Genomic DNA, 72,089 nt, shown 5'->3' with positions numbered 1-72,089 from the left:
CCTAGGAGTGTATTGGTTGTAGATTAGTGATACCTTTTAATGGTTCAACATAAGAGTTCTTCATAGATGAAATGATAGTGTGCAGACCTTTTGAAGCCTCACAACGTTATGTATACTGTCTGTAAAATGGACCTGTGAGGTTTCAAAAGTTCTGTACACGGACATAATTTCATGTTGGTCTGCTAAAAAGCAGGACACCATACTACAAATCTACACTCAACGACCAAGAAAGCCACAGTACTTAGAAGTTTAAGAAGTCCAATTTGTATACAAGGAAGTGTGAGCAGCTCTCCAACAGTGTGACAATGGGGGGTGGTGCACCTCTGGTATTGGTTGGGGAGAGGGATCTCTTTGTATTTATAGTGCTTGTAATACATAATACAATGTACACGACAGTCCACACTAGCAGCACTTTTGAGGCAAAACCAATGCATTGTATAGTATTTAACGGACACCTCTCTGCAAACAGGACCTCATACACCGCAGAGTAAGTCACAAACCAAAGCTGTTTTATAATTTGCAAGAACAAAAAATGGTTATTAGTCATAAAATGACTGCCTGACAGGCTCAAAGCAAAACTGTTCTATCAGTAAAGCAAGCTGTGTCAACAGAGGCAGCTTTCTGGAGAGACACACAAGCTCCTCCAAACCTTCACATGTATTATTCATTTCCACCAATCAAAAGCACTTTTTGTGTGTTCAAACGAAGAAGAAGCAACATTTCGGAGATAAAATTGGAGCTGTCTGGTTTCTCTCTGCTGTCTTGTGAAAGGGAGAGGGTTTTAAACCCAGTGTGGCACTAGAAAGAGAAACAGCCAAAGAGAAATCGTAATGCCAACATCTTCTTTTACAAATATTTTCCTTACAGTTCCAGGGCTGGGTGAAAATGGGATTTTAAAAACATGAAAAAGTGCTTAGGGAACAAGGTTTGTCAGAGGCTGAGTCAAACCACTAATCATTCTCTAGCTGTTTAATGAAAGCTGGAATAAATTTCCCTGGCTGCAGCAGTTCCTAGAATAGATTTGAGAGGACAGTTACGAGTGCCAAAAAGTCCACGAGGGTACCTGTCTCTCATTTATATTCCCCGCTGCTCTCTGCCCAAAACCTTCATTTAATTCCAACATTTTTATAACAGATCTCTCTATCATTACCCTTGTATTCTTGATGTGCTTACAAGACATCTTTTTCACACAAGTGTGGGTGAATACAACAAGACAATGATAAAACACAGACACAAGTATAGTGCTGCTACTCCCACCCTCTAGGAGATGGACTGCTGGCTACAAGGGTTGTTGGTGCGCATACCTGTGAGGGTCAGGAGAGCTGAGTTGATCTGCGGTGTAATGGAGATCAGGACAGGCTTTTGGTGATCCTTGAGATTCTTTCAGATGCTAGCGCCTCCAGTTGTAGTGGGCTGCAGAGTTCCAGAGATCAGCTCCACCACAACATACCTTCCAACTGCCCAGGGAATGACACTCAGACAGATATATAAAAGAACCAGGGCTTTATTGTAGTCACTGCACATGATGGTAATACAGCTTTGCAGGGTTTCCTAGGATTCAGTCTTATGGATGGTGCTGGATCCCCTTGGTAGTATAGGGTCCTTTATCAATCAGATGTTCCCCCAGCCCCAAGGGCTGGGGGTGGGCATGCTCATCCCCGATGGGTGAGGCTCACAGCCCTACTGGTCTCTTCCTCCTCCAGACCAGGACTGCTCAATCTTGTGTACTTCCTCTCTGACATCTGGAAAGGGAGGGTCTAGTGTCTGCACCACAATTAGCTGCATGCAAACACCAGGTCACCGCCTCCTCTGTCACTCAGAGAGTAGCAGGAGGGGGTCAAAAGCCCCTTAGAAGAGCCTATCTTAGCCTATTTTAGCCTGTAGCTATCAGGACTTAAATAGGAGGTAGAGAGGTAGACTGGACCAGCTTAGGCTACACTCTCCCCTAGGTGGAAATCTCCATGTCCTCACTGGAACCACTGATTGCACCATCCATCAGTCTGTATCCTGCAAAATAGTACAGTTATACATAGCGGATAGTATAATACAACCATACATTTCAAAGAAACCCATGTCACTCACTGATTTCAGCGGTGATAAACTAACTCCTTTTTAATTTAAAGAGTAGGAGAAACTATTTGTAGTATTTGGGCAAGCTTCCTAAGCAACTGCCCATTGGAATATTTGGTCCCTATAACATCTATAATGGGACATAGCATATTTAGGGACCACCGAGGCAGGACTATCACCCATAATTTTGAGGCTTACCCTTTCCCCAAGAGGATGATAGTGGGGTAGCATCAGGGACACATTGACATGCCTCCATGCACTGGGCCACAAAACAGGACGCATCAGGTGGCAAGGGTCCCGATTTCACCACTGTAGGAGCCAGAGGTTGATCAGAAACAATATTGACGGCACCAGACGCTATGTTGGTGATGTCAATGTTCGGCGATGGTCTCACAAGAGCCCTCGGCTGGCTCGAGTTCAGTGGCGCCGATGACATTACATCCGGTATGCCTCCCCCACAGCACAGTACATCGTGCTAGTTTGTGAATGGGTACCCAGAGTTGTGTTTCTTACACTTCCCCGGCCCCAAGCTTTCACAGGAGAGTATGAGAAGGGTCCAGCTCTCCCCTGGGTGGCCTCATGGAGAAAGTCCTTCTTAGTAGTGCCATGGGTACCCAAGGGACCCTGGGGTAGAATCAGGGGCCCTGGTCCCTTTCTGCACCATTTTCCCTGCTTGTTTCAGCTGTAAAGTCCTGAAAGCCTGTCCTGATCTCAGCAGCGCCTCCAAATGTGGCACTGTTTACCCCCCAGTGGAAGATACACAGCTTCTGCTACCTAGGGTGTGGTGCGCATACCTGTTAGGGTCAGGAGAGCTGAGCAGATCTGCGGTGATATGGAGATCAGGACAGGCTTTTGGTGATCCTTTAGATTCTTTCAGATGCTAGCGCCTCCAGTTATAGTGGGCTCCAGGGTTCCAGAGATCAGCCCCAACCACCACATACCTTCCATCTGCCCAAGGACTGACACTCAGACAGATATATAAAAGAACCAGGGCTTTATTCTTGCAGTCACTGCACATGATGGTGATACAGCATTGCAGGGTTTCCTAGGATTCAGTCCTAAGGATGGTGCTGACCCCAGGTATTACAGGGCCTCTGTTGGTTTATTCAAATGTTCCCCTAAGGACTGGGGGTGGGCACGCTCATCCCTGATGGGAGAGACTCACAGCCCTACTGGTCCCTTCCTCCTCCAGACCAGGACTGACTCAATTTGGCACTCCCTCCCATCAGGAACCAGAAGGGGCGGGCTCATGGTCTATACCTATCCCTAATAGGCTTACACAGGCCATGAGTCACCACCACACTCCTATCCGTTATAGACGGAGAATGTAGGGTGGGTCAAAAGCCCACGGATTAACCTGTCACTGCCCAGACTGCTTAGGACTAACGTGACAGGGAGGAGAGACAGGTAGAAGGGACTTACCATGTTACACAAGGTAATTCTAAAGATTGAAGAATGACTGTACATTTAAAAAAAACTGAAAATCAAAATGTGCGCAATATTATTACAATAGCTAAGAAAATCTGGGCAGGCTAAGTGTCCAAAGTGGTCCTCATCTATCACAAATGTATTCATTTAACTGTGATTTTGACTGTGTAATGAGGCTGCTCAGCTGAAGAGATGTGTAAACCTATCGCATGAGGTCACTAGCCAAAAATTTGCTCAAAAATTGGTTTAAAAAAAAAAAAAAAAAGACGCTACTCAGTTAGGTTTCAGACAATTTGCCATGTGCATGTCAATTTAATTTAATATGCTCATTTGCAAAATAGCTAGAATCGCCTAATAACGGGGCTCAAAATGGGACACACACACCATGTTTCTTTTCACTGTCTGCCAATATTTCACTAAAGCTTACTAGTTGGAGGACATTATTAGACCTTGGAGATTTGACGAAATGTTTAGCTGGAAATCGAATTTGGGTAAAGAAAAATGGGCACAATTTTACAAATGCATTGGACCTCTCTACATCCATGTGCTGGGGGGGAAGACTTTGGTCTCATGCTTTTTAATGGAACTGAACATCAGGAGAGGTGACAGGGTGCTGACACTTTTTATTATTTTCTAACTTAAACTTTTACTACTTTGGGGGAGAAAAAGCCTTATTTAAATCAGCAGCAGCTCCCTTTACATGTAAAGCAGGAGTGGGCAACTCAAGTCCTCAACTTATATAAAACAAAATCTATATGTAACACCTTTCCCCCCCCCCCCCAATCGCAGATGGGGACCATGTGGGGAAATACAATTGTGTTACCGGGTGTGGTGCGTTACCTGATAGGCTCACAGAAGGCCTGAACCTCCGCCACTGGGAGCCTGGGGTTACCTGATCATTCGTTGAACACAGCACCTCCACCTGTAAGGGCTCCCACCTTAGTGGGATGGTCCTCTTACAGGAACCACAATAATAAAACACGCACACAGTGTATGCTAATAACTGTTTACTATTGCTAATACTAATAACTTCGGTACCTGTACCTCACAGAATAATGCATATAGTCATACACATAGAAGTGCACTGGGTGCACACATCACCATAAACATTCCCTCCAAAGTACTTGGGTGCTGGGCACCAATCCCCTGATGTCCCTTTATGTCCACACCCACTCAATGTGTTGGAGATAGCGCTATCCCTTTAAGTGTTAGTGCACTACTAAAGGTACCTGCCCGGGGCTCCAGCCCACGGGTGCCGCTATTCAACTGGGTTTGGATCCGCCGGATCCGACGTGATGTCCTCCTACGCGTGGGGTGAATTCCAGCGTGGATAATATCACCGCGGCTCCGCAACGTCTGTACCTTGGAGGGGATCCATCTGCAGCTGGCAGGCCGCAGTCGCTGCTTAGCGTGGCCTCCGTGAAGATAGTCTATATATATATATTAGTCTCTGGTAAGATAGTCTGTATATATAGAGGGATCTGAGCCCAGACCCAGAAATCAGGCTGCGCGCCACAGAGCGTATCTTTACTTAACCAAATAGCTAAAGGGGCAGATCTCCTTCTATAAGGCCTGTCCCTGAAGCAACCAACAAACTGGGGCAAGGGTAACCATTATCTGGGGCCTTTGGGGGGGTTATCTGGCATAGTGCAAGGGGCTACTGCTCCCCTGCACCCTCACTCACTAGCTCCCTGCTCCAACTGCCAACTGCCAACTGCCAACTGCCAAATGTATCTCAAAGCAACTGCCGAGAATCCTTGAGCCCTATTGGCTGTTCTGGGTCACCTGGGGCTTTCCTCCCTAGGCCTCATGGGAGTTGTAGTCCCGTGGAGGCTGCGGTAACATTGGGGCCGCGTGCGCGATGGCACTGCGCATGCGCGACTTTGGAATGGTCGCTGCAACTCCAGCACTTCACTGCGCATGTGCGACTACTGCGCACGTGCGCGCAAACCATCATGACGGCCCCCGCTAGCCGGGTGCGCCGCCGAGCCTCCTGAGGCTCAGAACGCTTCCTGCTCCGGCCCCCATCTTTGGAAACAGCCGGCGGGTCCGTCGCTGGCTCCGGCGGCACCCGCGACCGCGCTGAGGCAAAGGAGGGGGTCTCAGGGAGCCATAGGGGACCGAGGCTACATATAGAAAGATATTTTTTACACAGTGCTGCACTTTAGATATTGCAGTTACAGGGTCTTTGGGCCATAGAGCTTCACCATGTAATGTTTGATGCCTGGAGCACAGGGAGATCAAGTGACCTGATCACAAGGAGCCAACACTGGGATTTGAACTGGTTTTACCTGCTTCAAAAGTACCTACAGTACTGAGGTAACGGTTCCCCATTCACAGTCTAGGATATTTGCTGTGACCTAGTGGCCGCCAGCACTTTGCTGCACTACCCCAAAAACCGACCCTAAGCCCCTAAACACCCATACCCTACCCACTAAAACTCCTTAAATGAACCCAAACCAGGAGCGGGGATTCCAGCGGTGAATCGCTGCTGTGGAGGGGTAGGCGGTCGCGAAACAGCCGCAACCCAAATGTCCCATTCCACCTCCAGGCACACCTGATGCCAAACTAAAGTAACAAGAAAAATGCGGATGCTCCTGCTCAAAAGGGAATAGTATACAGGAAGGAATAAATGGTAACAAACACTAGGGCGCTCTCTCTATCCGAAGGTAATCATTCACATAAAACACGGTGATAATACTACTAAGACACCACGGACTTCTATGTGCACCCAAATGCCGGTGTACTACTGCGATGTCCGAAGTCTGCTGCTCCAACCCCAGGGGGGTCTTTGCAGGATCCCCAATAAAAGAAGAATACAGAACACACTCTCCCTGTCTGTTTATGGACGGGGGGCCCTTACTTTGACGAGGGGACTGACTACTGTTTAAGAAGTACCACAGCCCATTGGGACAGTCTATGCCACATCTACCCCTGAGGGACTTCGTAAAAGATACCCTTGATGAGTGTTTACTCACACAAGCCCGTGTGAGTAGTATCCTGATATATTTCTATATATTCTGTCATCTCTCCCCCCTCCGTAACTGAGGCTGCCGAATTGGCATTTGTGCATATCTCAATAGAGAGGCTTTTTTATTACTACATTTCCCCCTGTGGATTTATCATTGTGATCACCCCTCCTTTTCTCTATTCTACAGGAAGGAATAGGGCTGCGGACATGGTAACTTCAGCCGTGCAGAGGCGCGCGGAGGCTGAGGGAAAGCGAGTGCTTTCCCTGGCCATGGTACGCGCGCTGTCCATGAGCGTGTGTAGAGGCGTGCCAGCGATGTCACGGAGCTGGTTCACCCTCATTGGGCGAACCGCTCACGTAACCGGCCTGTCGCACCAAGAAATCAGTTTCAACTGATTTCTTGCACAACGCGCGCCCCCTCCCGCTTCTGCGCGCACGCACCCGCATAGACGCGAACGCTGCCTTAAGGCAGTCTGATCTGCACGGTCTGCGGTCACCTTGGGTGGTACACTTTGGGGAGCCGCAGCAGCGAAAGAAGAGGACAGAGGGGGAGGACAGCGGGTGGCGGAAGCGGGTAAGGAGCACGGCAGGAGCAGAGCAGGACGGCACAGGAGGATGTCAGGCAGCAGCGGGAAAAGAGGACTGAGGACCACGAGAGCAGAGCAGGATGGCATAGGAGGACGGCTCTGCACTTTGATCAGAATGCAAGGATAATTGCTAGAGAAATAAATAAACACCATGCAGTCCCTGCCCCAAACCTCTTACATGTTCAGCTAACAATTATTTCCCTTAATTTCCGTCCTCAAGTACAATGTTTTTCTTTTTGCCTTCACGTGAGCCGGTGAGATTGTCATGTACATGTGTTACTGCAAAATATATAATTTTCTTTGATTATTAGATAAGATGATGTGAGGAAGGATAACTAGAATTGTCCCAGTTTGCGTTGTAGATTTTCTTACAGATTGCTGCAGCGAAGACTCTTTGTTGATTTGGCGGTTTGAAAATGAGCACATCTTACTGTACTTCATTTATGCAAATAATCACAGCATTCACGAAATGGGTCAAAATGTGCCAGTGTATCTGCTAAAACTTTCAAAAGTTGATGTCAAGTTGCCCTCAGAGTAACATATTTCTGATGGGTTATTTCCAGTGAATGTTTAACATTTTAATTAATTTTTCACCAGCGTAAAGGAGCACAATTTGTCAAACTGAAAAATTTGCAATGAGGTTTTACTCATTTCCTATGGTAATCCAACTTCTGCATTGTACCTGTCCTATGAAATATAGGTTGTAATAAAAATGGTGGGGGATATTGTTTTTGTAATCAATTTGGTATTTCAAGGGTTAATGTGGCAACAGTTTGGCTTAAAATACAAAGAAATTATTTTATGACAGGTTGAGGACTTTGTCTGTGGTGATCTACAAAGAGCGCTTAATTGGTGGGCTATCGCCGATGGCCCACTTAAAGTGAAATATGTACAGTTTAGAAGGCTGTGGACGACAGCCAGATTCTGGGTTGTCAGCCTCAAAGAAAAGCGTAACATTCTTGAATAATCCCCTGTGCGTCACAGAGAGAGGTGACAAACAGGTCACCACTTAGTTGGATGACTATATTAAATATAGGATATCCTGGATGACACCTATTCTGAATAAGAATAGGTACATATTTTTTACTGTTGCAATAAGACAAATCAAATCATACAAACTCTTCATGACTAAGGGGTGCGAAAGACAGATCTCATGTAAAAATAGCTGTTAGGCTATCAAATTTTATATGTATGTGCGTATGTGAAGTAAACTCACAAGAGTGAAGATGGCGTCTATCTAAGTATTAGAGAAATTAAGTTATGAGTGTGTTTATATATTGAGTCAAATGTAAACATCAGAAGAAATGTTTTTCTTTGTTTCAAGTCGTAAATGTCACCCACTTTACGACAATGGTGTGCTTATGTGGTTTTCAATGAAGGGGAGTTCGAATATACTGTAAAACACAATTTTTTAATTATGAGTTACAATTCAACAAGAGGTGTGTTTTGGGATCAGACATGTAAGTTCTCATCTTTCCTACGCCAGTGACATCTCTGGGAAAAAACGATAACATACTGTATGGTAACGTACTGTATAGAGATTTCTTTTTATTTTAAGAAACTGGTCGGCATTTATTGTAACTGTATGTCGTTGTAATAATCTTTTTCTATAACCTACTGTTAGTTCTGAATATATATATATATATATATATATATATATATATATATATATATATATAGATATAGATATAGATATAGATATAGATATATATATATATATATCTATATATATATATATATATAGATATATATATATATCTATATATATATATATATATATATATATATATATATATATATCTATATATAGATATATAAATACCCAATATCAAAGAATCTGGAGCACTCACAAATTCAAAAAAATACAATTTAATGAAGTAACACAGGCATCAGGGGGTAATCACAGAAAAAAGAAGCAACGTTTCGGACCTTACGGTCTTTTCTCAAGCGCTTGAGAAAAGACCGTAAGGTGCGAAACGTTGCTTCTTTTTTCTGTGATTACCCCCTGATGCCTGTGTTACTTCATTAAATTGTATTTTTTTGAATTTGTGAGTGCTCCAGATTCTTTGATATTGGGTATTTATCTATTTTTTGTTGCTGGATGGTGATCCTGGCCGCACTGTGAGCACCACGACTGATCAGATAAGTTTTTTCCTTTTACTTTTTTCCTTTGAGTGCCCTGAACATTCTTGCTATTGATATATATATATATATATATATATATATATACAGTGGTTGACAAATCACCAAAAAATCTACTCGCCACCTAGTACCAAACGTGTGCTGCTTGGGCCAATATTTACTCGCCATGGGGTTAAATCCACTCGCCCGGGGCGAGCAAATGTATAGGTTTGTCGAACACTGTATATACATATATATATATATATATATATATATATATATATATATATATATATATTAAAATAAACCTTTAATAAGAAATGCGTTGGGCGCTGAATGAACTGCCCCTTTTGTAGAGAGTATCTACATTTTTGGACACATTTTTCTACAACAGATGTTTGTGTGTTAAGTGCTTAGTTTTTTCTTTAATAAACAGGAACCTTAGACCCTGGCAGATAAGGTCATATTTTATTTGCATATTTCTAGAGTGGTAGCAGCGAGATGATATGATTGCAATTAAGTAAGTGGTAAATATTAACTCATTGAAAGTGCCTTGATGAGGCAAAAGGTGAGTTGGCTAGAGTCACCGTGTGTATTAACCCTCGTTGTATATCTAAGTCACATGCTTACAGGTGTGCCGTACGTGACAAATGGTGGCATAGCAGTTGGATAACAATTCTTATTTTTGTTAATTTCAGAGCTTTTTAGTGGTTTGTGTTTATGCCTGCAGGACAAACGAAACTCTAAAAAGTGACTGACCTGTGTTCATCTTGCAATAGATCACAGCTCAGTACCCCAAAGCTATTGCTCAGTGCTATTTTTATAAAACATACAAACATACAGTTTTGTACCCTTCCTCCTATTGTTTTTCTTTTGCTATCTTTTCCAAGTAAGTGTAGTGAACATGGCTGCTTTTTACCAACAACAGACAAGAGAGGTGCTAATGAGTCAATGTGAGGTGTGTGATCTCCTAAGTCTGAGTAAAAATAAAGAGGAAACAAATCTTGCTAGAAAATTCTAGAGAGCAGGATGCTACACTGGGCCAGGATGACCAAAGTAGTGGCACCAAACATAGCTTAGCCCTGAACATTTCCCATGGGTCAAGGAACCCAGGACTATCATATTCTGGGGATTCCAGCAGTTCTCAGCCTGCCAGTGCCCTAATGTGTACCTGCAAACTATTCTCAAATACCTGGGACCAGAAGAAGACACAATGCTATTGCAGCTCATCACCCAGTTTTGGCAATAGGAGAGACAAACAGCGAGATATGCTGAAGCCTTAAGACACCAGCTGGAACTTACCAAGCTCCAGAAGGCATCACCAAGCAGCAGAGGGTCCAGCCCTTCTAAACCCCATATGGAGCATTTCCCAAGGCTGGCAAAAGGGGACATGGACACTTTCCTGCGTGGTTTTGAAAAAAACCTGCAGACTGCTTCAGTTGCCACGTGATCAGTCGGCAACGTATCTTGCGCCCAAATTGAATGAAAGAGCTCTGGATGTCTTCGCTGATCTTTCTGCACACCTTAACACAAATTATGGGGCCATCAAAGCTGTGTTGCTGCACCATTTCAATGTCATCACTGAAATATACAGGCAGAAGTTCAGAGCCCTTCAGCTTAGTTGTACCGCAGCCTTTTCTGAGTTGGTGGGGCATCTGAGATCTTCGTGCAAGCAGTGAGTTGGGAGGCTTGAAATTGAAAGCTTTGCAGGGACATTAGAGCTTATAGTTCATGAGCATTATATAACACTGTCCACATCTGAAGTGAGAGAGTCGGTGAAGGGCTGAGGTCCTAAGTCAACCACAGAAGCTGGCCAGCTTGCAGATTCCTACCAGGCTAAAAGGAATCCAGCGGTTAATAAGGGGGTCCCAGGGTGGAAGCGTGGTAAATCCAAAGAATTCCCCCCCCCCGCAACCTCTTCCTGTTACACCTACTGAGGTTTCTTTGGGGGTGGGGGGCCGTGGTTGGCTCACTGGGACAAGGGAATACTGACAGGTGTTTTGCCTGCAAACAACTGGGGCATATCAGCACCATCTACCCAGAAAGCACCAACTACCTCAGGACGGGATTGCCCCTAAGAAGTGCACCTAGATGCCTGTGTGGTATCTGGGGTGTAGGAAAACAGAGATGCTCCCTGGCAGCCAGTCATGGGAGGTCAGAAACTTACCCAAGGACTGAGAGACTCAGGTGCTACAGTTACCCTGATGCGACCTGAGGAAATCATTCCTGGAACGGCTCTGCATATGGGGGTTATGGGAGGGGACCGACATGTTTTGCTGGTGGCAAAGTAATACTTGAATTTGAGTACTGAGCAGGGTGTGTGGGACGTGGGAATAATTGATGATATTCTTGCTAATATGTTGCTAGGTAATGATCTTAGATAAATAATTACCCAACATGAGGCCGCTGTGACCCAACAAGCTCAGGAACTCGCTGAACAATTCCAGGTACTGATGAACACTGGGGACTGGGGAAGGGTGACTGACAGGGGTTGTACAGAAGTGGGGGGCCATGGGGACCTCCCAGTATAATTCATCTCAAACAACCAGACTGTCGCAGGGGGTCCAGAAGAGGTTAGAGGGGGATGTAGCCCAGTGGGGGCCAGATTGATCATCCCATTACAGTTCCTTATCACACGGAGCCCAGAGGAGGTTAGTTAAAGGGGTTGAACCAAAGTGGGGGGCAGAGATCGTTTACCATTACAGTCCGTTATCACACGGGATCCAGAGTGGAATATTGACTGGGTGGTTGAAGGGGGATTGTGCAAAAGTGGGGCGGAGGAGAGAGCTTACCATTACAGCCCCTCATAACAAGAGACTTAGAAGGGCTAAGGGAGGTTTGTACCAAAGTTGGGCACTGTGGGGGTTTCCCATTATATCACCCTGGATCTGATAGTATAGTTTAGAAGGCTGTGGACAACAATAGCCAGATCCTGGTTTGTCAGCCTCAAAGAAAACCGTAACATTCTGAAATATCCCCTGTGCATCACAGAGAGAGGTGACTAACAGGTCACCACTTACAGTTAGGACCGGAAATAATTGGACACTGATACAAGTTTTGTTATTTCGGCTGTGTACCACAATAAATTCAAGTTACAGTAAAATAATGAATATGGGCTTAAAGTGCAGTCTATCAGCTTTAATTTGAGGGTATTCACATCCAAATTGGAGGAAGGGTTTAGGAATTACATCTCTTTAATATGTAGCCCCCTCTTTTTCAAAGGACCAAAAGTAATTGGACATTTGACTCAAAAGCTATTTCATGGACAGGTGTGGGCTATTCCTTCGTTATTTCATCATCAATTAAGCAGGTAAAAGGTCTGGAGTTGATTCCAGGTGTGGGATTCGAATTTGGAAGCTGTTGCTGTGAACCCACAACATGCGGTCAAAGGAGTTCTGAATGCAAGTGAAACAGGGTATCCTTAGGCTGCAAAAAAAAAAGAAGAAAATCTATCAGAGAGATAACAGGAACATTAGGAGTGGCCAAATCAACAGTTTGGTACATTCTGAGAAAAAAAGAACGCACTGGTGAGCTCTGCAACACAAATAGGCCTGGACGTCCATGGAAGACAACAGTGGTGGATGATCGTAGGATCCTTTCCATGGTAAAGAAAAACCCCTACACAACATCCAGCCAAGTGAAGAACACTCTCCAGGAGGTAGGCATATCATTATCCAAGTCTACCATAAAGAGAAGACTTCCCATTCATAAGCCTCAAGAATAGAAAGGCCAGATTAGACTTTGACAAACAATATCTAAAAAAAGCCAGCCCAGTTCTGGAACAGCATTCTTTGGACAGATAAAACTAAGATCAACCTGTACCAGAATGATGGGAAGAAAAAAGTATAGAGAAGGCTTGGAACGGCTCATGATCCGAAGCATACCACATCATCTGTAAAACACGGCGGAGGCAATGTGATGGCATGGGCATGCGTGGCTTACAATGGCACTGGGTCACTAGTGTTTATTGATGATGTGACAGAAGACAGAAGCAGCCGGATGAATTCTGAAGTGTATAGGGATATATTGTCTGCCCAGATTCAGCCAAATTCAGTGAAGTTGATTGGACGGCGCTTCACTTTACAGATGGACAATGACCCAAAACATACTGCGAAAGCAACCCAGGAGTTTTTTAAGGCAAAGAAGTGGAATATTCTGCAATGGCCAAGTCAATCACCTGATCTCAACTCGATCATGCATGCATTTCACTTGCTGAAGACAAAACTTAAGGCAGAAAGACCCACGAACAAACAACAACTGAAGACAGCTGCAGTAAAGGCCTGGCAAAGCATCACAAAGGAGGAACCCCAGCATTTGGTGATGTCCATGCGTTCCAGACTTCAAGCAGTCTTTGTCTGCAAGGATTCTCAACAAAGTATTAAAAATTTACATTTTATTTATGATTGTGTTAATTTGTCCAATTACATTTGAGCCCCTGAAATAAGGGAACTGTGTATGAAAATGGTTGCAATTCCTAAACGTTTCATAAGATATTTTTGTTCAACCCCTTCAATTAAAGCTGAAAGTCTGCACTTCTATTGCAAAATTATGAAAATTGTGTCAGTGTCCAATTATTTCCGGACCTAACTGTAGTTGGATGACTATATTGAATATAGGATATCCTGGGATGACACCTATTCTGAATAAGAATAGGAACATATTTTTCACCGTTGCAATAAGACAAATCAAATCATACAAACTCTTCATGATTATGGGGTTCCAAAGACAGATATCTGTTTCTCATGCAAAAATAGACGTTAGGCTGTCAAATGTTATACAGTATGTGTGTGCGATGTGAAGTAAACTCACAACAGTGAAGATGGCATCTAAGTATTAGAGAAATTAATTTATGAGTGTGTTTATACATTGAGTAAAATTTAAATATAAGAAGAAATTTATTTTTTTCTTTCAAGTTGAAAAATGTTACCCACTTTATGACAAGGGTGGGCTTAAGTGGTTTTCAATGAACGGGAGTTGAATATAAAGTACTCATTTTTAATTATGAGTTAGAATTCAACAAGAGGTGAGTTTTGGGATCGGACATGTACGTTCTCATCTTTCCTACGCCAGTGACCTGTCTGGGAAAAACCTAAAATATACTGTATTGTAACATACTGTATAGGGATTTCTGTTTATGTCTTATCCTTTTATTTTAAGAAACTGGTCGGCATTTATTGTAACTGTATGTTCTTGTAATAATCTTTTTCTATAACCTACTATAAGTTCTGTATTTTTATATATAGTAATAAGTAATGCTTTGGGCTCTGGATGAACTGTTTGCATGCTTTGTAGAGAGTATCTACTTTTTCGGACACATTTTGCTACAACAGATTTTTGTGTGTTAATTGCATAGTTTTTTTTCTTTATCTGCCAGGGTCTAAGGTCCCTGTTTATTAAAGTCATATTTCATTTGCATATTTCTATAGTGGTAGCAGCAAGAAGATATGATTGCAATCGAGTAATTAACTCATTGAAAGTGCCTTGAGGAGGCAAAAGGTGAGTTGGCTAGAGTACCCGCGCGTATTAACCCTGGTTGCATATCTAAATCCCGTGCTCACAAGTGTGCTGTTCGTGACTGATGGTATATTGAGACGGAGTGAGTGGAGATATTTCTCATTTAAGGGACCTTTTGCTAAGTTTGAAAAGTGTGCAAGTTTGCTAGCTGTGTATTAACCCTTGTCCCGCATGCAGGTCACGTGTTTACAGGTGTGCAGTAAAACCTTCTGGTATCCTATATGGTTTGGAAATTTGTTTCTATCTACTCAGATATAATTTTAAGTTGAGTGCAAATCTATGGGATTTCTTTTCTGTGGTTCTTCTTGGACCATCCTATATATAGAGTGTTTCTATTTCCCGTGCACCACTTAGAATATACAACACTTATGTATGTTGAATATTAAGGTTGAGCAGTGGTTTTCTATCTCCTATGGTGTGCAGTACATGACACAGCTTTTAGCTCCTTCACTGCTACAGAAACGTGATTATTATTTTTTTTTTACCCCATGGGTCCCACCTCTTGTCATGCTCTGCCGGCTTCAGCAACAAACAGGCTTTCTATACATTCTATACATGCCGAAAGCCGCAGCAGCATTAAATGTACCACACGTACAAACACAATATGCATAGCTACTTTGATAGCTTCCTATGCTAAATCATTGCACCTTCACCAGCCGACTGGCTACAAAATACTTTATAGGCGTATAAATTCCTGCAGGAGCAGACACTAGGTGTTGTGCCCCTTCTCTTTGCTGACATGCGTTCCTGTTATTTATACAGACTGCGAGCCCAAAACAGTTGCTCGTAAAGGTTTGTGAGGAGGAGAGACAACTACACAGCAGGGGGGCGGGTGCAGGATTTATTGGAAACAATTTTCGCTTTGCATTTCCGCCTCCCACACACTCTAATCATTCCTTTATTTCACTGCCACATTAGCGGATCTCTGCCTGCTGTCTGCAGTTCTTCAATTTCTGGCTGCTGGGTATAAATCTAATCCTTATTAAAGCAGCGATTCCCTACCCACTTGTATTTTATTTATTTCTTCTGAATCAGGATTATGTAGCCAGGAGACCCCCACCTCCCTTCCAGATACAAATGCTTTTTCATTATTGGTAGTCGGTGCCAGCCATTAATGTGGCTGTCCTCATGCCAATCGATGGTGGCCATGTCATTGGTCCTTGGAATCTATAGGTGTTCCAATGGCGACTCCAATCATGTTATCACTAGTTATGGGCCTCCAGTGCCAACAAGGCTTGCTTGTACCATCAATAATTGAAATCAAATTGTGTTCGGAATAAGAGTCTTCTATGTTATGTGCGGTTGGTGATGCAAGAGACCACCAGGGTCAGAATCAAAAAGGAACATAGATCGAGCCGTTTGGATTCTTTTACCCTCCAGAATTTTGAGCTTTCCTGAGCACAGAGAACACTTTATTATAATCCCTGGAATTACAGTACTTATTAGGCACTGATAGATACACATCGCTAGACTGACAAACCACCAGATCTGAGTAGTTGCCAAAGCTACTGAAGAGATTTCCAACAAGTGACACGTTTCTTAACCTTTTTTGCTGCCATAGGGGCCTGCTACCCATTGGCAACCATCCTCTTCTCTCTCTTTGTACAGCGGTTCTATACAGATGTAGCAAGACTTACTGTCTTTGATGCCACTGCCAGGCGCGGTCACAGCACCGTAGGGTTAACGCTGCGGCAGGGTCCCATTCAGAAGCATAGACCCCACAACACTCCGTCACAGCAGACACTGTCCCCGGTGCCGCTGACTTTTGCTTGTGGACAGTAAGTATTGCTACATCTGTATCTCCAGATCTCCGGCCCCACCAGATTTTAGGAATAACCAATGCATCTGCACACAGGGGAATGTGCCTAATCTGCATATTAATCAACTGTTAGGCAGAGAAACCTGCTTTGACAGGCCCTGAGTTAAAGTGTGAGTTCTAAACAAGTCAAGTATCTCAGAGTTTGAGAACATGATGAACTTTCCTAGTTTTTAGAGGGTGGCTCTGTAAAACAATATATATTCTGGAATTTGGTTTTCAGACTTGAAGAGTTATTTGAAAATGGCTGTGAAGAAATCTATTAGTGTTGTCTAATGCTTAGCCCTCTGGAATCGAAAGGGTAACTAAAACCTTGTTACTGTGTGCAAGCAGTGATTACCCAGTTGATCTACTGTACAAGAATTGTTTGTGCATGTATGTATCTTTAATGCCGTACAGAAAATCAAAGAAAAACCCATTCCATCCTCTAGTGCCTGCTTCAACTGCAAGAAAGGTGTTGAACTTGATACATTTGACACAGGTTTCTTAGGCATGATAGACTTACGTTAGATCAAAGGGAATAGTCACTGACTTTTAAAAACGTGAAGAAAATGAGGCTGACACAATAAAATGATTAGATCACATTGCCGTATGACAGATGGGTTTATTCTCCTAATACCTACCATTGCTCCATATAACCTCTCTCCATACTGCTTGCAAGTTAGTGCATGGCAAATCTGATGCAAAGCACCTCAACACATACGCAGCTGCCTTAGCAGAAAATGAATGCCAAAATGATTAGTCAAGGAGCTTTATAACAGGACTTTTATTTGCACAGAGTGCCTGTGTCAGACAGACATGCAGAATCGAAGCAATTATTTTATTCATAGTCCCCATCCTGCTTGGTATAAATGTGTTTTAATAGAGTGACAGGTAGATAAGGGTGTATCCTGGGATTTGCCCAAGAAATTTGGACAATCACAAGAAATTCTCACGACGTAGTGGCTTTACTGTAGGATAATATTCTACAATAACTGGTTACTACTAGAGGCCTAAGCGCTAAAAGAAGATAGACTTTGTGGAACTGTGATGGCAGGGGAAGCATGGCATTCACAAATAAAGGTTCAGCCTATTTCTGCCTGTGTCAGTCAAGATGGTGACCCACTACATGGGTTAAAGTGCCATCCCTGTTACGTTTGCGTATATTGCTTTGTACTATCAAGGAGACAGACCCACTAGGCAGGAGAGAGGCATAATGGTCGTGGTCACAGTTCCGGGGACAGTGATTGAGAGAGAGGCAGAATAGTCCAGCGACAGGCAGGGGTCTGAGGCAGGCAAAAAAAAAACAACAAGGCTTCCAGCAGGAGACAAAGTAGGGAGTACCTTGCACAGACAAGGAGACAGGGGAATGGAAGCCTTATAAAGTGAGGAGGCAGGTGTGAGCAATCCAACTCAAACAGAAGCTGACTTCCTGCCTCTGCAGCCATGTTGATAGAGGCAGCAAAGACTGGGAGCATCCATATTGGAGATTCTTATAATCCCAGGGTTGGAAAATTCCCCAGCGCAGGTAAACTGTCAGTTTATATACTTAATACATGTTTTTGCCCTTCATTGGAGTTGATCTTTGTATGCCTGGACCAATAACAATGACTGAGTTCCAGGTATACAATGAGTCAGGAAGCTAGTCATTGTGTGGTCTACGTGCTGTGCTAAGGGACCATGGGGAGCTAGAGAAGGACGTACCCGGCAGCAAGGCATCTATCCTGCGGGAGGCCTGGAGCTAAACTCAGGGACCGGCATTCAGGTCTTCGCCCCATCGGCATGGTTCCCATTGGTCAGTTCCATTTTCCCGCATTCCCAGGCCCTGCCCCTCGGACCTTCCTCTGGAACTGGCTCCACCCTCGTTCTAGATTGGCTCAGCAGAGTACATGGACTCTGACGATCTAGCTCCATATTTGATCATGGGTAATCTGGTGTGCCCGAAATTGATCTCTGTCATATGAGACCAAATATATCGTGGGTGGTGTGAACCTGGGGCGGACTTCTCTAGTAAATGGGTACCTGAGACAGACTATCAACGCGACATCCAGGGTAAGCTACAGCAGCTTCGGCAGTGCCCTGCACCTAGTGCGCTAGACATACCCCGGCAAGTCCCGGTTTTGTGGGGTTAGGCTAATCAATTTTTATAAACAATACAAGTATAAGCATGGTCATAGATGCCCTCACATGGTATAAAAAGCTTATCTGCTGGTTATTCGGAGTCAGCCTTGTTCGTTGTAAATCCGCCCTTCAGTTTGAGACTGTGCTCTTCCCCCTTCTCCTGGATGTTACAGCTCTGACGCTGTGTCAGTCATTCCCTTTTTGCGACTGTTTGTCATTTTACTTATTTTTTTGGTGGTTTGGGATTTTTTCCTTTTTTTATATACTCTAAAATAAGATCTTTATTTATTCGTTTTGTGAGTGTTTGTCTAGTATTCTTGAACTTTCATATTTAATAATAAAGTCTAACAACACTATTTTTAATTTGGTTTTCCCATAATACTGACATAAGTTATGACAGATTGCTTTATTTATTTTTGATGTACTGTATGTTCCACCCTTACACCTCTCTTCACTAATTACTCTTTTACAGTGAGAGGGATGAACGAGAGGGGGTGAGACCGCCAGACTGTGATTAGTGCTCTGAATGCTGAGTGGAAGCAACTTCATTTGCAAGGGAAATCAAAAACCCTCCGCTGTAACCAGGAGAAGAGAGCGATAGAGAGAGAACATCTCTGGTTGTTTACTGATTCACATCTCTATCAGCATTGCAGTAACTTCTGTATGCAATTCGGCCAGTTTGGAATGGAACAATTAGAAATCAGTTGTATCCTTTTCCAGCGAGTTTTCAAAGACAAAAAGCACTCATATTCTGACACTCCCGCTAAGACTGAACCAATATTTTAAGGTGAAGATTTTGATGAAAGACTATGCCAGACATAAAAGTGTTGGTCTGTTTTGGTTGTGTAATTTTCATTCATAACGGCAATAGCATTCAGAACCACTGCTCTTTACACACTTCCAAACCACTGTGCAGTAAATTGCAGGGTATTACGTTGCCCACATTTTGTTTTATTCAATGCTTTTTCAGGTCTTCCTCTAACCTACCACTACAAATGTACCTATTGATATTTAAAGGGGAAGTCCTTCTTAAGACAAATGTAACTAAGTACACAGAAATGTTTAACATGTTAATGTAGCTGTGACACCTTTAAAGCAGCAAAACGAGTGAAATCTTATATGGGTTTTTCCCCCCCCCAATAAATCAGTTCTGTAGATAATAGAGCATTGTAGATCTGCACCTTTGTGGGGTCTCTCTATATATCAATGTACAGAACAATTTGTTCTTATTCTATTATTCTGATGCAAATTGCTAAACAAAGTCTTACAGCATCTCAGACCTTGGCAGATGTTTTGACATGGGAGGAAAGGTGATGCACAAAGGCGCGCCGTCTGCTAAATCACATTTACATGCGCATTACTGTAACTCCTACTGACACTCCTTAAAATAACAAGCTGACACATTTAAGGAGCAATTGGAGCAAAGTGTTCTGGTGCATTGACAAAGTTGCCAAAATTAAAATGACACATTTTCCCCCAATTGTACTGCAAAATTGACTAAGTTACAGGGAGATATATTAAAGTTGGATAACAAATATATCCTGCTGCTGCTTCTCATTCACCCTACTGTGTTATATCTGTGACTAATGTTGCCATGGGAGTGATGGAGATAGAGAAACATTACTATTCTCTAAAGTAGGTGCATATATCTGGACCACTCTGCTGGTATACTCAGTATGACCCTGCCTTTGTAAACATCATGATTGCAATATTACACAGACGCAGTATGTTGCAATCAGTCAGTAGCTGATAATGGACAAGGTAAAATGAAAGCTCACACCCACAACTGACTGCCATAATTAAAATGCTCTTCTCATATTTACTGAAATAACAAGTGAGTCAATGTGAGTTGGTCAGAAGGAGGCTGTTCATAATCCCAACATCCATAGAGACCAGCAGACAAAATGAAATAAGTCCAACAGTCAGTGAAATATGTCTGTATGCTATAAAGTGTTTCAGAGTTTTGGCGGGTGGATAAAGCATCAGTGTATGCTTAAAATGTCCTGCAATATAAAGCAACTGCAGGATAAAAGGTCCTAGAGTGAAGAGATTCTTCTGTTATTATCAGTACGAGTCTGTGTGTCAGGGTTTCTTTAAACTTTGATTTCATTGAGCATGTTTGGAAACTGAACCTGTAGCACTGTAATGCTCCTCGATACAGTATAAACATTAAGGCCCATATTCACTAAACAGTGCTATATCATAAGATACCTTTGGGTGCTGAAAGGTACATTACGGTTCGTTCAAGAGAATGGGCCACAAGATGTGTCTGGCGCCGAAAGCTGTTTTTTTTGGCTTAGCATAGTTTAGTAAATGTTGATGTACAGTAAGCATTTTAATACATGAAATTATTTTTAATGCGACATAGATCTAAATGTTATAAAAAAAATTTTTAACTACTTTTTAATTTAAATATCTACCCTAGGAGAGGCCCTAGAACAAGAAAACAAAGAAAAGAGTGGACACCATACCATCAACCCTCTCCTCAGAGACCAGCAGTCACATCATATATTTTTAGCATGTAGGGACTGAAGCCCTTTGAGCGTTCATAAATTAGCTATTTCTGCAGAACATGTTCTTGCTGAAGGGCAAATCAAACCGACCCAGACGCGCGCGCCTGTATTCAATACCCCTTCTGCTTTCCATTTGCTCATTCAACTATGGAAAGGAATACTGGCGTTGTAGTAAGCAGATGCACACAGCCTGTGTTTGAACCTGGAATCTTCCTACAGAATGTCTATAACATTCCTACCAGAAGCATTACCAATGTGTGTTAGACTGAGGCTGATATCTCCAATATACTGTATAATGGTTGCTGTTCATAAGACGACTTTAAGTATAACGTTATTTATTTTCCGTTTCTTTGCTCTCCCTGACACAAGGATTTCTGGTTCAATTGTGTCATAAAGCAAGCTGAGGCCCTAATAAGATGCTATTTGAAGCCAGGGATGTAGAATCTAAAAGTGACCACTTCATGTACTCATTTGCATAGCCCATATCCCTCTGGGGCTGTATAGTTTGTGTTGTTCAGGCAGCTGTGCAAGGATTGGTGAGAGACATTCAGGTAAGCTGCAGAGAACTCATTCTGTGCTAATATAGCCTATCAATCCTTGACTTCAACCCTTTTTATGCCACATCTTGGTTCCTGATTGTATCAGATCTATAAATCAGGCCAACACGTTGTTTATCTGTTCTGGTCACTGTGATTTCTGCCTTTCCCATCCCAGCCACAGAGAAGCCCAGCACTGACTTGTATAAATGCTGCAGCACCACCACGAGCCCAGGAGATAAATCAGACCAGGATGTTTATTGCAGCTTTGTTCCGAGCTCATTAAAAAAAAAAAAAAAGAGGCCTTTTTATGAACTAATAATATATATCCCTTTTATTGCATATTTTCTGGAATCTTTTGTCTTCCACCCAAAGTGACTTATTTACAGACTAGTTCAGGGCATGATTTCTTACCTCCCTGCTGTGCTCTCCCTTTACAATGCTTTCCCTTCAGAGAAATCCCACGGAAATGAAAGCAGCAGTTTAATATAGTAAGGAAAGCAGAAGATGCATTAAGGAGAAAGTGCTCACCCAAACACCACACTCTGCCCCCCCCCCCCTTGTTTAGTAGTTTATTGAAAAAACGATGGTTTTTGCCCCCATTTTAGCCATCAAGATTAGCAATGTGACTGCTGCAAAGGATGCACTAATAATCCAGAGCATGCTTCTCCCCCCACCCCCCGGTATGTGCCCAATTTGCAAGACTGCTTGGCCTTCAGACTGGTCATTATATGACCATCAAACTGTGCAGGAGGCAGCTCAGCCTATCAGACCTGAATGATTTCCCATGCCAAAAACTGGGTGAAAAGAGAAAATGGATGGTGCGGACAGGAACGCAATCCTTTGTGTGCAGAATTGAAACCTGCCCCCCAGAAAATATCAAACTGAGCAAAAATGCTGCAAACATGGCAAAACAGAGCAAAAAGTGTCTCTGCCACCAAAGGCACTCTCAGCCTCATCTGCTCCCTCTCGCCTTTTCTTGTGTGATGTTAGATTAGTGATAGAAGACTGGGGGGGCTGCTCAGTGCATGAACACACTATTCTTGCTTGAGTGGTGCAAGCCCAGTTAGACTGTAGTGGCTGTCCTCCAGATTACTAATTACCTCCCCCAGGATGTGCCTCTCTCCAGAGTGCTGAATCCATGCTACCTGTTCATAGTCTCCACTGCAGCTGTTCCATTGTTGTATGTACAGCCCATTATGGAGGCAAATGCTTCTTTGTGATGCTGGAATTGTATACATAGCAGAGCTTCTACAGCAAACACACATTCAGAGCCAGTCAAGATATATTTATTTCCCTTGCCTTTTTCACTCCACATACTTAAGCACCGCGGAATCCTTCAATACCTTTCTATTTTAGAAGTCAAAATCGGGGAAATAATATTTGTAGGGCTCATTAAGTATGGGCATCATTCTCGGTTCTCTCTGACCTGACTCATAAATCTCTCCTCATTGCTGCACTATACAGCTGCAATTGCTGCAGCATTATTTCTCAAGCGAAAGTGTTATATTTATAAATTGGAGTTTGGAGTGGGGCTTTCCAACTTGATTTAAAACGGCTATTAAAGATACATTATACAGTACATGTTAAAAATGACAAAGCTTTACACGGATGAGTAACTGTGCTTAATATTGTCATTCCAATATGCTTTGCCAAGTGTCACTGTCCCTTTAATGCCTACAATAAGCTTTAGAAAGGACAGTGTGAAATATTTACACAGTCGTCCAGCTGCTGGAATCAGAATTCTTCTATATAAATATCTGAGTGCAAATACCCAGGAGAAAGCTTCAGAAAAAGATCTTCACCCAGAGCAATAATTGGCATTTGTCAAGGGTTATCTGACCCTAAACCGCAGATACGTGTGCTCATGGTTTGCTCTTTGTCAATCCCGTCCCACCACCATCAGAAAGATATTTATGCAACACATTGCACACTGCTTAGTAGATAATGTACTCTTATCTAGTGCCAGTGGAGTATGCAGCACTGTACAGAGTAGAAATTACAGGCACAATGGCCCCAACAACTTACAATTTAATATTTGATGTGAGGTCTTCACTTGGAACTCCCACTTCAAAGTGGAGTGTTATTTTTCCCAGGTGCATACTGTAATTCTAGATTGCACCGACGCCATCAGGCTTTGAAACGTTGCTCTAGTTTGTACATTTAACATTGTGTGTCGGCTAACTTACCTTCCTTGTTATTTTCTGTATTGTCGCTGTTTTTTAATACATTAAATAGAGAAACTTGGTGAGACCAAAAAGAAAACGTGAGTTTATCCTTTTCTCTTATATATTTTCTGAGTGCTGATCCAGTATGTTTTTTTGGCGGGGTTGTATGCATCCAGCAGTATGAATGCTGGATCCTAGCTCCTCTATATGAATTATATAAGACAGGGTGAGTGCAAGTTCATTCTATTTTATTTATGACTGTGCAGTGTTAACTGTCCCACATTTTAAATAATCCAGGCATATAGGGGTTTCTGCGAGATTACCCTATGCAGAATTCAAGGCAACACATTTTATTTAATGCCAATGTCTGAGAACTTACAGTAAGCCTCAGACCTCTGCATTATATAAGATGTGTGGCATGGACTTTTGCACTGCATGACCTGCGCTGTAGGTCATACAGTGAACAAGTCAGTGGCATAAATTGTATGTCACTCCGCGCTTAAAGTGCTGGCGACGCGACCGATGACATCACCCGTTGCCACTAGCTAAAGTTATCATTTGATTTTAAGTCAAAGGGGGCGGGTCGCGGTCTCTGATTGGTTTAGAGACAGTCACATGTGGCGACTGTCTCTAAAAAACTGAAATAGACCCGGCTTCAAAATTTTTGGGCACTCCGTCGCCTTTACTATAAGTGCTTACGATGGAGTCAATGTATTTGTTTCGGAGCGACGTCGCCAGTCACTAGAAGCGCAGCCTAAGGAGGATATATTGGGGTTCCAGTAAGATTACACTGTGCAGGGAACACTGGTTCATATGGCTTGTACTGAAGCTCTATGGGCTTCCAGCAACATTGTACAGTGCAGATGTTAGTGATTCACATTACTTCTGATGCATAGGTATGGGTGTTACAGCAGGATTGCACAATGCAAAGGTCAGAGTCCCTGTGTATTTAGTGCTGGTCTGGGCAGATTGCTGCATGATGTACTGCAGTGGACATACCGTATTGGCATGTACTGCTGGAGTCTGAGCTCCTATTAGATTGCACATCACACAAGTCACTTTCTCATTATGAATACAAATCCCTAATCTCTTTCTTTGTAAATGTGTCATGTTTGAAAATCCACAAATGCTCCTTTGAAGAGATACCAGACAGGGTGAGCTGCCTGTCCAGGTTTATTCTTTCAAACACAAATGAGATGCACAGTGTGGATGCTGGTGTATTCCTACAGATGGTTGCCACCAAGCTGTCATCAATGTTCCCCGCACAGAAGCAAACATGAGGCTGAAGCAAGGAAACCTGTGTCATCTGAAAAAAGGGGCGGAGGCATCAGTTTTGTGAGTACAGAGACTTAATTCAGGCAAAAACACCATCAGCAAAAACTCCTGATAAACAGAAACACAAAGCAAAGTCCAGTATGAACTGATTTCTGCTACTTTTGTACTTACTACTCACTTACAGACCTATAGAAATTGACAGCAGAACGACTTGGCCCACCTACTCTGACTATTCTTCTATCGGTTATGAAGCCACAGACCCAATTAGTTAATTGGTTATCTTTCATATGTAGGCCGCAGCCATAGTAAGAGCTATGGGGCGAGCAATGTCGCGCACGCAGGAAACAAAAGAGAGGAAGGCAATGTGCATGGCCATAGAGCACGCATGCGCACACGAGAGTGCTGAGGCGGACGATGGAAAGATCAAAATGATTTGATTTTGTCACGCGACAAGTCAATGTGTAATTTTGTCAGAAAAAAACATACAGAATAAGGCTCCAAGGCTTCCACTCCTACTTTCTTTCCCAGAGTTAACCCCTTCATTGCCAAGGGAGCTGTGCACTCGACTTAATGCAATTATCCTCTTCCCATCTTTGATATTTAACAATTTAAACCATACAGTGCCAAAGAGTCTTGCATGAGTGCTGCCTGATTCTTTCACTGAATGATCACATTCAAAGGTCACGTTTAGTAAATGCTATATGCTGATTGTATGGAAAGCTATAGCGTGGCAAGAACTTCATTCTAATAGTCAGAATTTGTTGTATTTCTGTACGGGGAGAACTTTATGCAGATCTTTGAAAACACTGCCAAGAAAGACATGTGCCAGCCCAACAGAGAACCGCAGTATATATTAAACGGTCTATTAAATTGTGCTAACATAACTCAACCATAAAACACTTCTTGAGATATTTATTGCTAGAAAATATTATGTATCAATTCACATAAATTATATAGACACACGCAGAAATTTTATTATTGACGTTTCCATTTTCCATACTGTAAGGGTGGTTAATCCTTTTCTCTTATTTCAAAATGCCTTGAACTTTTTGTACATATGAATGTTTCATAGCTTCCTTTCGAATTAAAATATTGCACTTCGGCTCTTGATTCTGGTAGACTGACACAAGTCACCCTTTTTGACACTGGAGGGAGAATGCGTTCGCCTATTGGCTACTCTGCGTTGAATGGGTTATATTGTGTGTCATGCACGGGTCAGATGGAGAAAACCAAAAACAATTCTCTCCCTCTGGCTCTACTGTTGGGAAAACCACGGTGAATGAAGAATGTATGAGAGCGATGGTGGAGGGGATAAAAGGGAGAAAGAGTACCCAGGAGGGATACTATCTAGGGGGGAGATGAGGGGCTGTATTTGGAACTACTTAACATACAAACATACATGAAATGATTGCTCTGTGGCAGAGCTGAAGGCAATAAGAGATCTTCAAAGAGAGACTCTGTTCTCCCTCAGTGCAGCTGCTTCTGCTTTCATCTTCCCGGGCCTGTGTTTGTTGGGTTCTTGGATGTATTTTCTATTCTCCCTACAAAGTGTATTCTAACTCCCAGTGAATTTACACTCGATCCTCCCCATTCCCATGCCTGACACCCCCCTGTACTACCACCGATACAATAAATACATACAGTACACTGTTGCTGAGGGGGCACTTGTATCCAAATGGGGGAAAGGTCAGCCAAAGCAAATACACAGTAACCCTTTTGTTTCTAGGCTGACTCCCTCTAGCAGAAAAAGAGTTTAGAATAACCTGCACAGGGGGGGATTGAAAATTGGGATTCCTGCGATTTAACCTCTTCGCAAAACGAATGTTTTGCTGGCCCCCTTTCTGGCAGAGAACAGGTTAAGAAGCATATTTGAAAGAGGAAACACATATAAACTAGCAGTGACATACATAGAAACACAGGGACACACACGCACATTTGCTGGAAGAAAGTGGCAGAAGAAAAGGGAAGCCTCTTAACAAAGACAGACTAATAGAAATCTGATGCCAAGGAAATTGCATCTGTAAAATGCTTTGATATGAAGCACTATATCGGAGTCATGATTTCCCCTCCAGCATAATAAATATGTGCTGCTATTCTAATGGAGTGCCCAGGTTTTATTTTCTGTTGAATCGTGGAGGGGCTACTGTACAGTGTGTATTACCTGTGAAAATGTTCCATTGTGACGAGGTGCAATCATTGTGTTCGGTCATTGTGTGCTGATGTCAAGGGTAGGAAAGTTGTTGGTAGCGTTTGTTATACTTGACATGAAATAAAAAGGGATGGAGGTTTGAGTGACCTCAGACCTGGCGGATATAATGCACATGAAGAAATGGAAAGCAGCGTTAGTGAGGGGTTCAAGCTTCGACAAATCACATTAAAATATTGTTCCTGGAGTGATTCCTAACCACAGTGGTGCAACTACATTTTTGGGAAGCCCATGCACACAAATTAAAACGGTCCACAAATATAAAAACGCAAAGTAAATCTAAAGTTTCTAACAGGGTCCCTGTGTCAGTGGCTTTCCGAGCACCCCCTTCTCTCAGGCCGCCAGAGGCAGGAGTTGGAGGGCGGGCATTCGCGTGTGCGAGTGGCAGTCTGCTGGGCGATGTGTGCACATCCTCCCCAGCAGACTTTTTCAAGAGTTGAGGAGGCGGGGCTACAGACGTGAGCTTAGGGATCGAAGTTGCTGTGTTGAAATCATTCTCAAGAATGATTTCATTGGCTGCCGAGGTCCCAGTGACGCTGCTGCAGCTTCAAAAAACGACTTGGGTTGTTTATTGAAACTGTAGCCAGCGTCAACTCCGTACTTCGGAGACAGGGCAGCTGCTACCCTGACAACCACGTCACTTTAAATACATTGTTTCCAACGGCCGCCCGCACGTAAGCCCGCCCTCCCTCCGAAGCCTGCACCCTGAACGAGGCCTTACACTCAAACCCAATCCTCACACAACCCCCCCCCTCACACACACACACACACACACACACACACACACATCTCTCTCTCCCCCACGCCGAGGCCCCATTGGACACTAATCTTAAACCTAAAACATACTGTAGCTCCATTGCAAATTGTTATTCTTGAGTAGGTATAATCTCACTTTATGCTTTCATAATTCAGCGAGGAGCGAACTCCTAACAAAAGCTGCTTGGAGTGTATATTCTGTGATATTTGTTATTATGCAGTTATAATACTGAACCTCCATTTTAACTGCTGCTGACCATCTCCACAGTATAACCTGTACACTTTAATTTTTTAAACTATGTAAAGTTTGTTCTGTGCATCTCAATTTAAACCCTGGGCTGAAGGGAACTGCCTGTGCTTTCATAATTCAGGTGGTACCACTGTCACTCTGAATTGGTGATCAAATAAAGAAAAAATGAGCCCGGCCACTATCTGCAAAGCCCTGCAGGGGTTAACGTTGCTGTGTGCGCGTCACGTTTTGTCCTGACACTTCCACTTTAAGCAGCAGCAGCAGTGAGTGGAATCTGCGCCTGCCCTGCTGGCGGGGCTAAATAAAGAACTTTTTTGTGGAGCCTCCTCCTAGTCTTTATGCTGCATGTTCAGGAAGCCAGCTGCACAACATGGCTCTTCCCAGCTGCAAGAAGTATGACTGTCTTGTGATAGGTGCGGGAATCCAGGGCTCCTTTACAGCCTACCACCTAGCTAAAAACAAAAAGAAGACTCTGCTGCTAGAACAGGTACAAGGGGGAGGAAGGGGGGGGGGGGGGGTGCCCAGAATGGACTCCATTGTAAGAAGTGCCATAAAGTGCTGGTTCTGTGCTCGATTGCAAGACCGCACAATCATGTTGGTTCCTCTCAAGTTCATCTGTGAACCAAAGCCACTGCGGGGGCTATGTCTAAAGCTTTTTATTCCAACAAAATAAATCAACGTTAATCAATTTCTCAACGCAAATCATTAGCGGTACATGTCGGTATGTCAGTCATGTTCTTAAATTTGGCTCACGTTCTCTTATTCCCTGTGTAGCGGGGTTCATGCTCATACACATGAAGACATTAAGAATTGTTTCCATCTACTGGCATTTGTCAATTGCAAAGAAAACTTGACTGGCAGTTATGACGCATTTAGGGCGCATGAACTGTCAAAATCCGCGTCCCGGGAATTTCCCTGGCTTTCCATTCAAAATCCGTTCCGTGGTGACACATCCGTTGACGGATTGTTCCAGTTTCAATTCGTACGGATAAATCCAAAACCGCCATCGGTGAACAATCCGGCTGGATTTTTAAGAATCCAATCTGCGGATTCCACAAACCGTTGTCGGGTTCTTAAGAATCCACCCGGGTGGATTGTCATGGTTAGAAAAAAAGAACGGTTCAATCCACAGAAAAACTTGCCCATCTCTAATAGCCATTATAGTCACTAGTTGTGGAATTGCCAAGTCCTTTCCTCCCTCCCCTACAGACTTTAACCCCCAGCTATGGGTGTGCAAGAGCAGAGATTTTCCTAAGTAATCAGAGAGAGCTCTCTGGGAACTCACTGCCTCAGTCTGCACATTAATGTAAGTTCAAGCTCAGGGGAATTTTATATAATATTTCATTTTTAATTATAATGAGGCCCCTGCTCTGTAAAGCTTACACTCTAAAAGATCTGCCAAATATGTATACCCCCTTTGTTATCAGAGATGCATGCTATGTATCACTTTGCAATGCATTGTGGGCCTCTGGCTTTTATAGAGGGTAATAAACCTATCTTTCATCCATATTTTCAATGCCCTTTTTTTCCCTCTCTCTCCTTTAAGCGTGGAAAGGAAGCAGATATTTTTAGACATCCATTTCCAAAAGATTAATTACAATCGTACTTCAAGGGCAGAAATGGGAAATCAGTTTTTGAAAATAGCTATATATATATATATATTTTTTTTTTTTTAAGTACAGTAGTGGTTGCTCAATGCCATCTAACACCCTAATACATCAGTGGGCACCCTCTGACTCATCTTTGCATGTGAAGTCATCACTTAAGTGGCAGAAATGCCAATACTGCTGAAATTAAATAATGTGGGTCATACCTGCTTTTTAGACGTGTGACTAACATACGGTTGCTCAGTATTTAATAGATGTAAAAAGGAGGGGCTCAGTGAGTAAAGACGCTGACTGGCACTGAGTTTGAACCTGGTTGAACCCTATGATGGGCGCGTGGGGCCCCCGGGCAACTGCCCATCGTGCCCATAAGTTAAGACGGCCCTGTATACATACATACATACACACATACATTGCAGACACTGAGCGGTAGTGGTGTGAAAACATAGTTTTCACAGTCTTCCCCCCGATTTCCCGGCTCCACACTCACTGCCGTGCGCACGCACGCCCACTATATTACTGGGCCTAAAGATACTGACTGACGTTTGAATTCCCAGTGTCTGCTCCTTGTGACCTTGGGCAAGTCACTTTATCTCCCTGTGCTTCAGGCACCAAAACATAGATTGTAAGCTCCACGGGGCAGGGACCTGCGCCTGCAAAATGTCTCTGTAAAGCGCTACGTAAAACTAGCAGCGCTATACAAGAACATGCTACTATTATTATTATTAGATGTAAGGTTATGCTTTTGCAACTCATTTATCACTTTACCATAATTCAGTTAAGTCTGCCAGACGTTTCCCCAAAAAATATATATATACAATAAAGAAGATTGCATCTTGAGTGCATAACCTGCATGTCTGATTCTTTTGAACTGTCTATATTTGGTAAGATTAAATATTTTATGGTGGCGGAAGTACAGTAAAGTGAACTGATTTTGCTTTTTTATACATGAGCTATCAGTCTATACTATTTCTGATGGAGGGAAATGTATTGTGCTTCTCAATGTTCCTCCTCCTTGCCCGTTTCAGTTCCCCCTCCCTCACTCCCGCGGCAGTTCTCATGGGCAGACACGCATTATCCGCCGAGCCTATGTGGAAGATTTCTACACCAAAATGATGGAAGAGAGCTACCAGCTTTGGGCGGAACTGGAGAGAGACTCCGGGACCACATTATGCAGGTGAAGCACAAGAATCATCTCCTCTGCACTCACATGTTCCAAGGGAAACTGACACTGCCTCAGGAACATGCATGCATGCATACATGAATATATATATAGTTGGTTACCTCATTCAGTACCAGGAGTGCCTGGAGCTGAGAGCTGCAAAGATAAAGCCTATATTAATTGTGTGCAGCATCCATTTCTGAATCCTCCAGTTCACTTTTACTGCTACGTTTCCTCTCGAACGCCACAATTCTATATCCCGATAAAATCCTTCCCTTCAATGGAACTCTTGGTACTTGGACTAGGCCTATACTACAGTATATACAGTATAACAGCGCTAACCACTATACACGAAGGTGGCTATGTAATAAAGTTTATAATCTGCAAAACTGGGGCAAAACCATTAACAAAGAATTACACCAGATTTATAAAAGGAAAAAATCCAATTGTTTTGAATCTGGGTCTCCTTTTTTTTTTTACATTGTTTTTTCCCCAATTTTGCCATCCAAATACAATAGTAGATAATGGTGTAACACCTCTACCCCTGGCCAACAGAAGAGATAGTGGTGTAGGTGATGCTCAGCGGTTCTTCTACCTTATTCTCAGGGGGCCTGATGATCCGTGCAGGGCCGGTATGGTGAGCAAGAATAGATGGCGCCAGGAACTTTTCTTTTACTTTATTTGAACAGTCCAGCATTTCAACAAGTTCTTCTTTGGGGGTGCAGCATTCCCCAAAGAGGCACATTCTTCCACTTTGCATTATGGTACTGAAGCACTCCCTCACTTGAATACTGGCCGTTCCTACCTCACTGGAATCCTAAGGCAGGGTGCCCTCTGGCATGAGAGATTGCACCCCATCACCTCTGACAGAACCAAGGAGACTCTTTCCTCTATAGGTGCCCTATCTCTAGGAGTGGTATCTTCCCTAGCTGGAAATTCTGGATCTAACACCTGTAGTTACACACTGACATGACTTACATGGATGAGATCCCCCTCACTGTGGGTCCAGTAAAATCTGAACTAGAACCTTCCGCCCCATCTTATATACTACATAGTGACTTCACTAGCCACTATGACTACTAGGGGAAGGGTTACCTTTCTACAAAGTATCCGTATCTTGTGACATAAGGTACTAGGCATCATCTAGAAGGTGGAGGTGGCTATGTGTCTGCCCAGCAACTCCAGCTAAGAGAATAGGAGACAGTTACACTATAGTTAACCCCTTCTAGGAACCATTAACCCAATAAAATAACATAGCATACCCACCAGGGTGCTACAATGGGAGTGTGGATGGCCAGACAAATGCAGCATCAGCTCATTTCTACTTGCGCCAATTCATTTTAATCTTCACTTTCTAACTTCAACCTTTGTGGACATGGTAGAAATTACTCTTTCTGGTTCTTACTGGACTCTGCATATTTCAATAAAAAAACAGATTTGCCAATAAGTGTTACTCTAAGACAGGGGAGCGCAATCTTTTTCCCCTGCAGCCCCCTGCCGGCTGTCCTGCTCTCTGCACGCCCCCCTCCATCCTCCTTACTGTGGTTCCTGGCGTCTGGGTGCCATAGCAACGCGACATCACATGGCCCCGCGGCATCATTTGACACCGCGTTGCCATGGCGACGTGTCGCTAGGTGCCGGCTGAACCACGGTCAGTAAGGTTTACAGAGGCCTTCCCGCTTCCCCGGCACTTAATTTAAGTGCCTTCGGGAAGCGCGCGGGGCCTCTGTAAACCCTGCGCTCCCCGCAGTTAATCTCGCGCCCCCCCCCCAGTTTGCACACCGCTGCTCTAAGACACCTCGGGCAGATTCACTAAGCCATGATGTGAGGCATCACATTGACTTGAAGGGTAGTTAACGCCGGGTCAGGGAGCGACACCCCACACTGTGGATTTAGTGAATCCCAGCGCGCTTTATAGCCCCATTCAAGTAAATAGGCAATATTTACTAATTACTCAATAGGACGCCTTCCAGGTCAGAAGACACCTAACAACCCATTCCCTTGAGTGGGCCCTATGAAATGGCACTGGTTGGAAAAGCAATCCCATTCTGTATATAATGCACTGCGGAACTGCATTTCGGGAGAATAAGGTACAATGAGTGCCTGCCCCCACTATGTAATGTGTTCATGCTCTTTATCTCCAAGGCATTCGGTGCCCTTTTCTTCCATGAAAGGTGACAGAGATACACAGTTGTAATGGGGAATGTAATTATTCCTAGCTGCTGTGCCTAAGGGCTCTACATAAAGGACAGAGGACTCCTGCAGTCTGTCATTGGGTATTCATTATTCTAATTCTGCGATCCTCTTGCATCCAAATTAACTTCTTGTTTATTAATTATCCCAATTGGTTTCAACAGCTCCAACAAAGCACATATTCTTTTGTTTGGCTAGCGTGTTCTTCTTCCATCAATATATCTCTGTAGCTCTGGCTACTTTGGTGGCAGCGTTATCATCTGTCTGTAGCATGGATGGTGCACAAAAGGGGCACAATGCAGCCCTACTGTGCCAATGATTTCTAAAGAACGGTGACCTTCAACTGCCCTCCATATGCCCACAGCAGTGTGTGCAGTCCTGTTTCAAGCCACAGCGTACAGAATTGTCAGTCACCTGCTCCATCAATGCAAGAACAAAAACTGTTTTTAATTGTATATTTTCACTTCTCTGGTCCATTTAAAATTTCTCCCAATGGGACTCAAAGCACTTCACATTTACAGTATAGCGCGCGGTGAGCAGCACATAGAATTGTTACAGACACAGCCCCTGCCCAGATGAGCTTACAATCTGTTTTTAGTGCCTGAGGCACAGGGAGGTAAAGTGACTTGCCCAAGGTCACAAGGAGCCGACACCAGGAATTGAACCAGTTTCCCCAGATTCAAACTCTGTATAATTGTTCTCAGTCCACGTTTTTACTCACTGAGCCCCTTGTTATGAGGCAACTATTAATAGGAGTAGAGAAGGTGTAACATAGTCGATTTCTTAGTTGTGGTATGTTGCTGAGTGGGACTGCAGCTTTAAAAGCGTTTGGGACAAAAGTTGCAGCATGCTTATAATTAACAGGTTACAAACCTTTGTATGCTCCAAGTTCAATAAAACGAGATAGACAGCTCATAGAAAGAATTGTTATGTGCAAAGTCCTTTCAGTTATGCAATAAGTGTTGTGTAAATAATTTCCCCCAACTTCACAATGCTTCACTTCCAATTTGTAACAAGAACATGTTACCCTACCCCCACAGTAATGAACGCTTAATACAACAGTATTCATACACTTCTGGCTCCTTTTTCCTTATTTAGAAAAAAATGACAGCAAGGGTAACAATAATACTATATAATAACAAAGTATAACACAAAATACTAGCTCAGCCCTAGGTAAGTAAGGTAAGTACAGATAGGTGTACTACTGGTAAAACTGAAATACACAACCAAAAAGAACACAGAGAGATGATTTCAAGACCTCAATAACGTGCACTCAAACCCGTGATATAACAAAGAAGCAAAAACACAGACCCTTTGCCAGATCTACCATATTGATTGTATGTATTGTCTGCATGTGGCAATTCTTATAACACAATGTCCGATTCGGCAGGACGTGGCACTCAGAGTTCTTTTGTTTTCAGTGGCAGTATCTCTAATGGTTTGGGTGTTCCACTTCCAGCTGAAATGGGCACCAACACTGGTCCTATGTTTTTGCCTCTAAAAACATTTTTAGGTTTTGTCTTTGCCTAAACGCTATTTGTTGGGTTTTGACTTTGGATTAGGATGAACATGTATGTGATTGATTACCAAAAAAGTGATCCCCACAAATAATTAAAATCAGTCATCTGGTGTTCTTTTGCTTCCTACTGAGTTAAAATAACAAAATAAATTGTAGTTCTAAAAGTAATATATGCTACTACTATGTAAACGGTTAATATAGTAGCCTTAATGGCATTGTCTGGGTGGTGTTGACAGGCTGGCAGAGAGACAGGTCAGATAGTGGTATCATCTCTGTTGTCCATTCCTTCTCGCACTCCCTCTGCTTCCCTCACCACCACTGTTCCCACATAATGGTGGTGAGGAAGGGAGCCATGGCCTTTAATAAGGAGGAAACACTTGTTTTCACAGTTTCCTTCCAAGTCTAAGGCAAAATTTGGACCAGACCAGGAAGGTCCAAGACATGTTTAGAGGGACCAAAATCTCAGGTGTCCCGAGGCGCACAGATTTTGAGGAATCTTGACATTATTTGTTCTTTCCTTCTTTCTCTATGATAATGCTTGTAGGCCTTATTGCCATCAAAACGATACTAATTATTACAACTCAGTCTTTTCTAACCAAATGAGGGAAGAGAACGTTAAGCAATATATTCTAAAGCAGGTTCCCTGTGCAGGAGAACGTTTTAGCCCCATTCATTTGAATGGAGCTGATCTCTCTTTCAGCACGGAGGGGACAGCATCGTAGCTTATAGAATAGAGAAGGATAATTGTGTGGTAAGGGATGCAAATGTGTTTAATAAACTCTTGGTTCTGCTTTGGGACTCTTCTTGCTTGTTGGAGGTCTCTGACGTAAGAGGCACAAGTTCCAAAGCCAGGGAATGGTACATGATGTGACCTTGGACAAGCTTTGCCTTGTGCTGCACTCTTCTGGCCTATACTAACCTACTAATGCCCAGTGATATGTTCACTAGCAGTACTATTTAAGACTTACGCATTATTATTATTATTATATTAAGTCTTATATGAAGACGATCATACATTTTCATGCACATGGTTGCTTCTAATATTTCAATCTGCCATTCACTATTGAGATGAAAATCACCATGCGCATGCTCCTGTCTCTTGGGCGCATGATTCTGTTTCTAGCTGAGGATTTCCATCAAGGGCAATCTCACCTTTATGATAAAATTGTGTGGAAATATCTTTTCCCCATATTTAATTTCCAAGCTGCCACTCACAGGTCTCTGCATGCCCTGATGTAGCCCTCAGACTACCACTCAAATGGGCTGATGCTATGTTTCTTCCTTTACATTCTTCCTAACAATACATCTATTTTAAGCCACTTCAGGGACATCACAGAATGCCACAGCAGTATCCCTGGAGACATACTGAGCTATTTCCCAGGAAAGAAATAATCTTAACCCCTTATTGTAAGAAAGCCTCACTTCACGATGTTCTGCTATCATCTGCAATGCTCTGTTGGAACAGATGCAATGTGGATAACCCAATTAAATGTTAATGGGATAGGCATGTCCTTCACTAACGTATCCCATAACAAAGATACACCGGACAAATAGTTATGGCTGAACTGTTATTTCACTGTAAGGGTTTGTATCCGAAAATGCAAAGCAGACAGTAATCTGCATCCCAAACCAGCCCAGGTTGTGTTTAAATTCCATGTAATAGAGCTTCTAACAGAATTATATCATTTCCCATTGTGTGCCGACCTTGCTATTTTTGTATTCACAATGTATTTTGAGCGTGCCACAAATTGCTTGTTATCACAGGAAAACAGGAGCTGTGTTCTTTGCAAAAGCTGGAAACCAAGAATTTGAGGCCACCTGTAGAACCATGCAACAGAACCAGATCCCATGCGAGTATCTGAGTTGGGAGCAAATGAAACAGAAGTATCCTGGATTTTCCTTAAATCCTGATGAGGTCGCCTGTACTGATCTCACTGCTGGAGTTCTATATGCGGACAAGGCCCTAAGGGCTGTACAGGTAATGTGTCTCTGCTGCACTGGTGTACAAAGTTCAAACATGCATGATGTGTTGTGAGATAAATTGGTACAGTACATTATCAATTAATCCAAATGTCTAACATTTCATCCCCTTTAACTGTACCTATTTAGCAGGAACCGTACCTGGGGGTTTTTTTTTGTTGTCCTTTACTACTGAATACTAGCTGTATCTACAGTATATTATATACAGTGCAGTATATCTGCCAAAGTGCCGGCACACTATTGTCTGCTGTCACCGTTTGTTTGAAGCTTGGAAGTTTCAGCTAGTCAAAGGGAAATGTTCATCCCTTTTAGTGTGTTTATATAAGTATTTAGAAATTAATGCTTTGTTGGTCAAAGGTAGTTTGTGTACAGTAAGCAGAATATCCTCCTCCCATTCTACCCCTCTTCCTAACTCTCCTCCTCCTGCCTTCCGACTTTTTCAGCTGTCACAGAAGAGGATGTATTGCTACTGATCTCTTCTTCTGCCTCTACCACCTGCCCTCTTGACCCCATTCTCACCCATCTCCTAAAACCTCTTGCTCCTACTCTAATCCCTACACTCACACACATATTTAACTCCTCCCTTTACTCTGATACCTTTCCCTCCGCCTTCAAATATGCAACAGTTATACCTTACTCAAAAACAACAAGCTTGACCCTACCTGTCTTTCTAACTATCGACATGTCTCCCTCCCATGTCACTATCACCTTTTGCCTCTAAACTCCTTGAACGCCTTGTTCCATTTTCTCACCTCCTATTCTGCATTGCTTACTCCACTCAAACAGCCGTCACTAAAATAACCAATAAGCTTCATGCTGCCAAAGACAAAGGTCACAACACTTTGCTCATATTACTCGACCTCTCTGCAGCCTTTGATACTGTGGACCACCCTTTTCTCCTAAACATTCTCCATACTCTTTGTCCTGGAACTAGATTCCACATTTCTCTGTCTCCCTTTGCAGCTCATGGGATTCATATCTCCCTAATTTAGCTGCCTGTTATTTTCCCTGTCCCAGCAGCTAGCTGCATGTGAAAAGGCAACATTATTGTTACTGTACATGTTGTTTACACAGCCCTAGTCAGTGTTGGTTGCCTGCATCTCCTATTCTCCTAGCTGAGAGTGGGCTATTCCTACCCCCTGTCCTTGCTGACAGTTAGTATAGTCTCACTTCCCTTCTAGTGTGACCCTTGCTCCTCACTTCCTTTTCACCCTGGACTCTGAGTGTGTACCTGCCTGCTATTTGCCCCAGCAAGGCCTTTCTGTTTTACACTGCCTTATCTTTGATACACTGCACTTCAGACAGAGAAGCACTCTCTACCCACACTACATCTACAAGTACCTTTCTTCCTGTGATTTTCCTTCAATAAAACTAAGAAAGACAAAAGGACTTGTTGTGCTTTGGAATTGAGTTAAGCTTACTGGAATTATTCATACATCATTCGTGACCCTGGTTCCAGGAAACTCTTGGTATCCATAACAAAGCTCTATCCTGGATTTCCTTTTACCTCTTACCTCTCCCACCGTCTCCTCCTCCTCTATCGCTCTCTCTGTGGGGGTACCCCAAGTGTTTGTCCTGGGACCTCATCTCTTTTCTCTTTACACACTCTCTGTAGTTGACCTTATCATATCTCTTGGGTTCAAATATCACCTCTATGCTGATGACACACATATTTACTTTTCAACAACTGACCTTACACCTGCTGTACAGACCAAAGTCTCAGTAGGTCTCTCTGCTTTTTCATCCTGGATGGCCCTCCGCCGACTCAAACTTAACATGTAAAAACAAAGCTCTTTATATTTCCTCCCAAACCTGGCCCTCCTATCTCCTTCTACATTGCTGTTGGAAGCACTATCATATGCCCAGTATCACATGCACACTGCCATTGGGTAACATTTGACTCATCCCTCACATTCAAAAGTAGCTAAAACCTGTAGTTTTTTACTCCGCAATTTTGCAAAGATACGCCCTTTCCTCTGTTGCTTGACTACGAAAACTCTTGACGTACAGTAGGCCCTCATTGTCTCCCAGGTCGACTACTGTAACTACCTGCTGTTCGGCCTTCCTGCCTATCACCTGTCTCCCTTCAAATCTATCCTAAACGCTGCTGCCAGAATCACTCTACTCTTTCCTAAATCTGTCTCAGCGTCTCCCCTCCTGAAATCCCTCTCCTGGCTTCCAATCAAATCCCATATCAGACACTCAATTCTCCTCCTCACTTTTAAAGCTTTCAACACTTCTGCTCCTCCTTACATCTCGGCTCTAATTTCTCACTATACACCATCCCGATTCTTATGTTCTGCTCAAGGATGTCTTCTCTCTCTCCCTTTGTATCTAAAGCCCTCTCCCGCCTTAAACCTCACTCACTGCCCCACACTTCTGGAATGTCCTTCCCCTCAATATCCAACTGGCACCCTCTCCACCTTTATGATTTCTTTTAAAACCGAACTCCTTAACAAACCATATGGGTACCTCCGTGGATGATACTATACTCTTTATACATTGATCTTGGCCCCTTGCAGACGCACTTACCATAACACCCTCCTACCGTCTCTGTACGTTCTTCCTACTTACCATTTAGATTGTAAGCTCTTTGGGGCAGGGACTCCTTTTCCAATGTTACTTTTATGTCTGAAGCGCTTATTCCCATTATGTGTTATTTGTATTATTTGTTATTTATATTATTACGTCATGTGTACTACTGCTGTGCAGTGCTATTTACATTAATGGCGCTATATAAATAAAGATATACGTACATATCTTAACCCATCTGATGGCAGAAGGGTCAGCAATTAATTATACTGGGGCTTCCCATGCCCTATATAGATAGAGGAACTAAAGTGTACATGTTTTCTTGTGCCAAATGTTGAAGGGTCTAATATTTTGAATTATACTGTGTGTAACTGAGACTTCGTGTAGACACCACATAAAGAACCCTATCTTCCCTCTATCTTCCAGGAGACTTTCCAACGCATGGGTGGAGTCATCCTTGACGGACAGAAGGTGATGCACATAAAGCCGGGGCCTGTGGTTACCGTGACAACCACCTCCAGTGTGTATGAGGCAGAGAGACTAGTGATCACAGCAGGGCCTTGGGCCCAGAAAGTGCTTCGTCCCCTCAGCCTTGAGCTCCCCCTAAAGGTGAGTGGTTCAATTCATACAAAGAGACATGTCCACGTTCATCTGAAACCGTCACTCTCTTGGAAATGGCAGCTACCTATAATGTAAAAACTATGACTCGCCTATTAATTTGATTTGCAGTATGATCCCGAACAGAACTGTGAAAGCAGGGAAGAGGGTTTTGGGGACTGCAAGATCGTTTGGTGCCAAAGCACTCAGGAGTTGCGTTACTATTACTATTATGTTCTCGCCACCCTTGGCATTACATGACCTGCAGCCCTATTCTGAGTGTATACCACCAAGGCTGTGTGAGTGATAAACTTCTGATGGGTTAACCTTTCTGCTGCTTTACTCTGTAAATACTGGTGTATGAGTAGTTAAGTCTGGAGCGTGATTGAAGAATCCCTATCCTGGCATTGATTTGTCTGGTCTTACACGAAATACTTATTTCCAGCAAGATCCAGACCACTTACACTGACATCAGAGCCATTAAGAATCGAGCTCTGTTACCCAGTTGCTCATGACCAGCCAAGGGGATACACCAGTTAGTACAAGGATCACTGGAGCAAGTGGGTTTGTAAATCCTGTTACACACGATCCTGCCAAGAGGCCGGATTTATTGTAAGTATCAGGGTAAAATGTCATGCAGAAGATTGAGCGGATATTTCACAAGGCTGAACAGTGACACTGACTTTCTGACTCTAAAACTGATCCGTTACAGTGTGTGGATTGTAATGCAATAACATGGGATGTTGAATTAGCCTTGGTTATCAACCACCATGAAATTTAATATGGTATTTAATGTTTATGAGTTTTATATATCATTACGTGCTTTCTATGACAAAAGAAAATATGTATTATTTTACAGTATAATACAAAGGCTCATATTCGATATGCGGTTTTCCATTGCACGGGATAATGTCAAATGAATGTAGATTAAATATTCTCCAAAATTGGGAATACGGCATCACAGTATCTTAAATAGTGTGTTCATTACAGTGCAGTGCATCGTAACCAACACTGATACTGTATTACATTAAAGTTGGTGTGTTGACTAGAATACGTTTAATCACAACCTATGGTACAAGAGTTTGTGTGATAATTACAGTACATCATCATACAACATATTGTGTTATAGTTGGGGTATTATGGTTAAAATATAGATACATGATATGACTGCATAGTCTAGTTATGTTAATTTTACAATCACTATATAATATAAAGTTCATGTATGATATTTCCTTGGCATTATGGAACAGGAAAGCTGTTGTGCCATATGACTAATAATAATAAAAAAATTATATAGCGCTTTTCTCCCAATGGGACACAGCACGTAGTATTGTAGGATAAGCAGCACGTAGGATTGCTACAGAAACCGTCCCTAACCAGATGAGCTTACACTCTATGTTTTTGGTGCCTGAGGCACTGGGAGAATACTAAACAAAAAAAGGGCGCAAAAAAAGAGAAAACAAAAATCAATTGCCATACAATGATTTTTATGTATATAAAAAAGCAATTAACAAATTACATTAAAACTTTGCAGTAAAAAGAAAGGATCATATAGATAGATCCAAGCATCCTCTCATCGAATTCACATCACCACAGAGAAACGTATCCTGAAACCAATCAAAGGGCTAGTCAGTACCCCACAATCTCACAGTCCCAGATGAAACAAGGGTAAGTAAAGTATAAGAAGTAATCCAAGGGATAGAAGCGGAGAACAACGATGAAAATTAGGGGGCTAAACACACGCAGTAAAATGAAAAAGTAACCTTTAATCCATGGTATGCAGGGAACACTGGTCAAGTACTCTGACGCGTTTCGGGCAGGACGCCCTTTGACAAAGTGCATCCTGCCCGAAACGCGTCAGAGTACTTGACCGGTGTTCCCTGCATACCATGGATTAAAGGTTACTTTTTCATTTTACTGCGTGTGTTTAGCCCCCTAATTTTCATCGTTGTTCTCCGCTTCTATCCCTTGGATTACTTCTTCTGCAAACATGGGCGTGATGCACACACACAGGACGGGCAGCTGAATATGTGAGTTATTCCCTTTCTTTGATCATTTGGATAAGATGACCTTATGTTAGTGCTAATCTAGAGGGACTGCTTCAGTGATACTTATACTGACAGGATTATTCATTCAGTTATTGCCTATTAGTATCACTGTTTTGTCAGTTTATCATACCTTTGCAGGATTATTCATGCACTCGGTCTTAGGGTCTCACTGAATATTTATTAGAGCCTGTCCTATACCTCTCTGCATATTATTCAGGACTTGATTATGCTATATATGTTCTGGACTCACTGAGCACCGATACTCAGAACCTGTTTCTATATACTTACCTAAGTAAAGTATAAGACTGAGTCCGTAGATGTTATTAGGAAAGCAGCGTAATTTTGGGGTTTGGCGTCCTTGTGGAGATGAAACGATGGCAGCTTCCGGGTATCGTCGTCACGATGACGCGTAGCTGAGTGATGACCTCACCGCAATGCGTTTTGTGCCTAAATGGCGCTTCATCAGGGTGTTGGCCTAAAACGTCCCGTGGCAGGTTTAAGTAGCAAAAAAGCAGTTTCTACCCGCCAATCAGGAGCGCACTTTTCTACTAGGAAAATACTGTAAGCGACTTGCCCGATCACAAGGAACCGACACTGGGAATTGAACCAGGTTCCCCTGATTCAAACTCTGTCATTGTTTACAGAGTCAGTGTCTTTATTCGATGAGAAACTCTTGTAAATAATTACAGTTGAAATTAATTTGCTAGAAAATTGTCAATGCAGTTATGACTTCGTGATTATGTAATTATCATTAATACAATAGTTAGGATGTCTTCTTTATACTATCATTAAATTATATGTTATTGTACATTAGTCATATGAAGCCGAGCTTGGAAAACCAAATATCAGGTTACAAATTATACAACAAATCAGAAAAATGGCTACCGCTCACCTAAAGTGTCCTATTTAACTTATGTGCTGGTAATCAAAAGATAGGGTGCATACAGGAAGGGTATGTACTAGAAAACGGTGAAAGGACACAGCAGTGGCCTAAAAGATTCCTATTTGCACTCGCTAAACCAGAAATGCTAGGCTGGGAAAGATTCAATCCTTGGAGTAACCTCCATAGCCATACATAAACAATATTAAAATCACATTTATTTAACATATATACAAGAAATCTTAATTATTAAAATGCCACTATGTGGCTCAAGGGGGGGGGCACAGAGAGAAGGATGAGTCGTCAGTGAGTGCTTATAAACTCATCTAGACAATGAGAAACTCCAATTATATTCAGGGCAATGTACACATAATATATACTCCTTCTTGAGCTCTCTACAACAATTAACTGTATGCTAGCAGTTCTGCGAGTACCCTATATACTATAAACGGAAGTCCACAAGGGTAGAGATTGCTGCTGTATTGGTAATCCCCTATGGGGCTATTTAGTCCTTGTATGGCGTCACCCTATATAATATGCAAATAACAAAGTGTATGCACCCCCAGTTCTGACACTTTGTAAGCATGTATCAGGTATATGGGGTACCGTAATAGTAGTAGTATGTTTTTGCAAGTAGGCTAAATTAAGGCGCGCCGTCCAGTTTGCAGTTACCCGTCAGGGCGTCACTATCATTGACATGGCGCCGCCACTACTTTAAACAAGTGCTTCGCTGTGCTTGGGGGTTGGTGCAGCCTTTTGTGGCTATAAATACCAATGCGCAAATGGTCTACCACAGTATTAGGCTTCTTCTTGTAAGTATACGACCTGATAGTCTCTCAGAGCTGTGTGCTCGCTCTCGATCTCTCTGTGCTCACGGATGACGTCACCGGAAGTGTATATATGTTAAATAAATGTGATTTTAATATTGTTTATGTATGGCTATGGAGGTTACTCCAAGGATTGAATCTTTCCCAGCCTAGCATTTCTGGTTTAGCGAGTGCAAATAGGAATCTTTTAGGCCACTGCTGTACAAATTATACAACCCTACTCACTGTAAACAGCCTTTAGTGGCACAGTTTAGGGGACATCTTAGCAGTCAAGTATGGGTTACGATTTTCTAAATGAGGGGACTGTAGAGGGCAGATATGGACCACCTTCATGATATAATCCCTCCAAAATATAGTTACGCACAGGACATCAAAAGTCATCTTTAAAAAATAATAATAATAACAATATGTTCTTGTATAGCACTGCTAGTTTTACGTAGTGCTTTACAGAGACATTTTGCAGGCGCAGGTCCCTGCCCCGTGGAGCTTACAATCTATGTTTTTGGTGCCTGAGGCACAGGGAGATAAAGTGGCTTGCCCAAGGTCACAAGGAGCCGACACCGGGAATTCAACCAGGTTCCCCTGCTTCAAACTCAGTGCCTGTCAGTGTCTTCACTCAGAGACGCTCCTTCTCTAAAAAATAAACAAATGAGCAGATATCGGTTTTCTTGCTTTCCACTTTAAATCATAAATTAAGCAGTGAATCACATAGCCCTCTGTGTATTTATTCTACAAGTGAAAATGGCAACCATTTTTAAAAAGTGGGCAAGCAGATCAATTTCACAAAAATGCATAGAGCGCGCAAAACCGGAAAGGGGGAAATCGTGTCAATTGTTTTAATATAAAATTCAAATTAAAAAAATATATATATATGCACTCGAATGAGCCACACGTGGCATAATGGGCACACCTCAAATCTTGAGTTGAAGACATATTTGGAAATATTCTTGAAAAAAGGATCTGTGAGGTTTCAAAAGCTCAGGAAACAGTAATATTGGACTATTAAAAAGGTATCGCAACCTCCAACAAATGTGTATTTAAAAAATGTAAAGCCGAGCTACTGTATGGGGAACGCACTACCAGCTCTTTCTCTGCTGTAACAATGTGGTAGATACAAACTACGGATACACCCTACGATAGCAACAGATAGATTGCCTGTGGGTTGAAACACTTCCTCAGTAGCCATGTGCAAGAAATGCCTCCGGGCCTGTCGGTCCTAATGTAATTACAGTGGGTGTTGGTTAATTAATTTCTCACATTGTTAAATTACCAAGGCAATATGATATGCTTCCGTCAACGTTCATGATATTGTTACATTAATACATATTATATTCTGGTTAGGGTGTGCTGGTTTTCGTATAATATTCAGTTATGTTCTGTATATTTGAGCTTCTGTTAGTAATACAGTGCATGACATATTGCATTACAGACGTGTCAGTTATGTATTACTCTATTATATACATTCCAAAACCGTAAGTGAGCATTGGTTAATATAGTTACACGACTACAGTAGCTAATGTGTGTTTGTTCTAATATGGTTAGCTTGATTTAAATCAGTTATTGAGCACCGATTTTAATGTTATATGACATTACAGTTACTGTTTGTTGGGTTGAATTTCTTTACAGCTAGCTAGTGTATATTTGTCTCCCAGACTCTGAAAATTAATGTGTGTTACTGGAAAGAAAAGATTCCCGGGAGATCCGGAATCCTGCAGGACTTCCCCTGCTTCTTGAGTACACAATCAAACGGAGAGCATGAAATCTATGGTCTTCCCTCCAAGGAGTATCCCGGACTCGTTAAGGTGAGGGAGAGCAACTTTATTATAGGACGAGGGACAAAATCCAGACGTTAAGTAGCCAAATGTACTGATCAAGACTGAATTTCGTGTACAACAGTCTAAGGACATATTTTCATTGTTTTCTGTGAATATTACCACATATTTTCAATTGCAGATTTGGTTATTATATAAACAGGCCGCTGTCATAAGTTCAACTTAAATATGTCCCTTATATCCAGTTTAATTACTCACATACATATACTGTATCACCCAGGGCCGTCTTAACAGCATTATAGGCCCCCGGGCAAAGCAGTGCACTGGGCTCTGCCAACTCTCCGCTACAAGTCGTATTTTTTGTCCTTCTACCGAGTTAGCGGGAGATTTGAATGTTGAGGCGGGTGATCGGAAAATTAGTGTTAAATTCTGGTCTGTGCATAGATTAGCATGGGGCCCCTATGCTCAACTGTCCAGCGTGCCCATGCATTAAGACGGCACTGCTATCACCATCCTGCTATACAATCCTCTATACTGTGCACTCATGAGCAATAACGTCTTTTTGTTTCTTTATCCGATAATGTCTTCTTTTCCCACATCCCCATACCCCACCCCTAAATCTGTCCTACAGATTTGCTATCACCATGGAAATGAGGCAGACCCCGAACAGCGGGACCTCCAGGCCACAAAACCCCAAATCCAGGACATCCGTATACTCTGCAACTTCATCAGCCACTATCTTCCAAGTCTGCACCCTGAGCCTGCTGTGATAGAACAGTGCATGTATACGGTGAGCACAGCTCTATGGGGATTCAGCGTAGGGCAGTACTACAAGTAAAAGTGTGCATAGCACAACAGTCGTACAATAAAACACTCTGTGCAATGTGGTAACATTAGAATCACAGGTTCTGCACAGGGGTGGACTACATTGCTTTGGGAAAAACCTGTGTATGAAAGAAGGTTTGTACAAGATGTCAGAATGTAGGATAATGTCAGAGCCACATGTGATGTTGCAGGCTTGATACACTGTGGCAGAGATGTGGGTTGAGTCAAGAATAGCAGGGGGTGCTGTTGGGTAGAATTGAGCGGTCTAGAACATTTGGTAATGGCCGTTTTGCCGCAACCAAATCACTGCCGACATTGAGCCGCCACTCACCTCGCCGCAGGAACATCTCTCCAGTGCCCATATCGCCGCCAAGGTAAGCCCCTAAGCTTACCCTAAAAGCCCCTAATACTAACGCTACCCCCTACCCTAAAGACCTAACCCCTTACCTTAATACCCTAGCCTAAAATCCTAACCCCTACCGTAACTCCCTACCTTAACCACTAAAAGCCGTTAAAATAACTTGCGTCATTGGCGAAACGGCTGTGGCTAAGCGGCTGTGGCAAAGGGTCTCTCGGTGGCCAAACAGGATTGAGGCACAGTAGCAGAGCTGGTGGTGGAGTAAGCAGTGGTGTAGCAGAGAGGATTTTAAGGGAAGAATCAGACAAGCCAAGCTACGAATGTCCTAAGGATGTAGCAGAGCAAATCCGAGGTGCAGTAAGAAGAGTTCTGAGTGAATAAGTAAAACAACTAAGATTATTGCAGGACAAGCCTGTTGTGCAGTTGAAAAACCTTTAAATAATTTTGGGGAGTTGGTGTATTTTCACGATAACTTTACAGCAGCAGAATGGTGTCTGTATGGAGGAAACAGCGCTTGCATATTGCAAGACATGATTTTGCTGGCAGGCCAAGTGTTTGATAGAATGGGAAAATTGGTCATGGCTGTCCCACCATAGCCAACTCCCCGTCGGCATGTAGCCGCAGGGGGACCCTCCACCACCGCTCCACCGCTTCTACGGGAAGGTAAGTTTTAGGGTAAGGGGTTAACTTTAGGGTTTTAGCAGTTGGGGTAAGGGGTAAAGGCTTTTAAGGTAAGGGGATGCGTTAGTAATAGAGTATTTTAAAGTAAGGGCTAAGGTTAATGACTTGCCTTAGCGGTAAGTGGCCGAGTGTCCCGGTGGCGCAGTGAGCAGCAGCTAAATGCCGGCGGTGATTTGGGCACGACGAAACGACTGTGACCAAATGTTCTAGACGGAGTGTTTGGTCCCTCTTTGAACAGAGTGTGTCATAGGGCAGGTATGGAGAGCAGCAGTAGAGCTGGACTTGCTACAGGCAAACTAACTTTCCTTTCCTACACTTAGAATACGCCAGATCGAAATTTTATTTTGGATCGTCACCCACTTCACAAAAACATCATCATAGGGGCTGGATTTTCAGGTGAGCTTGAGAAATGCAATAGCGCACACACAAAAAAAAACAGAAGCGGAACATCAGAGTCCTGCTCCTCGATCACACTGTCAACTTCATGTTTCACTCTCACACTCTTCCAACAGGTCATGGTTTCAAACTATCCCCAGTGGTAGGAAAGATCTTGAGCGAACTCAGCATCGGGGAGCATCTGAGATACGATCTGGAGCCATTCCGGATCAGTCGTTTCAAAAACCAATTGAAATCAGCCTTGTAAAGTTCAGACTGAAAGTTTACAGAAATGTTGAAGTATAACAGACATTTACGATAAACTGAAATCACAGATAATCAACATAATACAGATCATACTTATTGGCTTTAGGGGCTGTATGTATCAAGCAGCTAATTCCTGACATACCGTATTTCCTGGATTCTAAGAAGCACCTTTTTTCCCATTTTCACATGTGAAATCGGGATGCGTCTCAGAATCTATGGGTTTTTTTAAAAACGAAGCTGCCCCAGCAGCCTCAGCGGGGATGCTTCCAAAGTGTTCTAGTGCCCAACAGGAGCTCGGCAGTCTTAACCGGTTCTGACCCCGGTCGTTAAGCCCCGCCCCCTGACTCTCAGCCTGGCGGGCAAGTGTTAACGGGACCAGAACTCCTCCCCTCACTCCAAAATGGCCGGCTGTTAAGCTCCCGGTGACCCTCTGACCGGGGAAGGGGTGGATGGTGTGCGCATGGGACCTGCCCTCCCCCTATCCCCACCACCAAACCCATTAAGCCCTTGTAAGCCGGGAAGACGCGGAGGGATGCAGCCGCCATGCTGTTACCTGGGAGTCGAAGGGCAGCAGCGGGAACTTGTCCTCGCCCGTCGAAGGTTGAGGGGGGAAGAAGTGGCTGGATAAGCGGTGCAGAGTGAGAGCAATAACATCGCAGAAGACCCGTGAGTATCACATGATCTAACGAATTACTTTTTTTCTGCACTTTTAAGGCATTGTTTCTTTTTTCCCCAAAATATTTTATTAAATTGATGGTGCGTCTTAGAATCGAGGAAATACGGTAGATCATGTGTGGGGCACCCTAATATTGATGGTATCATTAGATTGTAGTATGATTGGACTGGACCAAAATGCCTGGATACATAAACTTCTTTCATCAGCAAGCGTGATCCTGCTCTGTCAAAGCCATAGCGCTGCCCAAACAGTGTGAATAGCTTTATCATCTAATCTGCCTTTTGGCATCTATAAAGCCAGCAATGTCACCTTTTTCTGAGCACCTTGGGTAAAATATGCCGTTAATAGATATAATGTAGCTGGCAGAGTCGAAAATTATTCAGCACATAGATTTTTCAGGGCTGAAAATAAAAATAAAAAAAGTGTTTTACGACTACAGCCACTTCCTTACCTTTGTCAGATGTGTGTGTTCGCCCCCTTCTCTGAATTTGACGAATAATCAGTCATGTAGCCATTGAGAACCCTTCTCATCTGCAATTCAAGTCAATGAATAAATCTGGTAAATTCATCAATTGTTAAAACAGACCAACTCAGATATTTGCACAAACTATCTTCTGAGGAGTTTCCCCTATGTATACTGTTTTTTTTTTTCTTTCTTCTTTTTATTACCATGCACGTAGTGATAAATCCACATCTTACAGCTCAGCTTCATGCATTTTATTTATAAGACGAAGAGAGCGAGCTTTGACGATAAACCCATATCTCACAGCTTAGTAAAAAAGATAGTGTTTAAACCACATGTAAAGAATTCCCTTTGCTGCCTATTAATTATACATACACAAAAGAGACAGACAGAGCCCCTAGTGGTAGCACTCTATTCCTAAATGATATGGTGATTATTTAAAATAACTTTATTATTGACATAACGTTAAAATATTGGGGTCTAAAACAAGGATTAAATATTCCAAGTGTGTGTGTCTCTATTGGATTAGTGTATCCAGAAGAGTATACATAATTGGTTTAATGTCCAGTGTTAGGGTAGTTCACTGGCCCTAGTGTTCCACATATATAGTGAATTGACTAGAGTTCTAGTGGATTGTCAGCAGTTAGAGCCACTCATGCAGTGCCCCAGTAGGATATACTAGTTGGTGCTCTTAAGTATGGGACCTATGCTGTGCTATTGCGTGATGGCAGCTTAAGCATATTAAAGTTGTTGTATAGAACAAATCTTGGTCTAAGTGCACCTATTTTATGTTTCCGTCACCTCCCTATACATAGGTGGTGTGTTGAATAGGGTGTATGGTGCCTGGTACATAAACATCTACAATGGTTGATGTCTGAGGTATGCTGTATACTAGTATTGATGAAACTATACTGGTATATATTGTGTATACCAGTATAGTTTCATCAATACTAGTATACAGCATACCTCAGACATCAACCATTGTAGATGTTTATGTACCAGGCACCATACACCCTATTCAACACACCACCTATGTATAGGGAGGTGACGGAAACATAAAATAGGTGCACTTAGACCAAGATTTGTTCTATACAACAACTTTAATATGCTTAAGCTGCCATCACGCAATAGCACAGCATAGGTCCCATACTTAAGAGCACCAACTAGTATATCCTACTGGGGCACTGCATGAGTGGCTCTAACTGCTGACAATCCACTAGAACTCTAGTCAATTCACTATATATGTGGAACACTAGGGCCAGTGAACTACCCTAACACTGGACATTAAACCAATTATGTATACTCTTCTGGATACACTAATCCAATAGAGACACACACACTTGGAATATTTAATCCTTGTTTTAGACCCCAATATTTTAACGTTATGTCAATAATAAAGTTATTTTAAATAATCACCATATCATTTAGGAATAGAGTGCTACCACTAGGGGCTCTGTCTGTCTCTTTTGTGTATCTAGTTACATGCCCCTTGCAGCACCACTCCCTCTATAATATATCTAAGCTGAAGCGGGGGCACACCATAAGTTTCTTATTAATTATACATAGCAGCCATATAAAAGGATGCAAGCAGAATGCATTTTAGGTTGTATTCTGTGTACAGACACACTTCTCTTTCTCATTTTTTTCCCTCTCTTCTCAAACACGTTATTTCATTCCCACCTGAATCCTTTATTACACATTTCTTGGAGGTATCCTGCACCGGGAATTGATCACACTAATAACCCCACTCTACAGCAGGACTCTTGCTTGCAGATTTCACGGGCTGGTCACGCTGAAAATGTCCTGATTTCACGCATTGTAACAAGATGAAAAGAAGCAAATTCCTAATCAAAACTCCCGTACAGCCCCACGCATTCGTGTGAGGGTTATTTGCTCTGACTAATGCCTGGAAATAGACAAAAGGGCACATCATGTAAAATTACACACACAGGGGGGTGGGGGGGGGAAATCCCCAAGTAAATGAGTGCCCAAGGTTATTGAGCTCACAAAGTCCAACCAAGGAAGAATACTCAAAATATTGAATTACATGAATTTATACTTAGAAATTGGCTTATTACCCACATATTACAAGTATTGTATCATCAAATGTGCTCTGTGCTACTGGCCAAGCTGTTATATGTCATGATGATATTTTCACAGATGTACTGTGTCAGTACTACTGTTGAATTCTTCATAAATGTGTAATATGTTGTACTATGCCCCACTGTACAGGTACAGCATAGATTGCTTTATGTATTACATATGTAACCCATGTTCCCCCACCCTAAGGGAGAATCACTGCGATTACCTGGTGATGGTGCTACCTGGTTGGTTCACAGGAAGGCCCTCATCATCACCCGGTGGTGTTTGGGGATAGACAAGACAGGCTTTCAGTGCTGGGTGGTTCTTTCTCACTGGTACAGGGCTTCCATTCACACAGGGCCTATCATAGATAGTTGCAGTCCCCTATGGAAAACACTAATACTCCCTCCCTGAAGAACTGCAGCCTCAGGCAGGAGTATATAACAGTAACTTGGTTCTTTATTTCAGCAAGATACAGTACAGCAACAGCATACTGACATTTCTTAGCAAGAGAGACTCACTCCCACTGCACCCTACATAACCCAGCAGAAGATCACCTTGCAGATTGCTGCTCTCTTTGTCCATGGACTCAACCACAAGGTCTATCCCTGACTCCATACCGGAGTCCTGTAACTTGGGGTTTAACTCTTATAGTGGGTGGTACACAGAGTGGGAAGCAGGAGTAATTAGACACAACAAAACTGTAAAGAATTATAACAAACTTTATATTACTTTATCTATCATTTTGAACAGGGATACATACACAGGGCTACCACATAACCACACAGTATCTCTGCAATCCTACTAAAACAAATCACGAACGCTGCGCCTCTGTCTTTATATATTTTACAGTCACTGCATATTAGTTCACACAACCTGTTGATCAGACAGGGTATTTGGACAATAACCTTTCATTGGAGCTCTGGATTCAAACAGATGCAGGCTGCTGCTGCTTCTTACAGTTAATTTGAAAATATAACGTGTTCTAATACAGGGGAATCTCTTTCTTTCCTCTGGCTTTTAAATCCTGATATTTCTCCTCTTAGCCGTTGCCGTGCTCCCTGAGGTGTCACTGTACTGGCCAGCAAAATCCACCAGTCTCCTCACTCCATGGATCGGTCAGGCCCTTGCAGAGTGTTCTGCTGCAGCCTCATCATATCCCTTTCCAACTGTCATTCCACTGGCTAAGCACGGTAACATTGTTCAGTGGCAAGTAATACTTAAAGGGGCCATGTCCTGTGCTGATAGCAGACACAGGGGGTTACATCCTCCCCCTGCTGAAATGTTGATGTCCCCATCAACCAGGATAAACCAACAATACATTTATCTAATCTAACAATGAACTCCTCTCTAGGTACATATCATAGGTACAGTAGATCCGACACTCAAACAGTTTTGACAGATAGCATTGTTGTTACCCCAGAATGTTTTACATTCCCCAAAATCTTCTAGTTCCAGAGTCATGGGTACTACCCATCGAACAGTACTAACCATAGGGACCTCAGTCAAAACTCCAGATAAATCATAGGTCAGTCTCATGAGGTGTCTAGTCTCCCTCTTAGGACGTGAGGCTAATGTCGGAGGTATGACGTCTAATTTCCATTCCACTTTAGGTGACTCATATGGTACCGGTGACTCAGATATTGTGGGCCCTGCACTAGGGAAAGACTCGGTCATCTATTACAGATTCATCAGAACCTATGGGAGTAAATTCCTCTGCTCTGGGATCCAGTTCAAGAATAACAGTTTTTTCTAAATCCTGAGACCCTACTGATTGTATTTGGGGACACGGTTGAGGGGCAGGCAGTTCTTCCCTGTTCAAAATATTTACCGTGCCCTAACATTCCTTCCCCGGGGTACCCCTTCTCTTGTTCGGACTCCTCATCACTGTCTTAAACAGAAAAAATACTGTGCGCTACTACCTAACTAACTAACCTAAAAATAAAATATATGAATATGTATAATATATATTATATACAGTGCAGTGACTAAACCAAATAAATGTGTGGAAAAGAATAAACCACAACTCCCACAGTGAGGTATATAGAAAATAAATAAATTATATCACATAACCGTGTTGCTGTTAAGGGCGTCTGCTGCTATAAACACAGGGGGTGGCTCAGCACCCCACACACTCTAAGAAAATGGAAACAAAAGAAAACAGCGCACAACGCCAAATAGTGAAGCAAATTTTACGATATATTATCAATTAAAGGGGTAATAAATCTGCGTACATAATAAAGGTTGGTAAAGTGCATTTAGTGTGTTTCACACTGATTACCACTCGGCAGCTGTTGTCAGGAGAGTCTGGTGCTTGCTTCTCTCAGGTAGTGCCACTCCGTTGGTTCTGGGGCAGGGTTCTTGTCTGGACTTCTCATCCGTCGGTACTTTGCTCCCAAGGGAGTTTCCCTTTAAGCAACCAGGCTCCGCTGCAGGTATTGGTGCTCAGTGGGACCACTAGAGCTTCCAAGCCGTCTGGAGCAGCTCATGTAGCTCAACAGATGAATCCTCTGCACGGAGGTTAAACCGCAGCTTGCAGGGGCACACTCGGCGTGCCACGATGCCGCTCCGTCGCGGGACGCTGCGTGATGACGTCACTGTCTCCGCAGCAGTGATGGAATCGACAGGGAGGTAAATAAAGTCTTGCAAAGTCTCTCAAAAAGGCCCAAATCAGCACACAAGAATGATAATAGCAGGGCAAAGCCAATAAATAGGCAAATAGCAAATATAAGGCAATAGAAATATGTCATCCAACGCGTTTCGTAGAATAAACTACTTCTTCAGGGAATAATTAGGCCATTACCCAGAGGGCTTATATACCTCACAAAGATACCTTATTGGTTGACAAAGATACCTTATTGGTTGACCAATTAAAAGTATACCAATCATCTAAAATAGGTAATGGTCAGTGTGATAGGGAAGATGGGTAATTTACTTTTAAAACAACAACTTTATTAACAAAATCGAAAAATACATATTAAATTGAAACCTACACATAAACAAAACCTAGCATAAATAATTAAAAACATGCTGGAATAAAAGAAACACAATATTAGTAACTTAAAATAGACACCATCATTAAATATATATAAAAGATGTAACTAGAAATATAGAGTAAAGCAAAGCAGGGAAAACAGAGATACAATGATTAGTAGCACGTCCCCTGGGTTCAAAGGGGGGAAGGGCTAGAGATTTAATAAAGTGCCCAAATATCCACATCCTCATTTAACCCCTTAGGGGACATAGTATCTAACTTATGTATCCAATAAGTCTCTTTAGAAGACAATATTTTGACTCTGTTCCCACCTCTTCTATTTACAGGAATAAACTGAATCCCCTTAAAAGTGAGACTAGACGGATCTTTATTATGGTGTACCAAAAAGTGTCTGGATACACTGTGTTTTTCAAAACCATTTTTAATATTTCTGACGTGTTCCTGAATACGGACCTTAAGGCTGCATTTGGTTCTGCCTATGTATTGATACCCACACGCACACTCCAATAAGTAAACAATATGTGTGGATGTACATAAAATAAAGTCATCAATATTAAAAACTTCCTTTGTGATTTTGGAATAAAATGTATGTTTGTCCGGATGTTGGTATTTACAAATTGTGCACTTACCACAGATAAAGTTGCCCTTTGGTTTAGGCCCTAGCCAATTCTTTTGCGATGTAGTATTATTTTTACTTATAAAAACATCACTAGGTGCTAACAAGTTTTTAATATTTTTGGCTCTCCTATAAATAAACCGTGGCTTGGTGTTTAGATGTGATCCCAAAATAGGATCATTGCACAATATACCCCAGTGTTTGTTAAAAACCTTTTCAATGTCCCTATGAACAGAATTAAAATCTGTAATAAAGGCCACATTGAGAGTATCGTTTTTATATTTTGTCCTTCTTTATTTCTAGTCTTGGATCTATTTTGAATTAGCATATCCTTACGATCCATATTGCGTACCCTTATAATCTCTCTTTCTAGAAGTTCCTTAGGATATCCCCTCTCTCTAAATCTCAAGAATAGTTTATTAGCCTGCTTGTTGAAAACCTCTAAACTACTGCAGTTACGTCTGAGTCTAACAAATTGCCCTCCTGGTATATTATTTATCCATGTACTTTTGTGATTGCTATTCGCCATCAGCAAGTTACTAGTATCCACCTCCTTAAAGAAGGTCTCAGTCTCCACAGTACCATCCACTTTGGAAGTAAGTCTTAAATCCAAAAAATCTATCTGGGTGGCATCCACCTTGTGTGTAAACTCAAGATTATAGTCATTCCTGTTCAGGTTAGCTACAAATGCACTGGCCGAATCGCAATCGCCATCCCATACGCACAGAATGTCGTCTATGTAGCGTCTCCACACAACGACATTCCTGTGGTAGGGTTTATCGGGCATAATAAACTGAGACTCCCAACTTCCCACATACAGGTTTGCGAAGCTGGGGGCAAACCTAGTACCCATTGCAGTTCCGCAAACCTGTAGGTAGAAAGTGGAAAGAAACAGGAAATAATTATGTTTCAATATGAAACTAATAGACTCAAGAATAAATTCCCTATTTAATGGGTGCAATGTAGAGTCTAATTCCAAAAAGGAATTGACAGCATCCAGCCCTTTCTGGTGAGGTATGTTAGAAAGGGCTGGAACCTGACGAAGCTTATTGCGAAACGCGTTGTTCCCTGCCGGAGCTCATTGAGAGAGGGACTCAGCCGACCGCAGGACATCCGGTGCAGATCCCCTCTTCCGGTTCCACTGCCGGACGCGCCAGTGAGAGCAACAACGGAGGAGGAGATCGTGCAGGATCAAACCAAGCGGCTGATGCTGGGCAACAGAAGTTGCAATTGAGTGTGAGTGTGCTTTTTGTTTTGTTTCACCTTGTCATATATTGTTTTATAACCCTTTTGTTTTTACAACATGTATGCTTGTTTATGCTCATGTCTTAACTGTTAACCTAATAAAGACCTGTTATATTGCTAACCCTGGTTTGCACACATTCTTTTGGTCTTCTGGGAAACGGGGAGAGGAGACACTCACACATCCATACCTATTGGGGGGATTTTTTTGCTGAGACGACTACACACCACCCATACAGGCTGACATCACCCTCTGAGGGCAAGAACTCACATTAGGCCGTGTGAGTTTTATGTTTATTGAGACTCTATTATATGAGTCTGCATTAACCCACTATAGTCAGCGTTGAGGGAGAAATACCACACAAGCCCGTGTGAGTCACTGAATCCATATGTTTATGTTTTCATTGATTATATAGTGGAAATTCACCATCATCCCTTCCATCGTATCCTCCATCCACACCTATCCCTCCCCCCTCCCCCCCTCTATCCCCCACACATGTGGATGCTATGCACTAATACTGTGTTTTTATTCCATTTTTATTCAACTTCATCCGGTTTCATCAATATCGTGAGGTCCATGAGTTTTGCGCTGACCATCTTTACACTACCATAGGGACATTGAAAAGGTTTTTAACAAACACTGGGGTATATTGTGCAATGATCCTATTTTGGGATGACATCTAAACACCAAACCACGGTTTATTTATAGGAGAGCCAAAAATATTAAAAACTTGTTAGCACCTAGTGGTGTTTTTATAAGTAAAAATAATACTACATCGCAAAAGAATTGGCTAGGGCCTAAACCAAAGGACAACTTTATCTGTGGTAAGTGCACAATTTGTAAATACCAACATCCTGACAAACATACATTTTATTCCAAAATCACAAAGGAAGTTTTTAATATTGATGACTTTATTTTATGTACATCCACACATATTGTTTACTTATTGGAGTGTGCGTGTGGGTATCAATACGTAGGCAGAACCAAACGCAGCCTTAAGGTCCGTATTCAGGAACACGTCAGAAATATTAAAAATGGTTTTGAAAAACACAGTGTATCCAGACACTTTTTGGTACACCATAATAAAGATCCGTCTAGTCTCACTTTTAAGGGGATTCAGTTTATTCCTGTAAATAGAAGAGGTGGGAACAGAGTCAAAATATTGTCTTCTAAAGAGACTTATTGGATACATAAGTTAGATACTATGTCCCCTAAGGGGTTAAATGAGGATATGGATATTTGGGCACTTTATTAAATCTCTAGCCCTTCCCCCCTTTGAACCCAGGGGACGTGCTACTAATCATTGTATCTCTGTTTTCCCTGCTTTGCTTTACTCTATATTTCTAGTTACATCTTTTATATATATTTAATGATGGTGTCTATTTTAAGTTACTAATATTGTGTTTCTTTTATTCCAGCATGTTTTTAATTATTTATGCTAGGTTTTGTTTATGTGTAGGTTTCAATTTAATATGTATTTTTCGATTTTGTTAATAAAGTTGTTGTTTTAAAAGTAAATTACCCATCTTCCCTATCACACTGACCATTACCTATTTTAGATGATTGGTTTACTTTTAATTGGTCAACCAATAAGGTATCTTTGTGAGGTATATAAGCCCTCTGGGTAATGGCCTAATTATTCCCTGAAGAAGTAGTTTATTCTACGAAACGCGTTGGATGACATATTTCTATTGCCTTATATTTGCTATTTGCCTATTTATTGGCTTTGCCCTGCTATTATCATTCTTGTGTGCTGATTTGGGCCTTTTTGAGAGACTTTGCAAGACTTTATTTACCTCCCTACCGATTCCATCACTGCTGCGGAGACAGTGACGTCATCACGCAGCGTCCCGCGACGGAGCGGCATCGTGGCACGCCGAGTGTGCCCCTGCAAGCTGCGGTTTAACCTCCGTGCAGAGTATTCATCTGTTGAGCTACATGAGCTGCTCCAGACGGCTTGGAAGCTCTAGTGGTTCCACTGAGCACCAATACCTGCAGCGGAGCCTGGTTGCTTAAAGGGAAACTCCCTTGGGAGCAAAGTACCAACGGATGAGAAGTCCAGACAAGAACCCTGCCCCAGAACCAACGGAGTGGCACTACCTGAGAGAAGCAAGCACCAGACTATCCTGACAACAGCTGCCGAGTGGTAATCAGTGTGAAACACACTAAATGCACTTTACCAACCTTTATTATGTACGCAGATTTATTACCCCTTTAATTGATAATATATTGTAAAATTTGCTTCACTATTTGGCGTTGTGCGCTGTTTTCTTTTGTTTTCATCACTGTCTTGCCTACCCTGGCTAACTGAATTTGTACCAGAAACCTGTCCTCTGTTCAATCGATCACTTCTCCTGGGCCTATGGGGTTCTCTTGAAAGTTTTCTCTCTCAGGGCAGCGCACTGACTGACCGATTGGGAGGAGGTGGTTTATATGTAGATTCTTTGTGGATCCATTTCCTTTTTCAGGCCTCACCCGATAGATGGGGAGTCTTTCTAGTTTCTCTACATAAGGCTCGGTTTTCCAGCGATTTGTTATTTTGTGTTTTCCTGGTATCCCCAGACTCTGGATAAGGACTCTGTCCTGCAGTTGTAGCTTTTGCCCGTGTACTCTTTTATCGTAACGGCTTTTGTTTCCATGATTATTTGTGTCAGCTGCAGAAGGGGCCAGCTTGTACATTTCTTGTAACTGGTCTCTGAGTTTCTGTACATATTGCATGTACGTGGTTGGGGATGTGCCATCTGCCCACACTCCAAAACACAGGTCAGTGGGCAGTCAGGCTTCCCGTCCAAACATTAGGTAATAGGGTGAATACCCAGTGGATTCATTCTTGGTGCAGTTAGAAGCATGGACTAAATGGTGTACATGCTGACTCGGTCTTTCCTTTCCTTGATTATTTAGAGTACCCATCATATTTAATAGGGTCCTAATGACTCTCTCTGGTTGTGGATCTCCTTGTGGGTGGTAAGGCATGGTTCTTGATTTATTTTTTTATCCCACAGATGCGCATTAATTCCTTGATAAGTCGGCTTTCGAAGTCCAGTCCTTGGTCGGAGTGTATCCTAGCTGGCAATCCATAATGGACTAAATACTTGTCCCATTACACTTTGGCGACTGTAGCGGCTTGTTGGTCCTTTGTGAGGAATGCTTGTGCATGCCGGGTGAAGTGATCTGTGACAACTAAGATATTACTGGTGTTCTTGCTATCTGACTCTAATGACAGGAAGTCCATGCAGACTAAGTCCAGTGGCCCACTGCTGGCGATATTGGTCAAGGGTGCGGCCCGGGTAGGCAAAGTCTTTCTGGTCACACACCTACCCGCAGTTCTTACAATATTCCTTCGACATCCTGTGCCATTCTGGGCCAATAGAATCGATCTTTCACTAATCCCATTATTTTGTCTGCCCAAATGGCCATGATCGTCATGTAGGGGGCGTAGAACCACTTGCCTATACCGGTACGGAAATACCAGTTGCTTAATCACCAGGTGCTGCGTTTTCTTAACAACTCTGAACATTACTCCATTGTTAAGCACCAGGTTATCCCATTGCCTCACAAGGAGTCGACTCTCAGGGTGCTCCCCGATGACTGCCCGAGGCCACTTCCAGGCCCTCAGAGCTGACCACACTTCTCTCAGTCCTGGGTCTGTCTGCTGCGATCGGGATAGATCTTGTCGGTTTAGTTGGGGTAATCCCTCCATTGATATGGTGAGGCTGCTTTTTTCGACCGAAGACCAGCCCAACGAACTTCTCCTATAGGGTCATAAGACTTGTTAGTGGCTTCATTCTCGGCTCGTCAGTAGGCCTTCAAACACATAGGGTGAATGGTCAATGTCCGATCGTAATCATCTCCTCCAGCAGTCTGGCATCACTTCGCTAGTCTGCTGAAGATGTTTGCGTTTGTTCCTATTATGGCTCCGGCTTCTCCTTCACAGGCTTCAGGACATAATAGTGCCACTACTTCAAGGGGTTCGGCTACTCCAGCAATTTCCAAATCATGACCACGTAGCCCAAGTACGGATAGCTAGCTTCACGGAGGCCCCACACAACAAGTCCATTCAGCGGCTGCAGTGGCAGGTGTCACAGATATCGGTTGTACCATGATTTGAAGATTATAGCCACTTGCGATCCACTATCCAGAAGCACCTTGCATGGTTTTCCTTCAATAGACTCCATCACTCGGGCAGAAGGGCCAAGAATCCCAATTGGCAGATTGGGGTACTCACAGATGCTCGTGGGTGTGTTAGTCATGAAGCTTCTCTTTGCGTGGGGCCTGGCATGCTCCCTTATCAGGTCCCTCTGTCATTTTCCTGCTTCTTAAAGGCTTCTCTTGCCTTTGGTGCCTTGCAGTATGCATCCTGATGTCCATGTTCCCCAAACTGGAAACAACCACACCTCGGTTTCTAGGGAACCGGTCCCGGTCATAGGTCCGGGGCATATCTTGAAGAGTACCCACTGAGGCCTTCTTTTTGGGTGCCGCAGTCATCATCAATGTGTTCATTTGTGCCGTTAGCTCTTGAATTTGTTTTCTAAGCTCTGCGTTGCTAGCACCATTCTCCTCACAGCCTCCTGCACTGGCGACAGACACCCTGGCTTGGGTAGTTGTAGTTCGAGTCTCTTTGTCCTCTTCTGCAAGCACTTCCTTGATAAGCTGTCCAAACGTGGGAGGATCCTCTTTCCTGTCTCTAATACATAGTCGTATCACAACTAATGATATCATAATAGTGCGCCCCGATCGACTTGTTCTAGTCTCTCCTTGTCAGCCTGACCAGCTTCAATTCTTCCCCTTAATACCATACGGTATAGTAGCTTCTCTATTCTATGAAAGTACCCAGAGAACTTTTTCCCATCCTGTTGTAGAGAATTCCTAAACTTATAGTACAGATCATCAGCACTCTCCGTGGTCCCATAAGCACTTTCCAGTACATCCAGATAATTGATTACTGTTGCCTCTGAGGATCGCACGCGTAACGCCTTTATGGCGTCTTATGCTGGGCCTCTCAGACTCTCTGTAATCCTTTCTCGCATCTCCCCATCAGAACACAGCCAGTCACGCACCATTTGGGTAGCAGTGTCCATCCAATTTTCAAAATCATCCTCCCCTACAGGGATAGGCTTAGCCACGGAGAATGTCCTTAGTCGTTGGTAGGGGCTATTCTCACTGATGGATTTCATGACTCTGTCTAGTACTTGTTCCACCGCTTGCAATAGGGTCTCGAAGGAAGGGGCAGAAATTATGTTCAAGGGTTTTGGGGTGGCTGCACCCATCTCACTCACCCTTGCAGCAGGAGAGGAGAAGTGCTTGTGATTATGCTAGATGTCTTATACCCTGTGGTCTGATTTCACACTAGTTATATTCTCTCTACTTTTTCTTTGTCATACTCTTAGATTGATTACTTAGAGTTGCTTTTTGTGCTTAATCTGCTAGGGTTGCTGTTTCATTGTGTTGGGGCTTTGGGGAAGGGAAGTACCTCTGTGTCCCCTTTTGGGGTCCTGAGGGAACGGGCCTGAGGAAGGTCCCCGAAAGGTTGCCCCCCCTGCTTATCCCCATTTTTTGCCCCCCCCCCTTGTTTCTCCCTCCACCCCACCCCCACCTCCCAATGTGTGATATTCTGTTTTTTGCATACTATGTTTTTTTGCAGTATGTATTTTAGACGCTTTTGTGTTGGTCACATCGCTCCGTGGATTTGACTTGTGTTGACATTAAATATCTTTTTTTGATTTGGCAATTACCTACTCTTGAGATTCATTCTACTAGTCAGTGAGTGCTGGAACTATTATTACTGTTTTTTAAAAATAAATAAATAAGGGCGACTGTGTCTATAGTGACATAGGTATAGTTGGGGGATAGTGGCCAGGACTCCGAGAAACCAATCATCAATCCAGGCCTCCAGCCCGGTGTCTCTTCTGACGTTGGGCCTATTGTTTAGATATAGCTAAACAATTGGGCCTATTGTTTAGATATAGCTAGACTATGCTCCTACCAAAAACAATTATTACATTAGTGAGCCAATATAGAGTTGGAACTGAAAACATAAAACAATAATTACTCCGACCCGGCATATAGATATGGAACACAGTTTAAGATTTGGTCCCAGCTTCGGATAACTGTTTCACCGAAGAGATCGGGTGGGAGAATCTTCTCGTGCGAACCGCGGCCTAAGATGGCTCCAGGGTTGGAGGGTTCTCGCTTCTTGGAGTAAATCCGGAGAAAGGGGAGTTCAAGCCTAGATGTTCGAGGAAGGCCTCCCCGTCGTCCGGGTTCCTTAGTGTCTGAGGTATTCCATTTTTAACAACTAAGAGTCCAAATGGAAATGTCCATCATACTTAATTTTGCGGTCTCTTAGCTTCGCCGTCAACTCTCGGAGATCTCTTCTTTCGGCGAGTGTAGATGGCGCCAGATCTGCATAAACGTGTAGGGGTATATTTTGAAACTTGAGATCTCTGGTACCTCTCATCACCGTGCTGAAGGCTTCCTTTGTTTTAAAATAATGGAATCTCAACACCACGTCCCTTGGTCTGTCTCCTGGTTGAGGTCTCGATCTTAGGGCTCTGTGGCATCTGTCCAGGGTAGGAGACTCCTTTGTAGAGTCAGGGAGGGCTGACATTAACCAATTGCTCCTGAACCCCTCAATGTCAGTTACAGACTCTGGAATCCCCTGGATCCGTAAATTATTATGGCGGTCTCTGTTCTCCGCATCTTCCTGTCTATCTCTGATATCTAGAATCTGGGACTTAATTCCTTTGAGCTCAATGTCCATCCGAGATTGCCGGGTGATTGTAGCATCAACCTTGGATTCCAAGGAGCTAGTGCGTTCCCCTAGGGAGGATATCTCATCTTTAAGATCCATCACCGCTGTTTGCATTAGAGATTCGATTTTGTTATAGAAGATGAGTAGGTCATTCTTCGTGGAAAGATTTTCAATCTCCACTCCTGGTTCCGAGTCTGGGTGTTCCATGGAAGGGACCACTTCTAATTCCGCCTGTTGCGATGCTGGCCGACCATGGTTTTTAAAGTATTCACGGAACTCACTTTGGTTCTTTTTCTTTTTGATGGTTCTAACTGCTTTCGAAGCATTGGTAAATGAGATTTGCACAAGGTAAGAATTATTTTGAGGTTTTTAGACAAAGCCGTTGGAACCTGGGTCTCAGGACTCCGTCCTAGTCAACTTAGGGGGTACAAGTTCCTCCAAGTGAGCTCACGGTATCGCAACATGTGTGTTTTGTAGGTTTGCCTGTCTGTCTCCTCCACCCTCTTGATCTTGTTCCCACTGAAGCAGGGGAGGTAAATAATAGGCTGTAACTTTTGCCTTGGAGCCCTTTTTGGAGATAAATGTGTGTGGACGATTTGAGTCTTTGTTTGGTTTTAAATGTGTGTGGGTGAGATGACTGTATAAGTGAACCCTCTTGGGGACAGGGGCTGACACTCACAGTTCTCTACTTCTTTTTAGATGCCTTCAGTTTCTGACTTGGGGCTGGGTGGTCCTGGGCCTTGACTGCATTAGCAGGCCTCTGGTTGTTTACCTCGATGGGGGGGGGGGATCCACAGGGGGCCGACCTTCCTTCGGAGGCTTCGGTCAGGCAATCCGGCTGGGGGGTGAGAGGCAGACCCAAGCTCCCCCGTGGCTGCCTTCTGGGGCACTGGGGTAAGATGTCCACCCCTTTCCAGCAACCGCACCTGCCAGCAGCTGACAGCCCTCTGCAGTGCTGGAATGGGGATTCCCTGCAGACAGCTTCCCTCCACCTCTCAGCCTGCCTCCCGTGCAGTGTCCCACTCTTCAGCTCTTACTGGCTTGCCGCCAGTCACAATTTCGGATCTCCGGTATCCGCCACCCGCTCACCCACCATGCGCACCTGCATCAGGGCTCTTCCAACCACCACCACTGGTTTGGGGTCGCTCGGTCTTGTTGGCTTCTTCCAGCTGGTTCCAGCCAGGTCCCCTGCAAATAAAGACGTAGGCATCCTTAATTAGGCGATGTTGTGCCCAATTTTTGCCTCTTTGTTGTGGAGCTGAGCCGACATGCCCACCGTCATGTTTTTTAATGAACAGTATCAGTAGATATCCCTGCACTTGTGTCCCCTTACGATGACAATCTCAGCAGCGCCTCCAATGTAACCCCTCTTTACTTTACCCCAGACTATAGAACCTGTCACTGAGGTGGGGGCCTGAGTCCTGTAACTTGGGGTTTAACTCTTATAGTGGGTGGTACACAGAGTGGGAAGCAGGAGTAATTAGACACAACAAATCTGTAAGAAATTATAACAAACTTTATATTACTTTATCTATCATTTTGAACACTGATACATACACAGGGCTACCACATAACCACACAGTTTTCTGTAATCCTACTAAAAGAAATCACTAACGCTGCACCTCTGACTTTATATATTTTACAGTCACTGCAAATTAGTTCAAATACCCTGTTGATCAGACATGCTATTTGTACAATAACCTTTCGTTGGAGCTCTGGATTCAAACAGATGCAGCCTGCTGCTTCTTACAGTTAATTTGAAAACATAACCTGTGTTCCAATGCAGGGGGATCTCTTTCTTTACTCTGGCTATTAAATCCTGATATTTCTTCTCTTAGCTGTTGCCGTGCTCCCTGAGGTGTCACTGTACTTTGTACTGGACAGCAAAATCCACCAGTCTCCTTGCTCCATGGATCGGTCAGGCCCTTGCAGAGTGTTCTGCAGCAGCCTCACCATATGAAAATAAACTGCTACACCAGTCCCCTCAGCAATCCCTTTCCAACTGACACCAACTGTCACTCCACTGGCTAAGCATAGTCACATGTATTTCTGAAAGGGGCTTGTCCTGTGCTGATAGCAGACTAGGGTTGCCAGGTGGCTTGTCCAAAAATACTGGACACCCACGCCCCCCGAACACATAAAAAATACCACCACGTCCCCCAAATACATATAAAAAACAGCCCCACGCCCCCGTATACATTTAAAAAACACCCACCCGCCCCCAAATACATATAAAAAACACCACCATGCCCCAAATACATTTAAAAAAACACCCACGCCCCCCAAATACATTTTAAAAATACCCCCACCTCCCCCCAAATACTTTTTAAAAATACCCCCACCTCCCCAATACATATAAAATATACCCCCACCTCCCGAATACATTTAACATATACCCCCATCATCATGATGTCATCTACCCAGGCTGGCCCCCATCACCGTCTTATCCCACCCCATTATCATCTTCTCACCCTGCCCCCCCCATCATCATCTTACCCTGGTACCCCCATCCTCTCACCATCTCACCCTGGCCCCCCCATTCTCTCACCATCTCACCCTGCCCCCCCCATCCTCTCACCATCTCACCCTGCCCCCAAATTGTGTCCTTACCTTATTTCCCAGAAGGACACAGACTTCTCTGGGCCGCCGAGGTGTGGGCTCCGTCCCCGCTGTCCTCTGATTGGCTCTCCACTCCTCCAATCAGGGACAGGCTGCACAGACTCTCACGAGTTCTTCTGCCCGGCAACCGTCCGCCCCCGCCTCCAGTCTCAATACTAGTCTCAACACTGCCTGCCGTCGCGCCGCCCTCGCGCTAGCGCTGCCAGCCCTCCACCGCCGCAATAATGGTAATACCGGACACATGTGTCCGGTATTACCTCCGATTTTATACCGGACAGGCAATTGAATTACCGGCCTGTCCGGGTGAAAACCGGACACCTGGCAACCATACAGCAGACACAGGGGGTTACATAGATTTTACCTTAACGCTGCCTGCGCTGGTACCAGGGCTTATATGTTAGGCAGGGCAGATTAGTAGACCGGGGGATACCTGGCTATACATACATTTTAAGCTCTATATAAAACTAGCTTTTGTGCCCAGAGAATGTAATATTGAATACATCTCCCCGCCCAACCTCCTCCCCCCTGCTGCTGGCACATCTCCCCTGCTGCTGGATGTAGTGCGGGGTGAAATTTGTCACTGTGTGTGTCTATGTGTGTGTGTCTGTCTGTGTGTGTCTCCCCCCGCTGCCGGAACATGTATTTGCCCCCTCCAACCCCCCACTGGCGGCACAGCTCCCCGCGCCGCTGTGTCATGTCCCCTCACTGGCGGCAAATCTCCCTGCCCCCCCCCCCTTCCCCATTAGTACATCTCCCCTCGCTGCCGGCAAATTGTCCCGCCCCCCCCCCTCACCACCGTTGGTACATCTCCCCCTGCTGCCGGCACATATCCCCCACCCCGCTTCTCCCCCCGCTAGCTGGCACATCTCCCCCCCCCCCCCCCGCACATCTCACATCACACACACATCCCCGATCCAGGCAAGGACACGCCTGCTCCTAGTTGCCACGCCCCCTGCTCCAACATTAGCCGAGGGAAACTTAGAATGTCCATAAGGTGGGAGGTGAATGTCATTGGAACCTCAAAATAGTTGTGTTGACCTACACATCCGCCGCAGAATGTCCAGTCCAAGTTTCGTTGTGCTACTTGGTGCCGTTTGTGAGATATCGATGTTTCGGACATACAAAGAAACAAACGGAATCCAACTTAGAATTATAGTTTAGATTATTATTAATATTATTTTCTACTTCAATAACAGCCATAGCATAGTTTACACCTAGATTGAGGCTTCTTCTATTTCACACTATGATTATAAGTCTGGTCCATGACACATGTGCCCATTAAACTTAAACTAAATAATACTGTAAGACCAGGCAGTATTATATGGAAATGGTTTGAAAGGCCACCGCTTTATTAATTTAACATTCATCTTTAATAATCAAACATAAACCAGCTGACTTAAATAAAACTACTTAATAGGCTGAAAAACATAAAATCTCTAACATAGAAAATAATAATTTTAATTAACTGTCTTCCTATTATCCATAAATATCTTTATTTTATCACCGTTAACAACTTGCTTCATTAAAAGACTGATAAATCTGGAAAATCATGTAACTTAAGAAAAAAGGAAATACGTGCTAAATACTTGGTGAGAAGTAACAGAAATGTTATTCTGAATCTTATTCAAAACAAGACAAACAATTGCTAAAGAAGAGGTTTTTTTTTACTGTTTAAAAACAAGCACTAATCATTGCATACCTTACACAGTGAATCCCAATGCCGGACCTCACGTACTCCCAACAGATCAGGTTTTATGGATGTCTCTGCTTCAGCACAGGTGGTTCAGTCAGAAGCTCAGTCATTTTGATTGAGCCACCTGTGCTGAAGCAGGGATATCCTGAAAACCTGACCTGTTGGGTGTACTTGAGAACTGGAGTTAGGAATCACTGTCCTGCAATATAAAGACCAAGTAGAAGGCACCAAGGACTGCCTGACCAATAACATTACCAGATCCCAAAGACACAAAAGGGCACACAATACCATCCTTCTCCTCCTGAACCAGACTAGGGAACAACTCCCACTGCGAATGAGATAATGCATCTGCAAGGTTATTTTCAATGCCAGTAACGTGTTAAGTCTTAAATAAAATATTATGTTGCAAACATCTCAAAACTAAAGGTCTTAAAACTTGAATCACTGGAGCAGAAGGAGCAAAAACAACTCCCCAAAAATAATTATGTAGCCCTGTTTCCCCCTGAACACAGGAAGCTACCAGTGCTGCCCTTGTACCTGTTGGCTCACAGAAGCCTAAGCCACTGCCACGGAGAGCCTGGGGTATATCACTTACTATATGGTGCAGCGCCTCCACCTGTGAGGGATCCCAGCAGAGCGGAAGCAGCCCCTCACATGACACAATTAAATGAACACACACACAATAGTAAAAATAGAAGAACCTTTACTGCAAGGAGATATAGGATATGACTCACACTATTCTCTATAGCGAGTAGATACACAACTGCCCCACGCCTCGCAGGGCCTTTCCCACCGTAATTCCCAGCACCGTGTACCCCACACCGTGTCCACAGTGATGTATAAGTCCCTTGGTCATTTAGCCCAACAGTGTCCCCAAAGACCCCACCCTTATAGGCGTGATCAGTGCCTGTGTTGTACCGGTATGTTGGTGCACTTTACAGACTGTACCTGCCGGGCGCTCCAGCACCCGGTCCGCAGAGACTTCAAAAAGGATTCGCCGATCCACGATCTCTCAGCGACGTCCTTCAAGGGTGATCCCACCCGGATAATGTCTCTCTCGTTGGTGAGGCCTGGTCCCAGACCTCTCCTCAGGGATTGCAGCGTCCACTGTGTCCCTAAGCTATTACTGCAGTGCTAAGGGGATACGGTCCCTATTCTAGGGCATTTCCCTGGACAAGTCACAAACTCATTGAGTGACTCAGGGCCTATATGGGGCCTAGGGGGTATGCTGGCCTAGTGCAGAGGCTACTTGCCTCTATTCACAGACCCTCTGTCCCCTATCCCTGCCTGGCACACACTGACTAACGTGGTCCCTAGTCAGTGACTGTATCCTGTCTTGGCAGCGAATCCTTGTTCCCTATTCGTTCCCTGGCATCAGGTGGTCGCCCCTAAGGTTCATTGGACTTGTAGTCCCTGCCAATAGCCTCTCCTGTGCATGCACAAGGTCTCTGAGGGCTCCGTCGCACACACTGACTCACTGCGCATGCGCAACCTCAAAGATGACGGCGCCTTCAGTCCTACACCGCCGGGAACCCCCGGCGACGCGCTCGCCATCCCGACTACCAACTGGAGCTCTCTTACCTCCCCTCCTCCGGCACCCATGCTCCCGTATCTAGTGCGCACCAGCGCACCCACAGAGAAGACGTCCCCCCCTTTCTCCTGCAGCAAGTAAGGGACCCAGGGGGCCTAGCTACAATTATCTTCTTTTTTAATAACACACCAAATATCTACAGCCACTACAATTGGAAGCCACTTACAAAGCAACAAATTCTTAGTCAACCCCTTTTCCACCCAAAATTCAGGTCATGGTTCAGCACAGCAATGCCCTTACAAAAAGGTCCCACGGCTATGCCACTAGCGGTATGTGTATACAGCTCAAAGTCGCAATTAGCAAGCAAATCATCGTGCACGCAAGAATGACCATTAAAACTCTTTAAAATACATCCCAAACTGACAAATCCTTTTTAAGATCTTTAGATAATCTAATGTGATGATGAGGAAGATTAACACCTGCCGAAGTCGCTGCCAGCCGCCTAGGAGATATTTTTCCCATAGGTATAATCCTACATGCAAAATTAAAATGCCCAATTAAAAACTAACTGTTTCAATTTCATTTTCTTAACTGATAAGGCTAACTGACTGAACACATGTAATTTCCTAGCTGTCTCAATGGGAAGCCTAAATTCAAAAACCTTTGAGTCAATTTCAATACCTAAAAAGGCCATTAAAGAACCCAGGCCTAAAGTATTATTTTTTTATGCCTAAGGTACTCCAAAACCTATTTGCTTACCAGTCAATTGATTTTAATAATCTTAAACCAAATATCACTCTTGACAGGATCAACAAATCGTCCAAATGGTGTAATACAAATGGTTTACTTGTCTCAAAGCAAACTACCCATTTTAGAAACAAAGAAATGTCTTTGAAATAAAAACAAGATAAGGAGCAGCCCATAGGCTTACATGTCAAAGAAATAAAAACTCAGACTGAAAACATAAGGCATGAGTAGGTGTAGCGGTGTTTCCCCCACCCTACGTAGATAGGGGCCATTACAGGGTGTATGGTGCATATACCTGCTGGCAACAGGAGGGCTGAGTCATCCGCCGATGGTAGTGGGGAAACAGGAACACGCTTCTGGGGTTCATACCCCACATATTTACTTAGCAGTGCAGCGCCTCCATCTGCCGTGGACTCCAGGAACTGAAGAGGGATCTTCCACGGTAGAACTATTTACCTCTCCCCCCAGTAACGTCACGTACCAGGCAGGAGGTATATTGCAAAAAAGGAACGGTTTATTACAACACTCAGCAGTAACAGTTACACAGCAGTCTTCTGCCGGATATAGTCTCAGTATTCACTGGATGATGGTCCCTGAACCGCAACTACAGGCCAAGGGCACCCGTAGCGGTCCTAGCTCTTCCACACCTCCCTAGCAGAAGCAGAGGTATGGTCCACACACACTCCCCCCGGGAGGGAAAAGAACATGGGAAGGCCCCAATCTCAGGCTCCCAGTTGTGTGACCAGCCTTCCTCAGAGGGAAAGGAACAACTAACTTTTGGGTGGTGTCTGCCTTTAAGTACAGCCAGGATACGACACCAGGTCTGTCCCAGGATTGGGGAATCTCAGACCTGGTGTCACCGCCTCCTCTGACACTCAGGGGCAGCACCAGTGAAGGGGGAAAACCCCATGATGACTACTGGCAGGCCTGCTGTACCAGGGCTTACTGCCAGGAGAAGGGCAGAATAGTAGTCAGGGATGACCCTGCTGTATAGGTAACAATCTAAAAGCCTCAATATCTGCTTTGGCTAAAACAAACCATTACCATATCCTCTAATTAAACAAGCAGCCTGTGCAAAAGTTGCACATGACATTTGACACACATCTTTATCAATACCATTGTTAACCGACAAGTCATTTGGGTAAGACAAATTGTGAATTAAACAATAAGTATCAAGTTCCTTTTTAGGTACCACACCTTAAGGGGACACTTTAACATTTTTAAAAGACTTCTCCAAAAAAGGGGCCTGCATTTTGTTTTTCCAACAATTACTCACAACATTTATATAACGAATAAAAAAAATATTTTAAGTTATCCATTTCCTCAACCGAATCAATATTTAATGATGGAATCCAGACACCATGACTAAATCCATCTTTCAATAACGTTGCCCTTCTTTTATTTGGATATAAACCTGGCCAATACTCTTGTTTTCACCGGTGTCGTCACTTTTCAATCCTGGCTCTTTGTTGGCAGACTTTCCAACACTTCCCCTGTGGACACCACGCCAAGCTGAGTGATTACCTCCGCACAGTCAACATTCATGTCTGGATTTGTAGGCTGCTTGCCATTTACAATGAGACTCATTGAAGACCCACTCTTTTCTACTCCCGCTGACCAAATTGTACTCTTTTGCTGGCCGAAGGCCCCAATAGAAAGGGTGCAGAAATAAGAGAAGACAAAAAGGACAACCACAAATCGACATCATTCATACCCCAATTAATCCTAGGATGAACTGAATTGGCCATTGTATAAAAAAACAACATATACCACTAAAATGTGTATATGTTTCCAATATAATATCAATGTGTTTTAAAGAACTACAAATATAAGTGTTGTGCCAAAGGCTTGTAGCCAGTTATTAAAAGATTTAGGAATAGATTTCCTACTCTCTCCTACAAAGTTATCCTATATAAAGCCAATCTCCTTCATACCTTGTTATTACAAGAATACAATACGAGAATACAAGGTAAGTGCATACTTAAAGGAGTTGTTTCCCATCCCATAGTATCCTATAACACCAATCTTTAATCCCAGCATTGTTACAGCTCATTTCATTAATAATATTCCGTAACAATAAATCGTTATTAACAGGTAACCACACTGATTAGACACTGTTTCATCCCCATTACTAACTTTTTCAATACCCGATTTTTCCACTAAGTCATCTTAAGATCCTAAAACCTAATTTTTAAAATGAATAAATGAAGAGTTCTCACCACCAAAAGATCCTTCTCGAGCAGATGTCAAACCAGATGCCCCTGGCTAATCCTCCTTCTGCCTGTCAGCCAGGGGAACTTGAGATACAGCCATTGGAAGAACCTATCTTCCAAGCCTCCCAGACTGAAATAAACTTTTTGAAGGCAGAGCTGCTTATTCCTGTGATGCAGCCTCTACTTTAGCTGGCTCCTACCTGCAGATTATAATCCTTTATAAAGCCATGACTTAGAAAACAGAGGGCTGCCACCCACAAACTTCTCATCCACCTGCCTACCCTGCACTTCAACAACCCGACCATTCGTACTGTCTAAACAACAAAATAAAAAAAGGCGCCCCCAGTCACCAACCGATGGTTGCTACAGTGGCGTCCGCCTTTAGTCTAAAATCGGCTAGATCCGCGATTTTCAGATTATCCCGGTTATGTGCGGTTTTGTGTCGTTTTCGCCCGGAGTGAATTGCGTTATTTTCGCGCTCGTGATATTAGCATTTTATTCTCGCTGTCTGCAATACTGCAATGCCGTG

At 43.3% G+C, this 72,089-nt stretch overlaps 1 protein-coding gene across 1 annotated transcript; it reads left to right on the top strand.

The window, feature by feature from the left end:
- Positions 1-28,631: 28,631 nt before the first annotated feature.
- Positions 28,632-49,045, top strand: PIPOX (pipecolic acid and sarcosine oxidase). Its single transcript, XM_075589230.1, has 8 exons — positions 28,632-28,798; positions 30,944-31,092; positions 36,554-36,767; positions 39,728-39,910; positions 45,306-45,455; positions 46,057-46,215; positions 47,610-47,685; positions 47,802-49,045. Exons 1-8 carry the CDS (start codon positions 28,682-28,684, stop codon positions 47,930-47,932), a joined length of 1,179 nt encoding a protein of 392 aa, XP_075445345.1. The 5' UTR covers positions 28,632-28,681; the 3' UTR covers positions 47,933-49,045.
- Positions 49,046-72,089: the final 23,044 nt, after the last annotated feature.

This window comes from Ascaphus truei, chromosome 3 (assembly GCF_040206685.1).
Source record: "Ascaphus truei isolate aAscTru1 chromosome 3, aAscTru1.hap1, whole genome shotgun sequence".
Lineage (NCBI taxonomy): Eukaryota > Metazoa > Chordata > Amphibia > Anura > Ascaphidae > Ascaphus > Ascaphus truei.
This window is presented reverse-complemented; position numbering and strand designations above follow the sequence as displayed.

What these genes read in the sequence shown, in the direction of transcription:
- PIPOX (XM_075589230.1), top strand. Translation starts at nt 28,682, where the DNA reads ATGGCTCTTCCCAGCTGCAAGAAGTATGACTGTCTTGTGATAGGTGCG. An exon ending in GCCTTGAGCTCCCCCTAAAG is followed by an intron (nt 39,911 to 45,305) that starts GTGAGTGGTTCA and finishes TTTGTCTCCCAG; the next exon opens with ACTCTGAAAATTAATGTGTG. An exon ending in CATAGGGGCTGGATTTTCAG is followed by an intron (nt 47,686 to 47,801) that starts GTGAGCTTGAGA and finishes CTCTTCCAACAG; the next exon opens with GTCATGGTTTCAAACTATCC.